Source organism: Balaenoptera ricei, chromosome 6 (assembly GCF_028023285.1).
Source record: "Balaenoptera ricei isolate mBalRic1 chromosome 6, mBalRic1.hap2, whole genome shotgun sequence".
NCBI lineage: Eukaryota > Metazoa > Chordata > Mammalia > Artiodactyla > Balaenopteridae > Balaenoptera > Balaenoptera ricei.
In genome coordinates, this window is record NC_082644.1 from 51,037,327 (window position 1) to 51,109,415 (window position 72,089).

The window sequence follows — 72,089 nt, forward strand, 5'->3', positions numbered from 1 at the left end:
TCCTTTTTCTGCCATCCGCTCCCCAGTTCCTTTTACTGATATTGCTGCAAAAATTGAGGAAAACACTTTCTCACTGAGATCAAGCAGGGCTCTCTTGTAGTCCACTTTTATTGTCTTGACAACACAATTCTAGAATATATCATGTGTTTTTGGTCTTCAGTTACTTTGAGGGGAGGCACACTTGGTGAATTAGCTGTCAAGTGGTTTTCAAAGGAGCCACTGCTTGTGCCTGATAGAGACGAGAGTGCAGAAACCCAAATGGTAAATATTTAACAATGGGGAATTCTTCTTCCCTTGCTTGTACTCTGGCACAGATTTGTAATACTAATAATCAGCTTTAATTAATAGGTGGCTGTGCCTGAAGTCACAAGTCTCCCAACAACAAATTACATACACATCTTATTAAACCTTTTATTGCTGATGCCTCTTTTGCTGCAATAATGCACTCATCCGTCGATATGAACAACAAAAACATTGCCTGATCCATCATAGATGCTAAAAAAAATTGTTGATTGAACAAGTGTATAAATAAATGAAGGCTGAACCCTGCTATATCTTTCTGAGTGATTGCATTCCATTGTTTATGTAATAATAATATTGCCAGGTTTGATGAGGATGATATGATAATAACAAGCAAATCCCCTGCATTTTAGATTGTATTGCAATTTGCAAAATCTTTTCACATATATTGAGTCAACCAATTTTCATAGAGAAAGGAGAGTTGAATTCACTTATTTTTTACAGGTCATTAGTATTGGTAACTCCCATCCGGGTAAGTCCCTTTGTCATTGATTCTAGGACTTCTTTAATTATACTGAACTGTGACCATAATGATTTATCTTGAACTGAAAGGTACTGAGGAGCAAGGAGGTTTCATGACGTTAAACATGTAAGGTTTTATCTAAAGGAGGCATTAGGAGAAAAGAGAATATTGTCATCAAAATATTAACAGTCTACTTCTATGATGCTGTGTAAACACTATGCCAAAGAAATATATTCCTTAAACAACTTATATTCTATGACCAGGATCATACAACCGGGGGCAGACACAGAAGAATGAAAGAAAAGTTACTTGTGAAAGCAATAATTGTATACTTCAGTGTTCTATCTCTGGCAGTTTAATTAATATTTGGCTTGAGAGATAACTTGTTTGCTCTCAGAAGTTTAAAGCATCATTTCCTAAAGTGTATTATGCAGGATGGAAATCGGTGTAACTAAATGTGATCAACATGGAGATAGGCTCTCTTCAAGGAAGGACTTGTGTCTGGGTTACAGGAAGTTGTGGAGGGCAGACAGCGGTCATCAGACTCTCTCCAGTTCTCAGCGCCTTCAGGGCAGGCCTCAGCTGCAGAGAACTGCGTTCTTGGTCTCCCTCATCTGGTGACTGAGGTAGGACATTTCCCCTGGCACCCCGGAGCTCCATCTCAATGTATACAGCGGGGAGCACAATCCAGGACACCAGAAAGATGGCTCCCTACTAAACGTTTGGGAAATCATCCAGGTTTTTACTGCTGAATTCTTAGAGCCTATAAATGCCCTTATGCATCAAGAATCTCTGAGACCAGACTCTGCTGTACAGCATTTCCCAAACTTGATAGTCACTTTTTTCCCCCAGGAACATTTCACCAGACTATTGTTCTGCAGAAAATGGGTTAGAGAATTGGCATAGCAATTCTCCTGGTCCACTGTAGGTTGATTTCTCAGCCATGAACTCAGATAAATATTTTTGAACATATTACATTTTGCTGTACCACCTGTTGGGGAATAATGAGTTTTCTTTCTGCCCATTAAAAAAATTATATCTGATTTTTTTCCTATATCTATCTTTTGTAAGTCACAAGGGGACCTTCTTCATCTTATACCTCTCCTATTTCCCCAGAATGAATTCCGATACTCCTTAGGTGCTTCTTTGTACTTCAAGCACCCTCTAACTCCCTTCCTCACTCCTCGGTTGCAGCACTGCTGAACTATAGCTATATTTACATTGTCTTTACTAATATCATAACTTTAGTTTTTATTTGTAAGCTTTAATTTCAAACTTACAGAAAAGTTACAAGAATAGTATCAAAAAATCCATATACCCTTTTCCCAGATTCACCTATTGCTAATCTATTGCCCCATTTGCTTTCCACATGCCCACTCTCTCTTTCTCCATTATTAAATATGTATGTATATGTGTGTGTATATGTGTACATATATGTGCGTGTATAATTTTCTCTGAACCATTTGAGAGTAAATTGTTTACATTATGATACTGTACCTTATATATCTGAGTGTGTATTTCCTAAGAGTAAGCATTTTCTTACATACCCACAGTGTAGTTCTCAACTTCAGTAAATTTAGCATTGATCTAGTAACTTTCTCTTATTTGCTATCTGTATTCCAATTTTGTCAGTTGATCCAGTAATGTCCCTTAGAGCATGTTTTCTCAGTGAGAAGGCCCTTCCTGAGCATGGAAAAATGAGCTGAGACAGGGATAATAATTTCATTGTGTATTTTTTTTTAAATATTGGATCCGGAGTGAAATCAACACCAACTAATATTCCTTGAACAGTTGGCATGTACTAGGCACTTTTACATAGATAATCTTGTTTAATCCTCTCAATAAGGCTATAAAGTAGCGGTATCCCCATTCAGCAAATGCTAGAACTGGAACTCAGGGAGTTTAACTGACTAGGCTAGAAGAGCAAATAAGAGATGGATAATCCATTAAGCTAGCCCTCGGGGACTTTGTCTCTTCATCTTTGAATATGACACAGGCTCTACAGGCATAAAAAATTCAATATTATTTTATTATTTGTTAAATCAACTGACTGAATGGACAGCTGGATGAAGAGACAGTACCAAGGTGAGACAATGGATTCTTGAAGTCCAAATTCAGCAATGACATGCAGCTAGAGGAGGTCTGTATGCCATTTTCTGTGTGTGTTGCAGTATTCTGGGATATAATGATGACACTTTGCTGGGAAAAATTATGTTAATCCTTGAAAATTCTCTACCAAATTTTGTTTCTTGATATGCCTTATATTTTACGAAGAATTACATTTCCTGGTCACTGGATTAATTTAATGTAATTGTCATGTTCTTGTTAGGACATGCTCCAGCCCTGTGGATAATGAAAGCTCACTAAATAGAAAACAATAAAATAAAATAAATTGGAATAGGGTTTAAGAAGGAACAAATTAACGAGACTCTTACAAGGGGTATAACTCCTCGGAATGGAGAGCCTTTTATTTTTGTAAGGAGGCATCATTAATTATTCTAATCATGTGTACTCAAAGAAGAATATTCAAGAGCCTTTTAAAGGAGGGTTCAAGCAAGTTTATATCTTATTTTTTTCCTAAAGAATCTAGAAATTCCACAAATCAGCAGCTGAAAAATGTGTGTGTGTGTGTGTGTGTGTGCGCTAAGGTAGTTTGCACAAAGCTCCATCATTATTGAGGAGGTGACGATGTTAGATTTGTCTCAACAAGGGATTAGTTTATCAACTGGTGCTATCTGAATCTCCAGAAATTCCCCTTCTGCTCCTGGATCCAATCTGGCTGCATATTTCCTTAAATGAGTCAGAACCTTTGCATTCTTTTCTTCCTGTTCTAACCTAGAGCTCTGTATGAGAGTGGAACTACAGTCATTTCTCTTCAACTGTTCTGAATACGAGTAAATTGAATTCAAAACCCCCCACTGTTGTACATCTCTGTAGCCTTGCCCCTTAGAAACAGCACTCAGGAGCTCTTGTTTTTGAGACTGTTCTTCCAGCATTCAGATTTAGGTACAGCAGGGGATGGAAGAAGCAATTTTCAGACTCCATGGTGGGCTGGATTAAATTACTCCACAGGCCATATGTCTCACAGACCTACTAGAGTGGATTAAGTGTTTTGCTTCCTCTTTGCATTTGAATATTTTTTCATAAGAGAAAGAAAATGTTAATGCAGACCTAGTAGGGGAGAGACAGACAAACAAACAAACAAATTCAGTTAGCAAAGAAGCATCCTGGATATTTCCTGTTGGTGCAGGTCAGCCAGGACCAGATGGATTTGAAGATGAAAAGGTTGAAGCAGGCCATTCTGGTTGGAATTCATTAACAATTAATACATGTTCCATCAAGGACCAAGAGTAACCAGCAGGTTTGGGTTTCTTAAAAGATTTGTTTGTTTTAAATTCCTTTCTATAGTTTTATGACCTAGACTATTAGAACTTAAAAATAAAAAACCTAATATACCTATAATTGCATATGGAGGAAAAACATAGGCAGGTATATGGAGTTAAAAAGACTTGGGTTGTAATTCAACAACCATATGAACTCTGACATGGTATTTAACACTTTGAGTCTTTATTTTTCTATAGTAAATTGGAAATAAGAATAACTGTCATAATTAACCTTTGCAGATATTACTAATAGAAAATTTGAATCTTGTTTTTTTAACTGTTGAACACAGGTTCTCAACTACAATCCTATATTTCCGCTTCTGTAGAGAATGAAAATAAAGCCTTAGAACCTATGATGTTAGCTTCCTTCCTTTTTTTTTTTTTTTTTTTTAACATATTCACTGGGGTATAATTGCTTTACAATGGTGTGTTAGTTTCTGCTGTATAATAAAGCGAATCAGCTATACATATACACACATCCTCATATCTCCTCCCTCTTGCGTCTCCCTCCCACCTTCCCTATCCCACACCTCTAGGCGGACACAAAACACCAAGCTGATCTCCCTGTGCTATGTGGCTGCTTCCCACTGGTTATCTATTTTACATTTGGTAGCATATATATGTCCATACCACTCTCTCACTTCGTCCCAGCTTACCCTTCCCCCTCCCAGTGTCCTCCAGTCCATTCTCTATGTCCGTGTCTTTATTCCTGTCCTGCCCCTGGGTTCTTCAGAACCTTTTTTTTTTTTTTACATTCCATATATATGTGTTAGCATACGGTATTCGTTTTTCTCTTTCTGACTTACTTCACTCTGCATGACAGTCTCTAGGTCGATCCACCTCACTACAAATAACTCAATTTCGTTTCATTTTATGGCTGAGTAATATTCCGTTGTATATATGTTCCACATCTTCTTTATCCATTCATCTGTCGATGGACACTTAGGTTGCTTCCATGTCCTGGCTATTGTAAATAGGGCTGCAATGAACATTGTGGTACATGACTTTTTTTGAATTATGGTTTTCTCAGGGTATATGCCCAGTAGTGGGATTGCTGGGTGGTATGGTAGTTCTATTTTTAGTTTTTTAAGGAACCTCCATACTGTTCTCCATAGTGACTGTATCAATTTACATTCCCACCAGCAGTGCAAGAGGGTTCCCTTTTCTCCACACCCTCTCCAGCATTTATTATCTGTAGATTTTTTGATGGTGGCCATTCTGACCGGTGGGAGGTGATACCTCATTGTAGCTTTGATTTGCATTTTTCTAATGATTAGTGATGTTGAGCATCTTTTCATGTGTTTCTTGGCAATCTGTATATCTTCTTTGGAGAAATGTCTATTTAGGTCTTCTGCCCATTTTTGGATTGGCTTGTTTGTTTATTTGATATTAAGGCATGAGCTGCTTGTATATTTTGGAGATTAATCCTTTGTCAATTGCTTCGTTTGCAAATATTTTCTCCTATTCTGAGGGTTGTCTTTTCGTCTTGTTTATGGTTTCCTTTGCTGTGCAAAAGCTTTTAAGTTTCATTAGGTCCCATTTGTTTATTTTTGTTTTTATTTCCATTTCTCTAGGATGTGGTTCAAAAACGATCTTGCTGTGATTTATGTCATAGAGTGTTCTGCCTACGTTTTCCTCTAAGAGTTTTATAGTGTCTGGCCTTACATTCAGGTCTTTAATCCTTTTTGAGTTTATTTCTGTGTATGGTGTTAGGGAGTGTTCTAATTTCATTCTTTTAGATGTAGCTGTCCAGTTTTCCCAGCACTACTTATTGAAGAGGCTGTCTTTTCTCCATTGTATATTCTTGCCTCCTTTATCAAAGATAGTGTGACCATATGTGTGTGGGTTTATCTCTGGGCTTTCTATCCTGCTCCATTGATCTATATTTCTGTTTCTGTGCCAGTACCATACTGTCTTGATTACTGTAGCATTGTAGTATAGTCTGAAGTCAGGAAGCCTGATTCCTCCAGCTCCATTTTTCTTTCTCAAGATTGCTTTGGCTATTCGGAATCTTCTGTGTTTTCATACAATTGTGAAATTTTTTGTTCTAGTTCTGTGAAAAATGCCAGTGGTAGTTTGATAGGGATTGCATTGAATCTGTAGATTGCTTTGGGTCGTATAGTCAATTTCACAATGTTGATTCTTCCAATCCAAGAACATGGTATATCTCTCCATCTGTTTGTATCATCTTTAATTTCTTTCATCAATGTCTTATAGTTTTCTGCATGCAAGTCTTTTGTCTCCTTACGTAGGTTTATTCCTAGGTATTTTATTCTTTTTGTTGCAATGGTAAATGGGAGTGTTTCCTTAATTTCTCTTTCAGATTTTTCATTATTAGTGTATATGAATGCAAGAGATTTCTGTGCATTAATTTTGTATCCTGCTACTTTCCCAAAATCATTGATTAGCTCTAGTAGTTTTCTGGTAGTATCTTTAGGATTCTCTATGAATAGTATCCTGTCATCTGCAAACAGTGACAGCTTTACTTCTTCTTTCTGATTTGGATTCCTTTTATTTCTTTTTCTTCTCTGATTGTTGTGGCTAAAACTTCCAAAACTATGTTGAATAACAGTGGTGAGAGTGGGCAACCTTGTCTTTTTCCTGATCTTAGTGGAAATGGTTTCAGTTTTTCACCATTGAGAATGATGTTGGCTGTGGGTTTTTCATATATGGCCTTTATTATGTTGAGGTAGTTTCTATGCCTTTTTCTGGAAGGTTTTTTTTATCATAAATGGGTGTTGAATTTTGTCAAAAGCTTTTTCTGCATCTATTGAGATGATCATATGGTTTTTCTCCATCTATTTGTTAATATGGTGTATCACATTGATTGATTTGCATATATTGAAGAATCCTTGCATTCCTGGGATAAACCCCACTTGATTATGGTGTATCATTGTTTTAATGTACTATTGGATTCTGTTTGCTAGTATTATGTTGAGGATTTTTGCATCTATGTTCATTACTGATATTGGCCTGTAGTTTTATTATTGTGTGGCATCATTGTCTGGTTTTGGTATCAGGGTGATGGTGGCCTCATAGACTAAGTTTGGGAGTGTTCCTCACTCTGCTATATGTTGGAAGAGTTTGAGAAGGATAGGTGTTAACTCTTCTCTAAATGTTTGATAGAATTCACCTGTGAAGCTATCTGGTCCTGGGCTTTTGTTTGTTGGAAGATTTTTAATCACAGTTTCAATTTCAGTGCTTGTCATTTGTCTGGTTATATTTTCCATTTCTTCCTGGTTCAGACTCAGAAGGTTGTGCTTTTCTAAGAATTTGTCTAATTCTTCCAGGTTGTGCATTTTATTGGCATATAGTTGCTTGTAGTAATCTCTCATGATCCTTTGTATTTCTGCAGTGTCAGTTGTTACTTCTCCTTTTTCATTTCTAATTCTATTGATTTGAGTCTTCTCCCTTTTTTTCCTTGATGAGTCTGGCTAATGCTTTAACAACTTTGTGTATCTTCTCAAAGAACCAGCTTAAGTTTTACTGATATTTGCTATCTCTTCCTTCATTTCTTTCTCATTCATTTCTGATCTGATGTTTATGATTTCTTTCCTTCTACTAACTTTGGGGATTTTTTGTTCTTCTTTGTCTAATTACTTCAGGTGTAAGGTTAGGTTGTTTATTTGAGATGTTTCTTGTTTCTTGAGGTAGGGTTGTACTGCTATAAACTTCCCTCTTGGAACTGCTTTTGCTGCATCCCATAGGTTTTGGGTCATAATGTTTTCATTGTCATTTGTTTCCAGGCATTTTTTGATTTCCTCTTTGATTTCTTCAGTGATCTCTTGGTTATTTAGTAGTGTATTGTTTAGCCTCCACGTGTTTGTATTTTTTTACAGATTTTTTCCTGTAATTGATATCTAGTGTCATACCATTGTGTTTGGAAAAGATACTTGATATGATTTCAGTTTTCCTAAATTTACCAAGGCTTGATTTGTGACCCAAGATATGATCTATCCTGGAAAATGTTCCATGAGCACTTGAGAAGAAAGTGTATCCTGTTGTTTTTGTATGGAATGTCCTATGAATATCAATTAAGTCCATGTTGTTTAATGTGTCACTTAAAGTTTGTGTTTCCTTATTTATTTTCATTTTGGATGATCTTTCCATTGGTGAAAGTGGGGTGTTAAAGTCCCTTACTATGATTGTGTTACTGTCGATTTCCCCTTTTATGGCTGTTACCATGTGCCTTATGTATTGAGGTGCTCCTATGTTGGGTGCATATATATTTACAATTGTTATATCTCCTTCTTGGATTGATCCCTTGATCATTATGTAGTGTCCTCCATTGTCTCTTGCAATAGTCTTTATTTTAAAGTCTATTTTGTCTGATATGAGAATTGTTACTCCAGCTTTCTTTGGATTTCCATTTGCATGGAATATATTTTTCCATCCCCTTACTTTCAGTCTGTATGTGTCCCTAGGTCTGAAGTGGGTCTCTTGTAAACAGCATATGTACGGGTCTTGTTTTTGTATCCATTCAGCCAGTCTATGTCTTTTGGTTGGAGCATTTAATCCATTTACATTTAAGGTAATTATCGATATGTATGTTCCTTTTACCATTTTCTTAATTGTTTTGGGTTTGTTATAGTAGGTCTTTTCCTTCTCTTGTGTTTCCTGCCTAGAGAAGTTCCTTTAGCAGTTGTTGCAGAGCTGGTTTGGTGGTGCTGAATTCTCTTAGCTTTTGCTTATCTGTAAACGTTTTAATTTCTCTGTTGAATCTGAATGAGATCCTTGCTGGGTAGAGTAATCTTGGTTGTAGGTTTTTCCTCTTCATTACTTTAAATATGTCCTGCCACTTCCTTCTGGCTTGCAGAGTTTCTGCTGAAAGATCAGCTGTTAACCTTATGGGGATTCCATTGTGTGTTATTTGTTGTTTTTCCCTTGCTGCACTTAATATTTTTTCTTTATATTTAATTTTTGATAGTTCGATTAATATGTGTCTTGGCATGTTTCTCCTTGGATTTATCGTGTATGGGACTCTCCATGCTTCCTGGACCTGATTGACTATTTCCTTTCCCATATTAGGGAAGTTTTCAACTATAATCTCTTCAAATATTTTCTCAGTCCCTTTCTTTTTCTCTTCTTCTTCTGGGACCCCTATAATTTGAATGTTTGTGCATTTAATGTTTTCCCAGAGTCTCTGAGACTGTCCTAAATTCTTTTCGTTCTTTTTTCTTTATTCTGGTCTGCAGCAGTTATTTCCACTATTTGATCTTCCAGGTCACTTATCCGTTTTTCTGCCTCAGTTATTCTGCTATTGATTCCTTCTAGAGAATTTTTAATTTCATTTATTGTGTTGTTCATCATTGTTTGTTTGCTCTTTAGTTCTTCTAGGCCCTTGTTAAACGTTTCTTGTATTTTCTCCATTCTATTTCCAAGATTTTGGATCATCTTTACTATCATTACTCTGAATTCTTTTTCAGGTATTTTCTCTTCATTTGTTTGGTCTGGTGGGTTTTTTCCCTTGCTCCTTCATCTGCTGTGTATTTCTCTGTCTTCTCATTTTGCTTAACTTACTGTTTTGGGGGTCTCCATTTCGCAGGCTGCAGGTTCGTAGTTCCTGTAGTTTTTGGTGTCTGCCCCCAGTGGCTAAGCTTGGTTCAGTGTGTTGTACAGGCTTCCTGGTGGAGGGGACTGGTGTCTGTGTTCTGGTGCATGAGGCTGGATCTTGTCTTTTTGGTGGACAGGACCACATCCAGTCGTGTGTTTTGGGGTGTCTGTGAACTTATTATGATTTTAGGCAGCCTCTCTGCTATTGGGTGGGTTTGTGTTCCTGCCTTGCTAGTCATTTAGCCTAGGGTGTCCAGCACTGTAGCTTGCTGGTCGTTGAGCATTGGTGGGTCTTAGCATTGAAATGGAGAGCTCTGGGAGATCTTTCACCATTTGATAGTATGTGGGGCCGGGAGGTCTCTGGGGGACCAATGTCCTGAACTCGGCTCTCCCACCTCAGAGGCTCAGGTGTGACTCCCGGCCAGAGCACCAAAACCCTGTCCACCACACGGCTCAAACATGGGAGAGGCGCCCTTGCTTGGAAACGTGCGGCTGAGGAGCTTGGCAAGAAACTTTGCCATATACGAGCAGTGAGGCAGGGGCTCTCCCGAGGCACTGGATCTGTCCTTTCCCTGTGTGAGAGCCCAAGCACTGAGGTCTTGCCCACGGCTTCCTTTCTTTTATCAAATTTAAAATGGTAGGATGCTGTGGGAGTGGGAGAAGGAAAGAAAGTGAATAAAACTGAGGAAGATTTTGAAATTTCTGGATGCTTCCGTTATTCTTTTTCTTTTAAAACCCAAGAAAAGACAGTAAATGTGAGTTCATCATTACAAAGAAATAAATCTGAAATCACAACAAAGCATTTTCCCTGTGGCCCTCATGGCTTTCCAAGGTAACTGAGTCTAAAGAAGAAAACAGAAGCATATTATAAATAGAAACTAATAGACTAAATAGAAATAGAATTTGGATTTTTTAAAGAAAAACTCATATTGATGATATAATCGATTGTGTTAATGAGTGCTTATATACTTATAGAGAAAGTCAACCAATCCATTAAAGGACTGTCCAGTATGGGCTCCTCCAATATTAGCCCTCTGTTTAATACATCATGTTTCAAAAATAAACCTGATGATGTCATTTAGACATACCCTATCTGTGACGACCAGACATCCTTTGGTGGGGCACATATTAAGTCTACTTTTTGGATCAAGAGAATGAGAGGTCTTCCTAGGATTATATAAATAGAGAAGGATATTTGCATCTCCTGAATACTGTGTCTAGGGCTTCACTTTTGTCCCCCATACTAGCTCTCAGAGAGCATTATGTCAAAAAAAGCAGTATTTCTCTTCTGGTTCATCTGAAGAGATTTCCACACCTAATTAGTGGAAAGTGAAATAAACACTCTTCAAGGTCTCTTAGCCCTATGATGGGGTAAGCTGCCAGCCAGAGCGGTGTATGACTGACGACACAACTAAGCAGAGCGTTTAGACAACTGTGTGCACTAGGTTTTGCTTAGCAGCAAAGGAAGTACTAAATAAATTGAATTTTAAGTCATCTGCAAATTAGACCATTAGTCACAGAGGCAGCTAAGTGGGCAGAGACACGGACTGTGCATATATAATAATTTTTACTTTACTACCAAATATCCCAAATCTTCTTCCTTTGCTTTCAATTCTCACAACTGGGCTGAATCTAGAGGATTGCAAAATGCTATTTGGTTAACCCATTGCTTCCCAGTCTTTTTAATATTATAGCAAATACAGATATTGTGTATTAAAAACAGCACATATGGGCTTTCCTGGCGGCACAGTGGTTAAGAATCCGCCCGCCAATGCAGGGGACACGGGTTTGAGCCCTGGTCCGGGAAGATCCCACATGCTGTGGGGCAACTAAGCCCGTGCGCCACAAATACTGACCTGCGCTTTAGAGCCCGCGAGCCACAACTACTGAGCCTGCGTGCCACAACTACTGAAGCCCGCGCACATAGAGCTCGCGCTCCACAACAAGAGAAGCCACCGCAATGAGAAGCCCGTGCACTGCAATGAAGAGTAGCCCCCGCTCGCCGCAACTAGAGAAAGCCCGCACACAGCAGCGAAGACCCAACGCAGCCAAAAATAAATAAACAAATAAATTTATTTTTTAAAAAAGCGCATATTGTTCCAGATATCACTCATGAAGCAAGTTTGAATGCCACTGAAAGGGGTCATCAGTTGCAAAATGAAGTGTGTATTTTAAATGTGAAGATTTGCGCTTGAAACAGTGTATGCTAAGAGCCCTGCCTGGCCTCTTACTGTCCCCTACACCTGAACCCAACTACGCATACCTCAGGTTGAGCACAGCGCTCCTTAGATTGGAACACAACTTCCTTTAGCAAAGTCTTGACTGCCTTGTTTGAGCGAAGATGGTTCACCTTCAGCATTGAGGTGCTGCAGTAGAGTCACGCTGTGTACACCCTTAAGGAACAGCGCGTGCTGAACCCAGCCTTACAATGCCTGCTGCCTGTGAGGACAGCAGGGTGCTGTTGGTCCACTATCCAAGAATTCCTTGATGAGTCTGTCTGTAACCAACCTAGGGTTTCTGAGGACCTCAGGCCATACCCAGAAGTTCCAAAGATGCACTGACTCTGTATCATGTACCATCCCTTTAAAGCATTTGCAGAGCACCAACAAGAACATGGATCCCTTTCAGGAAGCAACTGCTTTGCATCTTTCTAATTGCCACCTTAAAGACAGAGTAACAATGTCAAGAATTAGCAAGTAAAATCAGCTCTCCACTATCTGGTCTGTTCCATAAAGGATCTCTTGTACCAAACATTCTGTGTGGAACAAGAAGAATGGCAGCTGAAAAGCCACAGAACTTGAAACTGGTTCAGGTGAAGGAATATTTTATGAATTGCTTCTATTATATTATAGTAGGCAGTATGTCACCAGAACCTGACAAGGTTAGGAATAATCTCATAATTTACACTCTAGGAGAACTCACAAAAGCATTTTGAGGTTAAGAATTCATTGGAACAGAGAAATAGTTTCACTTATAGTGATGTGAGTTAGAGGGCTATAAATCACCAGAGAAGTTAGCAGATTATTTTCCAGAGTATGTCAATTCACTTGGATGATATTTATTAACAATATTTTCCTAATTATAGGAAATTGTGTAAATAGAAATTAAAGTTAGATATTACTCATAATTCAACCACCCAGAAGCAACTACCATAAATATATTGGAGCACATCTTTCTCGTCATTTTTCTATGAATATATAGATATGTATACAAAATATTAAGATATATTGTTTGTAAGTAAAAGTTCTAGCCACCAATTCCAGTGTGTGGGGGGGAGGGTTTCCACAACACCAAGCAATTCTCTGACACCAGCTGGGTGTCCTACAGTTCAACTCAATTGAGTTGACAGTATCCACTGAGAGAAAGCATCAGATTCCACAAGGTTAAGGGTTCAGTCCCATAAGACTGCCCCCACCCCTGCTTCAGATGCCAGTCACAAGGTCAGGTAATCACCTCTGCTTCTAACTGACCAGCTGTAGATTGGAAATTCCAATGACCCCTTTCTTGGTTTCAATTAATGTGCTAGAGAGGTTTGCAGAACTCAGAGAAACATTTTACTTACTAGATTACTGGTTTATTATAAAAGGATACAACTCAGGAACAGTCATGGAAGAGATGCAGAGGGCAAGATATGGGGAAAGGGCACAGAGCTTCCATTGTGAAGGAGAGTGGGGCTTCTCTCCAGTTGCCCCACTCGCCTCAGATATCCATGTGTTTACCAGCCTGGAAGCTCTCCGAACACCATCCTGTTGTTTTTTTATGGCAGCTTCATCATATAGGCATGATTGATGAAATCATTGGCTATTGGTGATTGAACTCAATCTCTAGCCCCTCTTCCCTCTCCCAATGTTGAGGGGTGGGACTGAAAGTTCCAACCCTCCAATCACATGGTTGGTTCTCTGGCAACCAGCCCCGCATCCTTAGGTTACCTAGGAGCTTTATGAAAGTCATCTGATTAACATAACAAAAGAAGCCTTAGGAAATTCCAGAGGTTTTAAGAGCTCTGTGCCACAAACAGTGGACGAAGACCAAATATGTATTTCTTATTATAAATCACAATATCACAGTAAGCTGTTGCTTTTAACTAGTACATGTTGCAGATATCTCCCCTCCTCATTACTTTTATAATAGTGCTATGGACTGAATTGTGTCCTCTCCAACAAATTCAACATGTTGAAACCATAACCCACAATGTGTCTGGAGCTAGATAGGTCTTTAGGAGGTAGTTAGCATTAAATTAAGTCATAAGACTGTGGCCTTGTAAGAAGAAGAAAAGAAGAACAACAGATTCTCTCTCTCTCTTTCTGCCATGTGAGGATGCAGTGAGGTGGCTGTCTGCAAGTCAGGAAGATAGCTCTTACCAGAACCAGACTATGCTGGCCCCATGATCCAGACTTGCAGCTTCCAGGGCTGTGAGAAAATACATTTCTGTTGTTTAAGCCACTCAGTTTATGGTATTTTGTTATGGCAGCCCAAGCAGAGTAAGACATAGACTTCATTTGTATATAGTTTCTAGTTATCTTTGGTCATCACTTTCCTTTTCTAGTTCCTTTCCTTCCCTTCATATCTGACTGTTGCACACTGTCGTGATACTCAGGAACTGTATATGTTCTTTTTTTCAAAGAAAGAACCTTCCCAAACAGCATGAGGTGTTGAAAGGGATATCTTGGAACTTCCTTGAAAATGAATTGTGAGTATCTTCTAGATGAGAGTTATGATATAACACCTAAAACATGAGAATGAGTCTCCGAAATCATAGATTGTTAGTGCTTTTCGCTTTTAGCAGCATACTTGACAGATAAAAGGAAGGTGTTTATATGTCAACTTTAAGCATATTCGTTAGCTGAAGTATGGAGAAATTACAAAAAATATTATGGAACATGTGAGAAAAGAAATGAGAGTGACTTCTGATGGGAAATCACACATTTGTAGGACACAAACTGTAGTTCCTTGTAAAACTTTCAATAGTGCTTGTGAATGGTGGGCTACAGAGCCAAGAGTAACCCTTAACTATTTTATTTATTTATGATTTGCTTATTAACAGACTATTTTCCTATTTATATTTCAAGTAGTAAAATGAATTTGCTTTCCTCAGTTTACATCAAATGGTGTTGAAGGGAAGCAATTTCCAAAATGTGCTGAGAGAATGGGCAAAGGAAAATCATGCCAAGATTTTAAAACACTCCAGAACAAAGTACAAAGTAAAATTTCTCCTTAGGATAGCAGATGCATTAGCAGTAGGCACATTAAATGTCTGTTCCTAGTGACAGGGTCTGTTTCTCAGGTATACATCATGAAAAATAGGGAAGAGAATGAACGTTGAAGGAAGTATGGAGAGAAGAACTAACTGTCTATAGGTCATAGTTTATGAGGAGTCCTTACTCTGGAACTGAGGCTCCTGAGGGAGATATCAGGCCACAGTCTGCAGTTCTCAAAAGTTAAAATGGGGGAAACAGAATCCCAGGTTGCTAAACAACTTTTCCAAGGTCACCCAACTAGCAACGAATCCAGAACCAGTATTAAACTCTTCAGATGCTTGAGTTTAGTTTTCTTTCCACTCCACACAATGACAACCATAATATTCCATATCTGCAAGTATGACAGTTTCCATTTGTAAGATTTCGAGTATACATTTACTGTATACACCTAATCCTTAAATCAAAATAGGAAGATAACCTAAAAATAAAGCTGACATTATTTCTTATTTCCAATCTCTCTTCCTTCTTTTGCTTTTTGGTCCCTAATTTTTATGCTAAAGACATTTATAGAGAATGTTACATTCTGGGGAAAAATATAATACCTCCAAATCCCTTAGTGAATATTCTTCATCAATTAATTTGGTTTCATAAGCACTCCAGAAGGAATACAAATAGCACCTGTATTTAGAACTGATTTTTTTCCTGCAGTGCCTTGGCAGGAGGGGGAAGTTGAAAGAGTGGGGTTATTTGGTAAAACTCTTTGCCCTTTTCTTTTTGTAAATGTTGTCTTTTTTGTAAATGTCAAGTCCAAATTATAGGTGAGTATTGGCAGAGTTGCACAGACTATCTGAGACCCATTATAGCCTCTGGCATTTGTGCTGCTAAATTTGTAATGAGTTGCAGGTGTTTGTGATTGAATTCTGTGTTGCCTTTGTGATTGGCTCACTGCTTCACAGTCCATTAAGGCTACGCTTTTTTTTTTTTTTTTCTTTTTGGTGATGTTAAAATTGTGGTGATACAAAAACTCCAGTTAAAAAATAAGGTAGATAGTAATAGTTTTAACAGAGAGAAAGGTCTGTATGTTTTAAACCATGTCGATTTTCACAATAATCCATGGGGACAGTCACCAGTTCAAGAATATATCTCAAATATAATGATAAGAGTTTGACATATTTCATTGAGGATTGAAGTTGGAAGATACCATTTAGGCCATCTTCTACTCGAGCAGTTCTCAGCGCTTCAATGTGGATAAGAATTAGCGGGAAGAGATCCTTCTTTAAAAAAGAGTTCTGTTGCCTCCTTTTCTTTCTCTAAGATTTAGACTCAACAAATGTGGGCATAGAGGCCAGCAATCTGTATATTAAAAACCAAGATCTTAGGTCATTCCTAAATACGTGTTTCATATATGACTCTTTCAGAAGCACTATATCTAGCTCACTTCCTTTGCTTTATAGGTGAGGGATGAAGACCAGAGATTATAGAAAAAAAGATCTATTTGTGTTTCCTGAAGATTTCATGGAAGAGGCAAGTTTAGTCAGATAGCGTCCTTCCCACTTCAGAATTATTGTTGTTTTTCTATTAGTTTAGATTATCCACAGACTTCATTGGGGCTTGTAGAGCTTAGTAATTATCCTGGATTAGTACAGAGGTAGCATATACTATATTTGGTCTATCAAGTCCCTATATATAATCTGAAATATATATTTATATATTTTATAGGTATGGGTGTGTGTATAGTCGACAAGGCAAATAAGATGATAATATAGAGTAGTTCGTAGAATGTCTGATATAGAAAGGATGTCAAGTGTCATATGCTATTGCAAATATGGAGACTACAACTTTTAGATATGTGAACATCTTTCAGGATCTTACCCAGTTTCAGGATTATCACTAATAACACATTACTAGTAAGTATTTTATGAACACTTACTATGCTCTTTTGATGAGCATTTAGTATGTTTTATTCCAGTTTACTATCACAATAGCCTTATGAAGCTGGTACAATTATTTATTTAACCTTCTTTCAACAGGTGAGAAAAATGAGATTTGGAAAGTTTAAGTAACTTATCCAAGGTCAAAGAGCTAGTAAGGTGTGAAGCTTGGATTTGAACCTAAGAACTCTGATTCCAGAGTCAGAGCCCTTGAGAACTAATGCCCCAATGCCACCCTGTCTTGGATATGTAGAAACATCACTACAGTATGGACCTACAGACAGCTGATTACCAGGGAGTGCTGCTTGATGAAACAAAAACTAAATAAGCACTATTGTATTTGCCTCATCTGATTCAGTACTGCATTTGTAGATCATGCCAGTGAATGCACAGCTGCAATATATATATATATATATATATATATATATATATATATATATATATACACTCATACCTGCAGTTTGATAAGCTGCAGCTCTGAATAAGATCAAGTATAAATAAACCTATTTATATATGTGGGTATATGTGTATATATCTATTTTTTATTTCCAGGATACGTGTATAAAACTAACAGAAACACTAACAGAAACACACCAGAACACAGATCATTTGCTGCATGATTTTCTTAACCCGTATTTTAATTTGGTGGTGCTTTATTTTGAATTTTAATTTTGCCTAAAGCTTGCTACCTTATTTAATTAAAATATTTACATAAGACTCATGTATATATGTCAGATACAAGCAGTGTTGATTGGGTGCTTAGTGCCTGATATACAGTAGGCACTCAATATTTGTTGAAATAAAGCATGTGTTAGGAAGCATAGAAAATGCTCATATACAATATCTGTGTTAGTCATGGTCCTGGCAGGAAACAAAGGCTCACCTAAGGGTTTAGCTAAAGCTACCCAAGAAAAGGACTATTTACAAAGGTTTGGGCAGTGAGGTATTCAGGCACTAAAAACAGCGGGAAGACATTACTACCTGTGAAAGGGCAAGAGGAAGAAATGGAGTTACCAGTGCCTGATAAAAGCTGGGCTAAGAAAAGAAGAGAGCTGCCAGGCAGAAGCTGTTTCCATGGTCAGCTAGTGAAGAAACCATAGCCACACAGGGAAAAGGATGGGGGCCCGACAGGAAGAGGAAGTTCCTCTCATTGTTGAATCTCAAAGCTTAAGGGAAAATGAATCTAGGTGATACATATCATGGATGTCAGGCATGGCCAAGAGTAGAGTGGAGAGGGGTACAAAATAGATCTGGGGTATAAGCTTTATATCATTTCATGCCATCTTTTCAACAATAATGTATCTTAGCAATTATCTCCATCACAAATAAAATTTTTATTTATTTTATATTATCAAAAATATGTATTATGCCACCCAATATCTAGATGTTGGGGAAAAATTCACTTAACAGGAAAGTCAGAAAGTCCATGCTCTTGCTGAGATTATCTTTTAGAAAATAAGAAGACAGAAAATAAGACAAATGATGGAAAAAAGTCATTTCAGATAGTGGTAAGCGCTGTAAAGACAATGCAGTATGGTTTTCCAATGATAGTTACTGGGAGAGGAGGAACTGGGAAAGAGATGACTTTAGACTGGGTGAGAAGGAAAGGACTCGCTGATGAGGTACTATTTAAGCAGAGACCTGTAGGATAGGAAGAGTCTATGGAGAGGACAGCCTTTTAAAATCTGACAGAAAAGTGTTCCAAGAAAAGGGAACAGAAAGCACAAATGCATAAGACAGGAACAAGCTTGGTGGGTTATGTGAAGAACAGCCTAACAATGGCAGAGAGCAACGTGTTTGGTGAATATGGAGGAGAGTAACACAGGAGGTGGCAGACAAGATAACACAGGGCCTTGGGATGAGTTTGAATTGCATTTACAGGACAATATAATTCCCTTGGAGGATTCTGAGCAGGGAAAAGACGCTATCTGATTTACGTTTTTAAAAGATCCCTCAGGTTGCTGCACTGAGAATAGATTATTAAAAAAAAAGGCAAGAGAACAGGCATGGAGACCTACTAGGATCGTTAGCAGTGGATATGGTAAGGAGTCGATAGAAATGAGATGTATATATATATTTTTTAGCGTCAACATTCTTATGTGAATAGTGAAGAAATAGGGGGGTGGGGAGCAAAATAATCACTATGGCTTTGGTTTGAGTAACTGGGTGAATGACAGTGTCACTTACTGAGAGGGGGAGACTGAGATGGTCATGGGTGGGAAAATGAAAAGAATTGGTGCATTTTATGTTTGAGATGCTTATGAGATATCCATGTGGAGTTTAAAGCCATGGAGCTGGATTATCTAGAGAGCTGGACTGGATTATCTAGAGAGAGAGTGTGTAGACAGAAATGAGAAAGTTGAGCACACAACTGACTCAGAATTAAAGTACTTTTAATATATGGCATTCTTTTGGATACCTGAACTCAAATTGATGGCTAAGAAAGATTTTATTTTTCGCTAGAATGTATTCAGCCTATAAATCAGTGGTTTTCAAATTTATTTATTTTTTTAGCATCAGAAATACTTTGCAAGCCAAATCTTAAGGAAAACACTACATAAATGTATTGAAATGTTGAGTCTATAAAGCTGGGTATGTATGGGGGGTTATTATAATGTCCTCACTACTCTTGAATGTGTTTAAAACTCTCCATAAAAAAAAAAAGCATGAAAGAAACTGAGTGGAACTGTCCTATTTAAAGCAAGGGATGAGAATCTCAGGGCCGTTTCCTCATCTCCTTAGCTGCTCTTCTATGGAATCCTTATAATTCCTCAGAATAAACTTTAAAGTTCCTGCCATTGATGAATACTTTTGAAATCTCTATGATAAATTAATTAGTTATGAGTTGGAAATACTGCACAGTCAATTACTATGGAAAACACTTTACAATTGTTATCTTATTAATGTTTAAGACCATCTTATATAATGGGTACTATTAGCATCCCCCTTTTGCAAATGGAGCAACTGTGGCTTAGAGAGGTCATGTAATTGGCTCAAGTTCAAGTAGCTGGTAATTGGAGGAGCTGTGATCCCAGCTCATGCTGCCTGACTTCACATTAATAACTACATTAATTACAGCAGTTGACACTCAAATTAACTTCAACAAAAAAGTAACAACCACAAATTCAATCAGTCCTTTATTTAGGATGAGAATTTTACAGTTAAGAATAGTAAAGATGTTAAATCCTGTCTGTGCGTTTCTTCATGAACTTTCTCTGCATTGTGTTTCTCAGAGCCGCAAGCTTTTACTCTTTTCTCTTTCTATTTACCAAATATTAAGCATGGAAAATGAATGTCAAATAAAGTAACAGTGACTGGCATTTACTCCTAACTTAGTGACAGCAGAATATGGAAGTTCAAAGAAATGATTAATTAACTCAGTAATGCACCAACCATGTACAGTAACACCAATTCGAAGGCATTTTTACCAGGTTGCTTTTTCTTGACTAGACTATTATCACCTTATTTTAGCTGAGATTTATGTCCAAATCAGGGAAAACTTTGATCCTGATATTTTTTTGGAGATCAAAGTTTCACAAGTAACACTGAGCTTTACAAGGTCTCAATGCAATGCATACTGTTGTAAAGTATTAAACTAATACAAAAGAATAATTTGCATTGGTGCTGGGAAATGTACCTTAGATACATGCAGGTGTTCTATTGTGCTGTCCAGTGCTCTATTGTGAACAATAATCAAGTTGAAATATGGGAAGAAAAGTGAATCTTGTATGACAACACACTTCAATCCACTCTTTTTCTTTTTCTCTGAGCATTTTGCTCCTAGATTTTAAAAGACCAGTTTGCCTGTTTGTGTAAGTAAATTTGTTTGTGCATTTCATTGTTTTTTCTTAATATTTGTTGGGGAAAAGGGAAATGTAAAAGCTATTTTCTTGGTTTTTCTTGTTCTTTTGATTGCTGAATGATATAGAATATATATTACTATTTTTTTTAACACAGGTTCAATTCATGTGTAAGACATCCAAGAAAATGCTATAAACATTGTGTCACTTCCAACCTCATAGTTTCAGCCAGCAGAATGACTTTTTTTTTTTTTTTTAATGCTATTCTTGTCTGCTTACATTCTTTTTTTTTTAATGTATGTATGTATGGCTGTGTTGGGTCTTCGCTTCTGTGCGAGGGCTTTCTCTAGTTGTGGCAAGCGGGGGCCACTCTTCATAGCGGTGCGGGGGCCACTCTTCATCGCGGTGCGCGGACCTCTCATTGCCAAGCACAGGCTCCAGACGCGCAGGCTCAGTAATTGTGGCTCACGGGCCGAGTTGCTCCGCGGCATGTGGGATCTTCCCAGACCAGGGCTCGAACCCGTGTCCCCTGCATTGGCAGGCAGATTCTCAACCACTGCGCCACCAGGGAAGCCCCAGATTGACTTTTTAAATCATGGTGATCACAGCAGACCTTTGATTCTTCAGTTGTGAAAGGAGGTAGAGAAGCCCTTCCCATCTAAAGTAATTATATTATAACTCTATCTGAACACTGATTTTGAAATAAAACTACATATGACATGATACCTTCCTAATTAAAATGATTCTGTGACCCTGCCCTTCTCTCTCCCCCTCTTTCTCCCTCTGTTTTCTTCACTTTGTTCCTTTCTCTTCCTTGTCCTCCTTCTATTTCTCTCACCCTATATCTTTCCATCTTTTCCCCTTTTTCTTTCTTCTCTCTCCATTGTGGTATAAGGTACTGGGGAAGCTTTGACAATTACAATATTAAGTCTTTCATCAATGTGGTATATGTATTCATTTATTTAGTTCTTTAATTTTATCAAATGCTTTATAGCTTTCTACATTTATATCTTATACTCTTCTGGTAGATTTATTCTCAGGTATTTGATAAATTTCATGCTATAGTAAAAAGTATCTGTTATAAAATTTTATTTGCTAACTTTTTGTTAGTGGTATATAAAATAAATTGTGTTGAGCAAACTTGTTAAGTTCAATAATTCATTTTAATATTGTGCTTGTGGATTTTTTTTTATTTTCTATACCCACTCATATCTTCTGCAAATAATGAGAGTTTTATTTTTTCCCTCTCTAATCCTTATACCATTTGTCAGTTTGCTTGCTTGTTTGTCTTTCTTTACAGCATTACTGGGACCTCAAGTTGAGTATTGAAAAGGAATGGTGGTCCTGGGCACCTTGTTTTTTTCCCCTAATTGAAAGAGAAAGTATTCAATATATCCAATTAAATATATGTTATAGATTTTTGGTGTAGATTTTATAATATGTGATACAAATTTTTTTGTAGATTTTTAACCCGTATCCAGGAAATTCCTTTCTACTCTTAATTTTGTATGCATTCTCATGTTCAGAAAAATATACCAAATTTTATCAAGCATCAGAATTGGACTCAGCCTGGAAATTTAAAACCTGATAGAAATTCCTATAGTAGCCATCTGTGCCTCAACTCTTTTTGTGTGTAAATATTCTAAATTAAAGAAACAATTTCTTTAATAGTTGTAAGATTATCCAGATTTACCATATCTTCTAATTTCAATTTTGTTTATTTTCACTCTTAGGAATGTTTTTAAAATTTACATTTTAAAATTTATTACCATTAAGTTATGTATAATGTCATATTATGCTAGTTTTAGTAACTATAGTATTTTTAGTAATGTCCTTTAAAAATTCTCAATATCAGTCATTTGTATTTACTATTCTTTATTTTTCAATGATCAGGATTCTTGGGAGCATATCCATTTTATTACTCTTTACAAATATCCAACATTTGTATTTGTTGATTTTTCATTATATACTTTTTTAAATCAGTATTTTTATCTCTATTTCCTTCTTTCTAATTTCTTTGTATTTGATTTGTTTTATAATTCTAACTTCTTGAGTTGGATGCTTAGCTATTTTTTTCTGCTCTTTCTCTTTTTTAATATATGGATTTAGGCTATAATTTCCTTCTAAATGTAGATTTATATGCACCTTGATTATCATTTAATTAAAATATTTTCTAATTTTCATTTTAATTATCAATATTACAATTTAGAAATGTAGTTTTCAATTTCTGACATATGGGCATCTTCTGGTTATATGTTTACATTGATTTTAACTTAACGTATTTGGGTCGAAGAAAGTTTTCTGCATGATTTCAATTCACTGGAATTTTTCACTGGAATCTTTGACAGCATATTTTAAATATTTGGAAATATTTCATATGTACTTGAAAATGATATGTATAACTAGATCAACTTTGTTAATTGCAACGATCTAACAATCAAAATCCAAAGGAAGAAATTTGAAAGGTCTATGACCTTTACTTTTATCATTAGGAACATATGAAGATTTGGCCCTTGGTGTAATCCTGCTTGTAACACTAAGTCAAAGTTATAGGAGTATATTGGACCCAAGATAAATCCTACATACTAACTGAGCACCTCAAACTCATTTATTGAGTAATTTGTAATTGATAAGTAGGAAGTAGTTAATGTGAGATAGCTGACCCTGAGGAGTTTACGTGAAATTAGTTTCTATTTTGCTAAAGTACATCCAATAGTAATTCTTTATGAAAGTCTCCATAAAGAATAAACCATCTCCCAGGGGCACTTCCTTACTTTTTAGGTAAAATTGCCCATACTTACAGGTAAATGCTTCTGCTGCCCACTCCTTGAGAGACCAAACCTCTAGGATGTTCTAAGCACTATTTCTTACATCATCAACTTGTACATTTCCCCAGGGATTCTGATTATACCTATTATCTATTACTTCTGAGTTTAGAATATTTATGGAAAAGTTCCCACCTCTCCAGAGCTATTCTTGTATGTTTTTGGCTATAGGTATTTTCCTAAATCTGATCCATATCTTTCTATATGTTAAGAACTTCTAATGTTCTAGGCCCACAAGCAGTATTCTCTATTTCTCAGCACTAAGCATTTATTAATTTTAAATAAGTATTCTTAATGTTAAGAACTTTGGATACAAGGGTAGGCCTGTGTACTCAGGCATCCATCTTGATTGATTCCTTAGCTTTTTTCTTCTTCTGAGTCTTTCCCAGTATCTCTTTTGATGAGAACTGAAGAATTTTCCATTTATAAAGACTAACTGTCCAAGGTGAAGTGCAGCATGGATGTGCTATCATAGTTATTCAAAGTGGTAAAGGGGATCATAATATGCCACCCCCCAAAATACCACTTTTCCTGTATTATTTTGAGCTTAAGGCCATTGAAAATCAACAGATGCAGAAAGAAGCCTTCTCAGGGCTTCCCTTATCTGACTGACAGCAGAAACCTCTGAGACATGAGGACTACCATAAATCCCCTCACCCAGTGGAGTTTTATTGCTATGAAAAAAATGGAAATTCAGCACTGAGATGGGCCTTCACAAACAAACTTGACTAAATAACCCTTATCTTCCATTGGTTTCCCCCACATATTTGCTTTCCCACAATTTACTGACCCTAGAAGCTCAAAATCGTTTTCCTTTCTCTTGTCATTTCTCCATAGATTTATTGTCCTTTGTTAAAATGGTATATAAACCTCCAGGTCTGATTGGCTCTTTGGGGTTTTTCATTTCATTTCTGTTAGCCCCATATACATATGAAATAACCATGTTCCCCCTGTTAATCTGTATTTTGTCCATTCAATTTGCAGGGCCCCTGTTACTGAACCTAACAGGATAGAGGAAAAAGTTTTTTTCCTCCCTGTCAGTGATGTATCTATAGTATGTGAAAAGACAGGTAGCCCCTGCTTTCTGAAAGTTCACTTTAAGCCACTTTGCTTTTAGGATACACCTACATTAGTACCTGTTTTCACTAATCAAAAGAAAACTGAGTAGGGTTTCTGCTTTTACAAAAATGTCAAAAAGCAAAAATAGTGTTCAGTGTTTGTTTTGCAGTGAGCCATTATAGAGGAAGCATGCCCTATGCAGTGAGAGTGGCATCACCAAGCTCCTTCCAGGGAACTACACTCAGCATCTCAGAATCAAGTCACCATTGCTTTGAACTGTGTTTGTAAGCGTCTGTGCTTATCTTGATTTATTTTGTGTATCTGTTAGCAATATGGGTCCTAAGGTAATTGCATCTTTGCTTTACACCATTTTGGCTTTCAGATAGTGGGGGAAAACTTTATAGGTATGCTAAGTACTTACAGCCTCACAGAGTAGATGGCATAGTTATATTTCCAAATAGGGGCATTGGGGCAAGAAATATGGATATTTTTAGGCAAGGAAAATGAGGGAGGCAATGGAAATAAGATAGGAAATTAAATGACATATATAAGAGGTAGTGGAACCCATGACGTTTCTCACAGAACTAGAACAAATAATCCTAAAATTCACATGGAACCACAAAAGACCCCAAATAGCCAAAGCAATCTTGAGAAAAAAGAAAAAAGCTGAAGGTATAACCCTCTCAGACATTAGACTATGCTACAAAGCTACAGTAATCAAAACAGTATGGTATTGGCACCAAAAAATAGACACATAGAAATAGAACATATTAGAGAGTCCAAAAATAAACGTATAGTCAACTAACCTACAACAAACGAGGCAAGAATATACAATGGAGAAAAGACAGTCTCTTCAACAAGTGGTGCTGGGAAAACTGGACAGCCACATGTAAAAAACTGAGATTAGAAGACTTCCTCACACCATATACAAAAATAAACTCAAAATGGTTTAAAGACCTAAATGTAAGACCTGAAACCATAACATTCCTAGAAGAGAACATAGACATAACACACTTTGACATAAATCACAGCAATATTTTCTTAGATCAGTCACCTAGGGCAAAAGAAATAAAAGAAAAAACAAATAAATGAGACCTAATTAAACTTAAAAGCTTTTGCACAGCAAAGGAAACTATTGACAAAATGAAAAGACAATCTACTGAGTGGGAGAAAATATTTGCAAATGATGCAACTAACAGGGGGTTAATATCCAAAATATACAAACAGCTCATACAGCTCAATGTCAAAAAAACAAATAACCCAATCAAAAAATGGACAGAAGATATAAATAGCCACTTCTCCAAAGAAGACATACAGATGGCCAACAGGCACGTGAAAAGATGCTCAACATCATTAATGTTTAGAGAAATGCAAATCAAAACAACGAGATATCACCTCACACCTATCAGAATGGCTACCATCAAAAAGGACACAAATAACAAATGTTGGCAAGGATTTGGAGAAAAGGGAACCCTGTATACTGCTGGTGAGAATGTAAATCGGTACACCCACTATGGAAAACTGTATGGAGGTTCCTCAAAAAAAGTAAAAATAGAACTACTATATGACTCAGCATTTTTACTCCTGGGTATATATCTGGAGAAAATGAAAACATTAATTAGAACATATGCATACACCCCGATATTCACAGCACCATTTACAATAGTCAAGACATGGAAGCAACCCAAATGCCCATCAGCAGATGACTGGATTAAGAAGATGTGGTATATGTATACAATGGAATATTACTCAGCTATAAAAATAATGAAATAATACCATTTGTAGCAACATGGATGGACCTAGAGAATATTATGCTTAGTGAAATAAGTCAGACAGAGAAAGACAAATACTATATGACATCACATTTATGTGGAATCTAAAAAATAATACAAATGAATGCAAAACAGAAACAGACTCACAGACATAGGAAACAAATTTGTGGGGGGAGGGACAAATTAGAGGTATGAGATTAACAGATACAAACTACTAGATATAAAATAGATAAGCAACAATGATATACTGTGTAGCACAGGGAATTATACCCATTATCTTGTAATAACCTATAATGAAATATTACCTGCAAAAATACTGAATCACTATGCTGTACACCTGAAACTAACATAATATTGTAAACTAACTATACTTCAATTAAAAGAAAAAGAAGTAGTGGGTAGGTCAGTTTGGCTAGAACCAAGATTCAAGGAATAAGGGAGTGGAAGATGAGGCTAGTAAATTGGGACCAAGCTGTGTAAATTGAACCATGTCATTCCCTTGCACAGCATAAAACACTTCGCTTCATATAAGCAACAAAAGCCTTAACCTGTCCTTGCAATGATCTGAATAACCTGGTCTTTGCCAACCGCACAAAGCTGAACTCCTGATTTTCACTCTGTTTATTATATGGGCTCTAGCTCACAGGCCTTGTTTAGGTTCCTCAAACATGCTTTTCGTCAAAATATCTTCATGGCTTTGTATATGCTGTTCCCATGACCAAACCTTACTTTTAACTTTTTTTTTTTTTAAATCAAAGCTAATTCTTCAGATCTCAGCTAAATTTTTCTTTCTAAAAAACAGTTTTTGATTCCTCCCTTCAATAACTTCAGGAAACCCTACTACACTCTCTGATAATACTCTGTAACTCTATTTCATAGTACTTAACAAACAATAATCGAATAATTGCTTCTGTAATAGTTCTTTAAGTTGTTTCTCCCCTGACAGAGGAACAGAAGCTTTGCCAGGGCAGGAACTGTGGCTGTTATAGTCAGTGAATGGAGATTATAGAGAAGAATTTGAATTCCAATTGAAAGGAACTTTTGAAGCATCAAACTCAAACCAAAGACATACTGATGACTTAGATAATAAAAGTAAACATAAAGATTTGAAAAATCAACCTCTTATTTATATATTTATCTCCCATATAAAATTTTAAGTTAATTGATAGAGGTGATTCTTGTTTCATTTTCAATTATAAGCCTGAAAATCTTTATAATTTATTTTTACGAATATGCTGTAGATTTGTGTACTACAAGACACTGAATTAGAAATTAGAACATCTGTATTCTAATTCCTATCATTAGCTGGATGATTACGTTACCTCTTTCATACACCTATATCATTGTCAGAGTGTGAGGTTTGAATAAAACCATGTATATAAGTTGTTTTGACATTTTAAAATATTTTATACTTTAGCTGTTATTGTTATCTCAACATTCTGAAGTATTTAAGAAATTGTAATCATTGTATTAAAAGTTGGAGTTTTGTTATCAGAAATTTCCTCAAACATTTGTGATTTGAACATACCCTCTGGAGGCTAATAAATTAATGGACTTTTATATTATTATTTTTAGTATATTCTTGATTCTTACTTAAAAGTGTCTTCTCCCACCTTGATACTTTCCAAAGAATGCTACCATGTTGCTATTTTTGATTGCTTGGGGTTATTTTTGGAGACTTCGGTATATATTTCTTGGTTGGATCAAGGCATACTCAGCTGTGAATGTAATGAGATCAATCCTACGCATTCTCATATCAGGGTCCTCTTTTACAGCACCAGGTGTATTGGGATATCCACTCTACATCCAGACCATATTTCTGGTAACACACTGGTTTTTGATAAATGGATGTTGATAATGGTGAGTGTTGACCTGGGCCAACAATATTATTTTCAGCTAATTTTTTCAGCTATTTGAACAAGATAAGGAGTGTGTTGCTACATATCAACAATAGCCAGAAGGAAAAAGATATGTTCTGTTTCTCACTAGAGTCACTTCAATGAGATGTCAATCAAAGTATGTTAGTCTAGTTGTCAGTACCCACATTAATACTGAAAGAAGCATTAAGCTATACAAGACAATAAAGACAAGCTGGAGAGGTACCAGCAAGTCATTGGTTTTAATCTTAGTCAGATTAAATATTCATTTTGACAAACTAAAAAAAAAAACTTCAAAAAAAATAACAGAAAAGCTGTTGATTTTCAGGTCATTCCTCTAAAGGATCAAGGGAGGAGGGACTGGCAACTATTCTCCTTAAATGCTACCTTAGTGTTGGTAGTTTGCAAATATGGAGCATTTATTGTTTGATTTTTGTGCCTTCCTTACAACCTAAGTTTGGCAGAAACCCTACAGCATATTCTCAGGGAAAAAGAAAAAAAACTTAGACATTTCAACCATCTGCCAGATATACCTATCAAATTATTCATTTCTCAGGCTGCTTAAGGTTATTTAAATTCATAGCTTTTCAAACTACTGACAAGGTTTGCACACTGTGAAGAAAATGAATATTGTTAAGGGTTAAATGGACAGCTTCACACTTTAAATGCATTATATATTCACCCCAGGCACTCTCCTACTGATTTTTCTCTTTATTATTTTATTTTACGATCAGGGACTCTTCATAATTGTGGACCATGCTGACAATCTGCATGACAAAGGAAAGATTCAAACAAAACTGACCCAGGTATAGGACAACAGTTGCATTATACCTCCAAGGAAACAAGATTTCACATAAATTTTAGATATACAAACAGTGCTTTGAGAAAGAAAGGTACACAAAGTTGAATCCACATTCTGCCTTGCTGGGCATATATACCCTACTCTATGCAATTTGCATGACTTGACATGTAGACAGGCAAGATCACCTTTAGAAGTGGTCGTCATTAAAATGCAGGCTGTCTATCAAGAGAAATGGTCTCCCAGAAATCAATACCTTAAAAACCCTTGTGGCTAACTGTTCTGCCAGGCACTTTCAAATTTTTATAACACTGAAAATAGTGTAGAGTAAGTAGAGGTTTCATTTCTTTGATTTCTTTTTATCACATTCTGTCAGTCCTCGATCAAATTTCATAACTCAAAGACATACATTTACCACCAGGGGTAGTTCAAAGGGATGTTGACCTTTGATTTACAAAACCCCTTAGATTTACTCTGTGCTTTTCCTGAGAGGTTCTCCCTTTCCACATACCACCAGAATTTCTTATACAAATAAGAAAAGGCCTGCTGAGTTCAGGACATGGCTAATGGCTGAGCTGGACCTTACTCCCCCTGGTGACCAAGGGGTCATATTTCATGATCCTGCTTTTTGTTGACTGGTTTGCAAAATTGGTTTGGGGAGAGATTGCAAAGTATTGTAATAAACTTTGATGCAAAGGGGCAAGCATGCTGTGAGTGTCTGACAAGTATTGCATGTTTGTAAATAATTACACTTGGACCACAAGATTTGGATTATGACGCCCTTATCATAAAACCTTGCTCGTTCCTGTTAGACACACTTGGCAAAAGACATTCTAATCCTGCTTCAGAACTAAATAAATCAGCTTAGGCCAGTTACTTAACTTTGCTGAGCCTTGATTTTTCTTACCTGTAAAATAGGGCTAATAATTCTCTCCAGGTCATAGAATTCCTGGGTACAATAAATGAGAAAATATATTACAAGGACTTGGATCCATGATTTTGTAGACTGTTGAAAATGAGAGTTGTGATATGATCGTTGATATGATGATATCATTTTTCAAAATAATTGCTATAATGATAACTGATAGTTGTAAGGATAGTTCTCACCAGTTTCATGTAAAATAGAGTTACATTCTTAATTTATGAATTATGAATATTGTTCATTTATTAGAAGGCCTCAAGTTCAGATATATAGAAAGTGGGAATTGTTTTTATTTTTCCTTCTGTCCATAGAAACAAGATCACAATTATGAAGAGCCAAGTCTAGGCAAGCTCACACAAGTCTGAAACTAAAACACTGTCCCTTTGCACTGAAAACAATATAAAACTGTGTGGTTATGATAGCACTCATTAAACCAAAATACTCAAATTTTATATAAAATATGCAGTGTTATATTAGATATTGTTGTTTCAGTAAAATGTGCATTACTTAGAGGATAATAAATAAACAAAAAAGAGATTTCTACAAAGATTGGGGACATTTGGTTGCTTGCATAGACCTTGAAGTTCAGAGGCAGTAGAGCATACATGGGTTCTGGTGTCAGATGTTCAGAGTTTGGATTCTGGCTCCATCACTTGAAGGTGATTATGACCAGGAAAAGATTCCTAAATATTTGTTTCCACATCTACAATAGGGGGATAACAATAGCTTCCATCTTATAAGGTTTTTTAGAGGATTATATAAATTCATATGTATAAGTGTATGAAAGATAACTGACAGCCAATAATAATAATACTAGTTAACCCTGTATGTTCTTCCTCCACATGCATTGCCTGATGGATGTTTGATGACATTTTTAAAACTAAAGAATGTATCAGTTGAATATTCTTAAAATGCTTAGGCCTGGGATTATGGTTACTGATTGATCATCTTCAAGATAATGAGGAAAGAACAAATAAATGTTCTCTTCCACACTTGAGACTTAACAATAATCTTGATATAAAGCAATAAGGCTTCTGTTAGATACAAATAGGATTTTCTAAACCTGGAATACCTCGTACACTGAAATGGATTATTGAAGGAAATAGTAAAATGTATTACTTTGAAGAACTTAAAAAATGAGTTTGTTAAAGGTGAGAAGGATGCTTTAGAAGTTAATTATACCTGCAGCCCAGCAGATGAAAGATTAGACTATCTTACTTTGCTTTTTACAAGTCATCTTCAGCAACATGGAGCAGACTGAGAAGACTTAGACCCTAGACTATTCTCCCCCATATCCTAGGGCAGATACTGTGGACACAGACCTATGTGTAGATTCTGGAAACCAGCAGTCAGAGGAGAATGTAGGGGGTGGGGAGCTTTCTCCCTGATGTAACTGGCATTACGTGATTGCAGGCTGGAACGGGAAGCAGTGTTTCTATAGTACTTATCCATTTTATCCCTCCTTTATCCTCTCCAAAACTATAAACAGCTTATAAAAATACACTCAATTCAGCAAGATAAAAGCAAACTAAAAATAATTATGTGAGCCTTTCTGGACTTTGGGGAGATGAAGTTGGTAGAGAGAGTCAGGGATGAGATTACTGCAAACAAATATTGGCTGTGTGGTCCTGCATAATTGATCGAAGTGGATGCTAAATTTTTCTAAAGGCTATCAAAAGGTAGAAAACACAGTCAGTTACATAATTCAGGTATCCAAAAAATACAAACAAACAAGCCGATAAACAAAAAATAATGAATTTCAAGTAAAATATAACGATTCCTCTTTCTAGGTTCAAACAGCAGCCTTCTATTGCTCACAGAAATGGATTTCACAGAGTTGGCTGATTCTTATAATGCCCTTCAGTGCTGGCTAATGGTGGACAAAACAAGTGCAACATAAGCTACCAGGCAAGGGTTGGTCTGTCAGTGAGTACCAGGGCTCCAGTATCTGGCTGGGATCCAGAGGCCACACTCTCTTCCCTGGTCAGGGGACTCTGATGATCAAAGTAAAGATGCAGACCTAATGGCATTAGGGAATTTCTCAGGTGAAAAAATAGGGACTAAGGTAGAGGAAAGAAGACAGAAATCCAGTTATCCAAACTGGGGCACAAAATGAAATGAAGATGCCGTCTGAGGAACAATGCCTAATTCCAGTTAGAGACCTGAGAGACAAGGTCAGAGTCAAATCAGAAGTGAGAGATTCAGGATGTGTAGTTCCCAAACAGTTGGTTGGGAAGGATTTATTAAGTCCATTCTGATTCAAGTGAGAGTAGTGCTAGAATAAACTTAGAGGTTGAGGTACAGCAACCCTAGCTGGAAGGCGTGACAGAGTATTATTGTAAGATATTATGAGAGTACTTGTTCTGCCTTTCTTTCAAAACAAATCTAAAATCTCAGCAGACTCAAATAGAGAATATTGTAAATGGACATGAACACATTAAAATTTTTCAGAAGGCAATTTGAAGTTATTCCTTTGTCATTAAGCTTGTTTTGACTACTTGTTTTGAGGCTCTAATAACTTTGATACAACTCCAAGATGTGCCACACTTTTCAGAAACCCTATAACTTCCTCATATCTACACTTCTTTTATGATTTCAATTTGCCTTCTAAAGCCCTTTAGTCTTTCTTTTTGCTATTTCATTGCTTCCCTTCCCTACTACTTATTCTATAAAGTATTGCTTTTTTACACTTTGACCATATTATTCTTGCTTACAATATAGGACAATAAAATTTATTATTTAACCCAGGTGAAAATATTACTTCATCTGTTTTCTACCACATTCTATATAGTTTTCCTCAATATTTTAACTATCCTCTGGTGCTTTAGTGTATTGTGGCAGGCTGTGCAGAAATTAAGTAACACAACCCAATAGGTACAGCAATAAAGAAAAATAAGTTTATCTAACGTATTGAAAAAATATTTATCTCTTCTGAGGACTGATCTAACAAAAACAAAAAGGAAAACTCAAATATATATTTTTAAATTGCTGTCATCACATAGGTGGCACTGGTAGCAAGGGAAATCATTTTGTGCTTTAGAAAACAATGGTCTGCTGCTACTTTTTCTTTCTTGGGTAAGAAAATTCCCCTCAAGGTATACATATGAGGGTGAAGTTCAATAACATTTGGAGTTGCCTGACTTGGTGTCAGTTTGAAACTTCAGATTTCTAAATAAAATTGACAAAGTCATTTATAGAAACTTCACATTTTTATCCTTGGGACTAATAACAGCAGGGAATAGAAGCATCTAACCAGCAAGATAGAAAGAAAGGTCCCATGATACTTTGTGATTTTTAAATGAAAATAATAGAAGATGAAAGCAAATCTTTGTCTTGTTTGTGATGCCTAATAATTATGCTTGAGGGGATAAAAATACTCATTGAAAAAAGAAACATTTAAAAACCTGATAGCCTAAGCTATGCCGATTCAGGCTTGACTACAATTCTTTGTTAATCCTTTTAGAAAAGGACCTTCTCTCAGACCTCTCCCTGAAAATGGCTTGAGGTTGAGTTATTTTTATTTTCTGGTAATTCACTTATTCAATATTGAGCAACATTTTACAATTACTATTACTATATTCAAGGAAAGCAGTGGAAGATACAAGAAAAAGATACGGTGTCTATTTTGTCCGTAAATGAGAAAATATATTCTTACCTTTGTAACCTAAGTACTTAGCATGTTATTTATAAAGTAGGCACCCAAATTTTGTTGAATTTTAATGAAGAATCTCAGTCTGGTAAGAGAAAGGAATAGTTGCAATATGCTAAGAAAAATCTGTAATAGTATGCATGAAACACAATGGATGCACAGAGAAAGAAGTTCACGCTCCTACTCAGAGAAGTCAGCCCAGGTAAGAGAATAGTGGAGCTGAGTTTTACAGGAGGTGTAGGTGTTTATCCATGAGTTAAGGGAAGGGGAGAACAGGCCATGATATGCAAGATGCTTGTATTGTAAATCCATCTTGTGTTGTTTATATCATTGACTTTTAAAATTTAGAAGGTTATCTTCTAGAATAAAGTGAAAACAAATGATAGCTTATCATATTTGGAAAAAGATGAAAGATGTTTAGAAAAAGTAAATGTGCTTAACAAGTAATACAATATTCAAGGCAGCAGGAAAAACACAAACCAAAACAAATGAGATGGCATTTGCAAGTACTGACAAGACTTTTAAAATCATAAATCCAAGATTGGTTGAAAAAATCAATAAAATGGAAAACATTTCTGGAAGACATTTTGTCAAGCTAACTCATGACACACCTTAAACATATTTGACCCAGCAATTCTACTTCTAGGGATTTATATAACCCAGGTATGTACCAATATTTATATAACAACAGCATCATTAAATATTTATTTATAAAAAAGTAAAAGCACACCAACTATCCAACAGTAACAATGGTCAAGAAACTTGAATACGTCATCTAAAGAAATACTACCCAGAACTTGAACATTATGTCTTTCAAAACATTTGATGTCAGAGAAGGTTGCTCAAAATATAACATTAAGTATATAAAAAGGATATACAACAGCATATATGTAATGACATCGATGTATTCAAGCAAATGTATCTATTGCAACATCCACTCTATTCAGCCAACAGCAATGGTTTTGATTTTGGATTCATGAGTAAAGATTCGGTTCCCCCAGCAGCAAGATTACCTTGCGTTACGAAAGGACATAAAACAGGCAACACAATAAACCCTGTATACCTAGAGACCAACGATTCTCCCTTCATTCCACAAATTATTTCCCTCCCTCTATGTACATACCATTTCTCCAATCAAGAGGTGGAGATATATCCTTTCTCCTTGAATTGGGCTGAACCTTTAACTGCTTTCTGGTATTCTGGGAGTTTGAGTCTAAGCATCATGAAAGCCTGGCAGTTTATGCTTCTTCCTTACTGTGACGTGACTGCTAAGAAGCTACATGGATAGCTTCATGTCATGAATCAAGGTGCCAAGATCATAGCCCCAGCTGAGTTTCTGGGGAATATTAGCATCAGCCATGTGAATGTCAATACTCCAGCCCCAGTTGAGCTGTCCAGGCTGATGCTAAAAGGAGCAAAGTTGGGCTTTCCTCCTGCCCTGTCCAGATAGCAAATAAATGGTGCTGATTTAAACCACTAAGTTTTGATACACAGCAGTAGAAAAACAAAACAAGAGACAACGGCATAGTGGAGTTGAGATCTAAATTCCCTTCCACGAGACTTTTGAATGTCCCATCCACTTCAGCCACTTTGCATTTGGGATCCACATGGATACAAATTCTAGACTGTTTGGGTATCAATCACCTCATTTCAGGGATGCTAACAGACCTGTGGTGTCTTCAGCTTTTGTGCCTTATAGTTATGTAGTCTCTTGAGGAATACATGATTAACTTCCATTTACTAGTACAACCACATTTCATAAATATCATTACTCAATAAACAATCTGGGCAACAAGTTTCAGGTGTTTGGAGATCCTGTGCATGCTACTTTGGACAGCTTCTCATTTTTCTGGGATCTTAGTACATTCCAAAAAGTTCCTTGAATTATCATTAAAGGGAGTATTCAATCAAAGGACAAATCCTCAAGTGTCACGAGGTAAAGGAGGTAACTGCCGTTTATCCTTTCTTTCCATCTATCTAACTGTATTTATATTAGGCTCCTTCAGGCTTTCACTGAGTGACCTCTCTATGACAGAAAGCCAGATTCATTTTTTCAGGAGGCAGTCACTTCTTTTTTTGACAACTTGTGTTTCTACACTGATTACCACGCAACAGTAAAACCCTCTTGGGTTGGTGCCCGGGCTATTCCTCCTACCTATAAATGGTGAATGGGTTACCAGATTGGTAGGTTAGGGAAACATGTCAGGGATGCTTCACACAGCCTTTCTGCCCCATTTCTCTAAAGAGCCAGGAGGACAGCAGGAAGCATTCTGCTCTGCTCCTCCTTGACGGCATTTGTCAGAATAAGTCATGCTACTTGGGAAGGCCTGTGGTGATACATTACTGCCTGTGACTGTATAGACATGTCTGTTTAATTATGGGGTTTCTTATTAGGAAGTCAAATATTGTCCCATATCTAGTCAACATTCTTCAATATAAAATTTATGGGGGTGACCATATATGTTGTTGTCTGTACTCAGAGACTTTTGAGAATGAGCGATGGTACCAAATAGAATAAACAAGTGTTATTGTTTAGGCAATACCAACTTTAGCACCAATAAAGCTGATAAATATATTCTGTCTGATTTGTTCTTGTGGTTTATTACTTAATTGAGTCAGGCCTTACGATGGGAAGAATGGTGCTATTTTTTGGATCCCTTAAAATCCTAAAATTGATAATTTCTTAAAATTTTCTAGCTTTCAGAGCAATGCCTTCCAAAAGTGAATTATTTAAACTAGTCAGTGTGAAAAAAAATCTGGAAAATTATACTGTCAATATTGCTTTTCTTCAAAGGGTAAGATTTTAGGCTAATTTCAATATGAATGAACTATATATATTGAAATTATATATATATAAATATGTATATATATGGAGAGAGATATTCTGTGTTTGAATTTTTACAAGTATTTCTTTGATAATCAGGAAAAAGAAATTAAAGAAAAAAGTCTCATGATAAGCAATGAGTATACTTATTATGTAACAAGCCTTACATTATCTCACTTAATCCTATTAAGAACATATGAAGAAGATCTCATTTCCCTGTTTTATTAATAAGGACACTGAAGTTCAAAGATATTGTGCCCAGGTAATGATGAAACCAGAATTTGAATTTAGGCCTATTTGGGTCCACAGTCCACGTGGTTAATTGTGGTGTTTTGCTGCCTTACTCTTCAGCTCATGATGGCTGATAATTGAGTTGGGAATTGATAGCTCATTTCTCATTTCACTCTATGTTATATGGCTGGTTCCTGTGTGAAGATAAGTGCACCTGAGCTCAGGTCTCAGATCAGCAGTGAGCATTCATTTCTAATTACCAAGAATATCTAGTATCATATTTTCATAGTCATAGAACAATTCCTTCATATCTAACATCCACACTCCAATCTCAGTGGAAATTTTACTATGTCTTGCTTTCTATTTAGTCCTCATAGGATTGATTTACATGTCTTGGATATAGGATTTTACATATTTAGCTGTTTCTCAATTTTGTAATATTCAGCACATTGTCTGTTGGTTTTGTTTTGTTTCATAACTTACTGTAGAATCAACAAATGTGTGGATGCACATGAGTACAAGATTGATTAAGCACAACGTACTACATTCAATCATGTGTGCTGACAATTGGAATTAAATTTCACACCAAATCTTGTTTTCCATGTAATAGCTCACTTATCTTTTTAAGGGAAAATTTACTTATGCTGAAAGATCAGCTGTGAATTAATTAGATTTAGAGAGGCCAGAATGAAGGCCTACGGAAATGATTGTGTGATCTTTTACCTATACTACAGATGTTATTCATTCAACTCTAAACATATTCTTCTTAAAAATATATGAGTTTTATTGAAAAGAAAATGAACCCACACTAGGAAAATATGTATTGATTTTTAAATATTAGTGTTTTAATTGGCATTGGAATACTCTTTGCTTTGGACTCAAAATAGGAAACTGATCTTACTCTGAAGAGTTGCTGTGTAGTGATCAGCTCTGAAAGAAAGTGGTGAAAATCAAAAAAAGCTGCTAGGAGGAATGAGGTTGAATGAACGCAATATCAATAACATGAATGCTGCCCATTGGAAGGAGGGCATTTGGGGTGCCCTTCTAGTTTACCTACTGAAATTCTTACTTAGTCAATCTACACCTTGATTTTATCCATTATGAAGTAAAGATGATAATAAGGAATGCGTTCCGTAGGAAAACTTTAAAGAAAACAGAATTGTTTTGAAAGTTCTTATGATCATATATAGCACAAATCTTCATGAATATATTGATATTAATTTTTGAAACAGAAATAATACGATAATAGCCATCCAAAGATTAAGTCCCTTTAACTAATTTGTCCACTAAGTTTAAGTATGGCCAGTTGTTAGACATTTATAAAGTTCATATAAATTTCCACTAAAGATTATGACTTGCATACTTTGAAATATTATTTTTCTTTAAGTGACAACTTATTTCTCTATTTAGTAAACATATTCAATGCACTTAGTACAGATAAAGAGAGTTACTTCTTACCCATAGGAGTTCATTATCTTGTTGGGGGGGTAAAAGCATCACCCTGTCAGGAAAAAAATGGATTCCTTATGAATGAAAATTGCTTAGGTTCTCTAGGTTGAAGCAAAATGAAACGCTTTTTTTCTAGAATGATTAGGCAACTTGTGAAAAATTGATAAAAGGTTTTTCTCTTGTGCAATTCCTAATTTTAAAAAACTCTAAGTTGCCTATGTTCAATACAAAACATCATATATTAAAGTAGTAAAAGTTCATCTAGTGCCAAACACTTTTTACAAATATTTTGGCACAAAGAGCTAGGGAGTAGATGGTTCACAGCAAGGGGTCAATGTTTTTTCCCCCTTGACTCAAATTGAGTTGGTGTTTATTGTTTAATGTAGAATGTTTTTAAAAATATAATGAAAAAATGAAAGCATTCTCTTTTCCAGAGCATTTTACTTTAGTCTTAGATCTCAACTTTAAAAAAAACCTTGACATAAAAATTGTATTAATAATTCATGGACTATATTAATGGCTGAGTTAAAACTTTAACAAGTTGGTGTTACAAAACTGTCAAAAACGTAACAGCCCTGCCTTCTTTAATTTCAACTGCTTCTGATGAAGCGTAGGGAAATGCCTTATTGGTGTGCAGTGTTACCAATTATCTGACAGAGCCAGAGTGTATTTCCAGCTAATCAGAAATAAGAGTGCAGAATTAAATCTCCCGTGTGAAACTCATCATTTACATATTTATGATTCAGAAATGATAATAAGGCTAATGAGAAACTCACATACTGCCTTTAAAAGTCAAGTCAATCTACAGTTAATTTTCAACAGATAAAGCTCCTCATACATGGTTGCAGAAAGATGATGTCTGTTGATAACAATTTATTTTAATTAAACATTACAAGTTGTATAGACATATCCATACATTATATAAGGGGGTTTGTTTTTTAAACTGCCACCTTTGGGCTAAGACTGAGATACAAAGTTAATGGAAATGGGTGTAACACAAGGAGTTTATACAAATAAAATGCTTTGGGGAAAATGGTGATAAAATATGCCTGCATGCACACACCTAACCCCAGCACTGCTTTATATGTGTCTGCGAGGATCAGAGAGGAGGTGACCAGTTGTAGTTTGTGAGGGCTCTTTAAAGCTGTTGAGAGCTTGGAGTTGTGTGTTGCATACACATTTCTGAGTTGAGGCAATATGTCGTATGCTATGATTATGCTCATTAAGTGGCACTATCTTCAGAGCCAAGGCATTTGAATATGCTCACTGCTGCAACATCATTAACTAAAGAGATGACATGCTCCCACCCTTACATCCACTCTCACTAAGAAATTCCTTATACAAGTCATTAATTTGCTGATGTTGGCAGATGACCCTTTCTGTGTATAATATGGGTTTTAGTTCTCTGTGGGTGTTCTTATTTGTGCAAGTATTTGGGGCACTTTAGCAGATCTTATTTTCAAAGCATACGTTTTTCCTCTGAGGTGGCTTTAAAATAAACTTGAATTGAAAAGTTTTAGTACCATAAAGTGTGCTTATTTCTATTTTACTTTCCTTTTAAGCTCATTTCCTAAGAATTTTTGCATTGAATAACATTGCCCTGTGAGAAAGAACAGAGACTTAGTGTTTTTCAGCTCTGTTACAGCGCTGTGTAACACTTACTGTTTTCAACATCATTATGATGATGATAACATAACAATAACAACAAAGAATAACAAAAGCAGTAACAATAACTTATATAGTCATGGGAAAAATAGAGGACAAATATAGCTCTAGAAAAGGAAAACGTCATCATATCCACATTGCTGTATTGGTTTTCTATTGCTGCATAAGAAATTACAACAAATAGTGGCTTAAACAATACACATTTATTATTTCAGTTTCTTTGGGTCAGAAGTCTGAGCACAGGCTAACTTGGTTCCTTGCTCAGGGTCTAACAGGCTGCAATCAAGGTGTCTACTGGACACCTCTGAGGCTCACTGTCTTTTCAAAGATAAAATAATTATTGGCAGAATTAAGTTCCTTTTAGTTGTAGGACTGAGGCTGTAATCTCCTAGAGGTTATCTACAGTTCCCTTCTATGTGGTCCTGCTCCATAGATGGCTCACATCATATCAGCTTGCTTATTTGAAGTCAACAGAGGAGTCTACTGCTCCAGTCCACTAAGACAGTGTCTTATGTAATGCAACATCATCATAGGAGTGACATCCCATCATCTTTGCCATATTCTATTGGTTAGAAGCAAGTCATAAGTCTTGCTTTCACTCAAGAGGACAAGTTTGTGAATCACTGTGGGTGACCTTACAATGTGTCCACTTGTCCATCACAGTCACTGAAAGGCAGCACAGAACACTAGTTGAGAATATAGACCCTAGCTTACACATGCTCAAATATCAGCTCTATCATTTACTAACTACGTGACATTTGCAAGGTACTTAACCATTGTGTGCCTCATTTTTTTCACCCTTAAAAGAAGGCTAATGATGAGATCTGTACCTAATCTTGTTGTGAGGATTAAGTGCATTAATTCATTTTAGACACTTAGAACACTGCCTGGTACATAGTAAGGTCTTGATAAATATTACTGTTGCTGACTATTATGGTGGAGTAAACAATTCTCATTTCCATATTCTTTAGGGAAGACATAACACTACACACACATATATATATATATGTATGTGGAAACCTTCCAGTGAAATGACAAAAGTCATACTTTACCACTACATTTTTTCCCTTGTGCCTACCAAGATATCTATGATTTTAATCATTGAGTTTATTATTTGTGCTATGCCCTTGTATCTTGACTTTTGGAGGTTACCCCATGAATAAAGTTTATGCCCTGAAACCTCATTTGCTCCAAACATAGCAATGCTAGATAAAATTAAAAACAGACAAACAAACAAAAAACCAACAACAAAAAACAAAACCAAAAATGACCCAAGTGGAGTAAAAAAAAAAAATTCATGCCTAAGATAAAAGACCCGGAAAATGTTAAGCAGCTGTCAAGGAAGAAATGACTCTATAACTAGAAGCAGGAAGAGATACCTAGAGTATGGCTATATGGACCAAAGGTGACTGAAAACATTCTACGTAAAACAGGGCTGAAGTTAGGCTAGGGTCTTGAAATTAGGGACTGAGTTTGGACTTCTCCTGCCAACCTCAACTATGATGGCAGGTGAGGAAAAACAAATCTATTTTTTACATGAGAAATGAGCTAAAACATACACAGACACACACACACAAGCTAGACAGGCAAAAGGAAATATGGAGAGACCCCTTCCATCAGAATCTAAAAAAAACTTGCTTGATGTCTCTGTGCTTGAATCTGCAACCTTCCCAATAACCCACAAGGCAGTAGAAAACTAGAATTATAAGGTCTGGTTATGGAAAGGGGGACTGGAAGAACTGTGGAAACAACTGCAGAATCACCTGGCCATTTGGAATAAGCACAGAGGGAAAGAGAGAGAAAAAATTATAAATAAAAACAAAGGCAAATAGCCTCCACCTAAAATGAATTTACAAACAAAAATGTTAAAATACACTTAGAAATATAATACCAAAAAAGATAAGTAGAACATGAATGTACTGCAGTGAAAATTAATTTCACACAAACATTTTTAAAAAGTATAAAATAAACATTTTATTGTGGCCAGTGAAATAAAAGTAAGACATGACTTCCATAAAAAATACAAAAATTTGAAAAAAAAATACAGATAGAAATTAGACTAGAAAAGATTAATAGAATATGAATTAATTTAAAATATTTGAAAATAAAATTATTTATTTAAATAAAAAATAAAAAGGATAAAATTTAGAGTTAACACAGTAACAAGAAATGAGTGAACTGGAAGGTATACTTTAGTATTAAGGCTTTTTAAAGAAAAAATATAAAGAGATTTTTAAAAAAGCAAAGGAAGATTTTTTTTAAATCACAAAAGAACATTTAAGAGACATGAAGGATAGACTGAGAAACACCAAAATTTGTCTAACAGGATATTTGGAAATAATGAATGGCAGAAATAATGACAGCATATATTTGAAGAAATAATTATTGGGCTTCCCTGGTGGCACAGTGGTTGAGAATCTGCCTGCCAATGCAGGGGACATGGGTTCAAGCCCTGGTTTGGGAAGATCCCACATGCTGCGGAGCAACTAGGCCCATGAGCCACAATTACTGAGCCTGCGCACCTGTGCTCCGCAACAAGAGAGGCCGCGATAGTGAGAGGCCTGCGCACTGCGATGAAGAGTGGCCCCCACTTGCCGCAACTAGAGAAAGCCCTCACACAGGAACGAAGACCCAACACAACCAAAAATAAATAAATAAATAAGCCTACACCTTTAAAAAAAAAAATTAAAAAAAAGAGTAAAAGTGACAATAATAAAGGCAATAATAACCAGAATTTATTAAAAAAAAAAAAAGAAATAATTATTGAGAGTTTTCTACACTTAAAGGGAGACATGAATTTCTAGTTTAAAAGTTCATTTCAATTGCAGCTCTATTTACAATAGTCAGGACATGGAAGCAACCTAAGTGTCCGTCAACAGATGAATGGATAAAGAAGATGTGGCACATATGTGCAATGGAATATGACTCAGCCATAAAAAGAAATGAAATTGAGTTATTTGTAGTGAGGTGGATGGACCTAGAGTCTGTCATACAGAGTGAAATAAGTCAGAAAGAGAAAAACAAATACCGTAGGCTAACACATATATATGGAATCTAAAAAAAAAAAAAAAATGGTCATGAAGAATCTAGGGGCAAGACGAGAATAAAGACGCAGACCTACTAGAGAATGGACTTGAGGATACAGGGAGGGGGAAGGGTAAGCTGTGACAAAGTGAGAGAGTGGCATGGACATATATACACTACCAAACGTAAAATAGATAGCTAGTGTGAAGCAGCTGCATAGCACAGGGAGATCAGCTTGGTGCTTTGTGACCACCTAGAGGGGTGGGATAGGGAGGGTGGGAGGGAGGGAGATGCAAGAGGGAAGAGATATGGGGACATATGTATATGTATAACTGATTCACTTTGTTATAAAGCAGAAACTAACACACCATTGTAAAGCAATTATACTCCAAAAAAGATGTTAAAAAAAAAAAGTTCAAGTATCAAGCTGCATTTTTTAAGGTAAAAGTAAGTCCATACCAAGGAACACTATAGTAAAATTATATAAAGTCGAAACAAAAGAAACAATCTTGAAGCTGAATGGAAAGGAAAAAAATAAGAGATAACTGCGAACAAATGGGTATCATTAGCAACAGTAATTTCTAGAAGAAAATGATGTATTTGCTTTAAATAATCAGTTAACTATTTCTTTGGATTTAGTCTGTGTTCTAATTAATCTGTATATCTTTTGATATGGTTACTATTATTATTCCCATTTTACAAATGAGGAAATTGAGGCCCTGAGAAGTTAAGAGACTTTCCTAAACTTATATAGAAGTTAAAAGGTAAAAGATATTTATCTTATGTTTTTATAACCAGCTTAATTATTATTTGAGAGTAAGGACTATATCAATATTTTCCAAGATCATATAACAGAAAGAATTTAGCACCCTAAGTCACTCAAATAACTCTTGGAAATTGCACTTAATTAAGAAGATGAGTGAACCCAGAGAGAACGCACAGGATGTAAGAACAGAAGCATAGAGCTTGACAAATGATGTCAGTAAATTTGCTTAACTGTAAATTTGATTTACAGTCAAATTTTACTGACTGTAAAAATAATAACTATTTTCTGAATTTAAAAAGGTAAAATAAAAACTCTGAAATATTAAGATGTGTTAATTGGGATGATAGTTATAATGGAGAGTTAAAGCATAGCAAGTTTTACTGCCACTTTGGGAGGAAGACAAAAATACAGAATAACAGTTGACTTTATTAGATAAATATGTCAAGAATATATATTAAAATTATATTCTAAAAAATATATATATTATAACTTACATATATTATGTATTATAAATTCCTGGTAATATATGGATAAAAGAAGATTATGGGTTGTAGAAAACAGTACTAATAGTGGCAGAGAAGGAAAAAAAGAAGGGTAAACCCAAAATGAACAATAAAATGATGGGAAAAGTTAAACAATATCATCACAATAAATGTAAATGGATTATATACACCTACTAAAGTATAAAAAGACTTTTTAATAGGAAAAAACTTATCTAGCTATTACCTGCTTTAAAAAAATCACAACACAAATAAAACCACATTGAAATGTTCCTAACAAAAAAATGGCAAAGGATATATTGAACAAAAACTGTTCAGAAGAATGCTATTTGCCAATAAAATAATAGGCAAAATTAAAATTAAGGCAAAATATTAACACAGATTAAAAAGTATATGGCATAATAATCAAAATAAAATTTACATAGAAGGCGTAAAAATCATAAAATTTTACGTACATAATTAAGAAATCAATAAAGTGAAAATTTTATCAGACACCAATAAACCAAGCAGTTAAAGAAAGAAATCCTTAAGCTCAACATATTTTTATACAAAACTGACTATAATTTTAAAGAAATGATTCTTCACAAAACACATTTTTAACTGTAAGGCAATTAAAATAGAAACCAACACTTAAAAGATGGATTTAAAAAATAAGTTATGCTTCAAAATTTTAAAAGCTTTCAGAAATAACTTACAGTTTCTTTGAAACTTCACTTCCTTGAATGCTTTTTATAAATCTACATGTAGTATTTTATATTCTTTTTCTTTTTTCAGTTTCATCTTGTTAAACACTTGGTCCTTTTGTTTCAACCTGACAAAATCATCTTAGATATTAACTCACTCTATAACCAGTGTAAATTTTATTCCTCCATGATTGGTGTCAGTTTCTATATTAATAAAAATCTCTTCCATACACTCCTTTGAATCATTTATAAAAATGATATCAAAAATGAAAAATGTTAACAGGAAGGACAGAGACTTAAACTAATGTATCTAATTAGTGATGGAATAATGCATTAACCCTTTCAGATTATAAAGATTTGTATATTAATTATCTCTTTTTTATTCTCTGATACTGCATAAGATAGGAGTAATATAGTTTCCCTTTTAAGACTGTGCCCAATTATGGCCCTAAACTTTTTTTACTTATCCATAACATGACCAAGAAAACATTGATTAAAAAGGAAAAAGATTTTGCTAAAGGCTTAAGGGAGCAAAGAAGAAATAGACAATAATACATGCATCTTCTGACATGCAGATATAACTTGTTTTTTGAGGCATACAGATTTTTCTTTGTTGACTTAGGATATAACAAAAAAAAAAGAGAGAGAGAGAGAGAGAGAAAACTTTCCAGAGTACTGACTTTCCAGTTCCTTATTTCCTTACTTGTACGATAAATACTAATCATAAATTTCACCTCTAAGGAGTATCCTCAGACATCTAGATCCATTAGTAAAGGTCAAGAAAGAGGGCAATTTTATCCCCCTTACAATTTTGTGACTGATGTCTCTAACTTTGTATACCTCATCAAGATAGCTATATCTTAAGAGATCAAAATAACAATAATATTCCAGAAGAGTTCCACTCATATGGTCATGGAGGAAATTATTCCAGAAATACAGTGCATTATTTAGGTGTTAAGGAGCTTAGGTACCAATCCTCACTGTAGTCAAGCACTGCAGTGTGAGTCAGAGCAAGAGCAAGATTTTCCCCTCTCTGGGCCTAAGTTTTCTCATCTCCAAATCATGAGGTTGGGCTAATTTAGGTATAAGGCTTCTTCTTATTCTTATCTTTTGCTGGGCTATGATCTTCCCCATTGCACCCCATCTGTTCAAAGCTTGGCTCCCCATAGAACTCAGAAAAACATTCTCTCTATATATCTCAGCTATCTAGAAAAATTTTTTCTTTCTTCTTCTTCTTCTTTTTGTAAATATCTCTTGGCAGGAATATCTCAATTTTTTCTGATTTAAGCTCATGGTCTTCTTCCTTTAGTGGCTTAGGTCTCCCTTTTCATGGGTGTCCCAATTGTGTATCTGGTTTCTCTGCAGCTATGTTTAGTCGGTTGGCTTTTTTACTTTCTTGATAGAGAGTTAATTCCTCTCTGGCCTCTCAGTCTTTGTGAGGCAAATAAAGATTTCCTTTTATTGCTTGAATTTTCATGTAGGATGGCTTCTGCTATTTCTCTAAGCCTCTTGAAGGTAGGTTTTTAGCCAAATGCAATTATTCCCCAGTGCAATCGGCTACATGACCTCAATCTTCTTCAAGCATATCCTTAGCCTACAGTGCTCTGCTGACCCTGCAAAGCTTTTATAATCCCTTCTCTTAAATATGCATTTCCAGAGGTAAGTCATTAACTTTCCACTCAAATTGCTGTATCAACAACTTTTGTTCACAGACATTAAAGGATACCAACTACCTGACATAAATGTTCAAGCCCTTGTTGCAGTAAGGTGATATCCTATGACATCTGTGGAATTTTACTGCCTGGTCATCTCCCTCTTCAGTATGCTATGAATTGGTGGGAAACATAACTAAATCTAAGAAAGTCAACTGTCATTTGGAAGATTTGTATAATAGATTCTAAGTTAATATATTAATAAGTAGCAGCTATTTTTTATTTGCTAGTGAAATACACACCTTGTCTTAGAGGGGTAGTGACATTTTAACTTGTTAATTAAGAGTAATTACACAGTAGAGGGAGAAAAGAATGACAGGATATAGTATGAAAGTAAGAATAAATATGTTGTGCTTAGAACATTTAGAGAAGTATTACATGATGAGGTTAAAATGATAGGCTGGTAAACATTATCAAAGATATAATCTTACAGAGTTATAGTGAAAGGCAAGCTTTTCCTTTGAGGAGAGTAACATAATCAGGTTTGTGTTCTAGTATGATCATGAAGAGGATAAACTGGAGGGAAAGAGACTGGAGGTGAGATAAAGTTAGGAAATGTGAACTGAGGTAGTAACAGAGGAGAGGAGAAAAAGATGCTTTAGGAGTTGATAATCACCAGATATGGAGATGACAAAGAGATACCTAGAGGAATTGAGAGGGTGAGGTCATGTCTTATTGGTTTTTGTTTTTTTTTGATTTGAGGTTTCTTTCTATTTTATTTTTTAATTGGGGTATAGTTGCTTTACAATGTTGTTAGTTTCTGCTGTACAGTGAAGTGAATCAGCTATATGTATACATGTATCCCCTCTTTTTTAGATTTTCTTCCCATTTAGGTCACCAGAGAGCATTGAGTAGAGTTCCTTGTGCTATACAGCACATTCTCATTAGTTATCTGTTTTATACATAGTAGTGTATATATGTCAATCCCAATCTCCCAATTTATCCCACCACCACCACCCCACCACCCCATTTTCCCCCCTTGGTGTCCATACATTTGTTCTCTACATCTGTGTCTCTATTTCTGCTTTGCAAATACGTTCATCTGTACCATTTTTCTAGATTCCACATATATGCATTAACATATGATATTTGTTTTTCTCTTTCCGACTTACTTCACTCCATATGACAGCCTCTAGGTCCATTCACATCTCTACAAATGACCCAATTTTGTTCTTTTTAATGGCTGAGTAATATTCCATTGTATATATGTACCACAACTTCTTTATCCATTCATCTGTCGATGGACATTTAGGTTGGCACATGAAAAGATGCTCAGTATTACTAATTATTAGAGAAATGCAAATCAAAACTACAATGAGGTATCACCTCACACCGGTCAGAATGGCCATAATCAAAAAATCTACAAACAATAAATGCTGGAGAGGGTGTGGAGAAAAATGAACCCTCTTGCACTGTTGGTGGAAATGTAAATTGATGTAGCCACTGTGGAGGTTCCTTAAAAAACTGAAAATACAACTACCATATGACCCAGCAATCCCACTCCTGGGCATGTACCCTGAGAAAACCATAATTCAAAAAGACACATGCACCCCAATGTTCATTGCAGCACTATTTACATGTCTTATTGTTTAGTAAACGAGTAGATGGTGAAGTTGTTAGCATAATTAGAAAATTGAAAAGAGGTGCAAGCTTATGGGAACCAAGGGAAGACATGATTTCAACTTTAGCAGTGTTGAATTTAAAAATGTGAATATTAGGAGAAGGCTGAGATGTAGAGGTATGGAGTTTGAAAGGTGGTTGAAAAACAAAGACACTCCATGTTAATAATTGTGTTTATAAAATGAATGACAGTCTTTATGGATACAGAGTTTAGATGTCACTATTATTAGCAAAGTCACTTACATTTACTTCTTAAAATCAAAGACAACTAAGTCTGTAAATGCAGTAATTGTATGTTCATTTGACTCCAAGAATGTAAACTTTTTCTCTAAGATCCGTATTATTAAAGTGTCCTCAGCATGCTCCAATAACACATTTGCATGGTTACGTTTAAACACGTTGCTTAAAATAAATTAATAAATATAGTGCGTGAGGACAAATTATACATTAAAACTATTAGACAACATATAAGACCAAGGTACTCTTAATTGCTTATTGTTTTTCAACCAAGAAATTCTGTCTTTAGAAATTTTGATTAAATTTGACTGAAATGTCTTAAGTGAAAAATGTAGTGTTTCTTCCAATATCTGATTTATTTATCTATTTTTAGAGTGGCAGGGAGTTTCTGTTTCTGCAGAGCACCTCAAATCCCTACACTCAGTCTTGATGATTTCTTTGAACGTGTGCCTATTCTATTTTTCCACATTTCTTCATTCTATTAGATCTCAATTTTTTGCCTTTTATAAGGAGTAGTAGCATAAGACTTAGTGTAAGGTAACTACTGATTTTTTTGACATAACAGAAATAACATTACTAGATATGTAGCATATTAATATTACTAATATCATTAATTCACACTCTTAAAAATTCCTTTGTGATTCCTTTCCTCAGAAGATTTACAGCACTCATTCCTTCATATAGAATCCTGATACCACACACTTTTGGTTCATCTTCTATTATCCCGAGCTTGATAAACCATAACCACTCACCCAAAATCATATTCATAATATGTTTATATCAGCCAGAAAAGTATATATTTTTAGCTACCTTTTTTGGTTTCACCTGAGTCTTTCAAGATATACTCAGAGGGCCTCAAGTTCACACCAAATAAGCCCATTAAAATATGTCCAAAAAAGACAAATTTCCTCCTTGAGAAAAATTCTGGGAGTGACCTCTTAAAAATAACACTTTCTCTCCTAGTTCTAACATTACAAATTATTTATCAGTCTCATCGTGTGGCAAATTATAGTGAATAAAAATTTTCTCAATCTATGAAATTCTATTAGGTGTTTTTTCCCCTTAAATATGCTCCAAAACTAAAAAATAAAACGTGGGTCGCTTAAATGATTCATTTTGTGGGAATGAGATATATTGCAAGAAACATTCTCTAAGCAATTGATAACAAAAATATAAAAGTGGTTATTTCCTTTCAAGAACAAATTCTATGTTTCTTAAAACTGTGATAAAAGATAAAATATTTTAGAGTTGTGACAGGGATGTTTATTTAGGGAATAACACAGAAACAGGAACTGTCTATTAGAAAGTGTAGAGTCCAGGAATAGAGCAGATGTGAGAAATGGTGAAGAAGAACACACTGAAGAGGGAACAATCCTGACTAAAATCAGTGGTGCTATTGTACACTGAAAGTATTTTGACTTTGTGCTGTCCCAACCACTTGAAGTATTTTGTGGTAGAAGGAATCAGGATTATACCCTGGCATGAGTATTATTTCCTCTAGGAAAGATGGGGACATCATGGATGAGTTTTCTCAGTATAAGAGGGTTCTGCACCTTGGAGAATCTTGTCAATCTATCGAAGAAAAAATACTAAAGAAGACAAATTTAATGAAGACCAAAACCTCTACGGAGAAATATAATTCCCCAAATCCACAGGAACAATCTAAAAATAAGAGAGAGCCCTTCTCAAAGAAATGATAGCAGCAAGGAATAACCCTGGAGCCTCAAAGATGAAAGCTCAGATAAAAATGGAGTGTCGAAAACCATTTTCTCACAAGGAGTTATCCATGGTACTGACTACCCCATGGCAAAATCCCTTAGGATTAGAGATCTTAACTTTTCCAGGAAAACTGTCTATTCTAATGCTCATTCTGCTTGGACTTGACTAACTCTAAAACCATCTAGTTTACTTAAAACTTATTTTAATAATATATTCATGTGTTGAGCTTCTAGTTTATCCCAGGTATGTATGACTTATTTTTAATTGTCATAATCTTATAAGACTAAGATTATCAATAACAAAATTAAGATTTAGTTTATACAACTTGCCAAATATTATACAAATACTGACTGTATGCACTGAGATTTGAATCTTGGTCTATCTGGACTTAATCACGTAGTCTTTCTTATATGGTACAGCTTGCTTTGCCTTGAGAGAACAGAGAGCTGGGATATAAAGGGAAGGAAAAATGCATTAAGCTAGTCATAAATTTTAAGGTCAATTAAGACTTTCTGTTATGTAATATTTACATTTTCTGCCATATAAGAACTGGAGAATTCCTTCACTCTTAAGAGACTGAGACCATGGATAACTATCACAAAGTGAGATACTCTGGGAAGTGATTTATGCATATGTTTAGAGTCACACTGAGCTCTTGTTTTATCCAGCATTTAAGTCTAGAAGAGACAGTCCACTGAAAAGTGGAGAAACGCAGACACTTTGGGGAGTGAGGGGCAAGCTCAAATGTACATAAGAATGAAACCCTACAGATTCGATGATATCAGCAGTACCAGACACTTTTGAAGGGGAAAAGTAATGGTTTGCTTAGTTGTTTAAGACATGCTTGTTCTCATCTGAGGACATTTTTAATAGAACTTCAACTATTCCCAAAGTTGAAACCTACAGTGGCTAAAGTAACGATTAGTTGTCAAGGTCTCTCGAGTATACAAGATTTACCCAGAAATCTTCATATGTAATTACAATGAGAACTTTTGCATTTTATGATTACAATACTCATCATGATCAAAATCAGTATAATCTGTAACATTTTATTAAATTAAATATCAAATTATGAAGAGCAAAGTTTGAGTTATATGTATTTTATTGCATTAATATTTCTTAAGATATATGAATGGTAACAACCTATGTGTTATCATAAATACTATATATAGCAGGATAGAAGAATTTGTACAATTTTGAAAAATGTGTTTTTTAGCCAGTTGAGAGATACTCAAATCAATAAGTTCAAAGCATGTTTTTACTTTATAGTTTACATGCATATTCAATCACTCCACATCTAAAAAATTCTTTAAAAATTATTTACAAAAAGATATATTTTCTTATCCTCAACGCTATAGATAGGTGGCCTATTCTTCCTAGTTTGGAAAGTGAAATCATTTTAGGCTATAATGTATGTTTGTGAGGTTTGAATACTTGTTGAAAATAATGTATGTCTCAAATTCTTAAGATAAGGACATAAAGTTTGGTCTATATTAGAGGTTTTTATAATAATTTGATGCTGTATTTCAACACCTAGTACTGTGCTGATTAGCACTCTTTATAGATATTTAACATAATGGGGTGAAGTTAACTATTTTAGAGTAACAATGATTCTTTCATCTTACTGCTATTCTTTTTTAAGTTCAATCTGTGTGCTATGGTAAAGTGGAAAAGATATTTTCGCTCCTCTAGAAATAAGTACCATATTCCATGGTACCATGAGGCGAATTAGTTCAAAATATTATTTTTCTCTATAAGCTTTAATGCTATGCTAATGAGCAACCAAATGTCTCGAGTGAGCCATTAAAGTTATTACCCGTTTTATTCATTCACCATGTATAGGCTAGGCAAAGAAAGAGGTCCAGAAATCTGCATAGGTTTCGTTGAATCTTTGCCTGGATAGAAGACTGTACAGTGTTGTAAAACCCAACACAGTTGAGTAAGAATAACTTATGGGGAAATACTTAATAGGATTGCTGTATGGAAAACAATTCCCAGAGCAAACACAGAGCAGGTAATCATTTATGTTCCTCCCAAGCCAGAGTGGAGAAACATCACTGACTTTACACAACAGAAGGCCACATGAAGAAGTGGGGATGAATTAGCCTAAGATGAAGACTAAATTTGATCTCCCCAAAACAAAACATTTCAAAATTTGTGAAACATAGCTAAAGAAGTATTTAGAAGGAAATCTATAGCATTTAAAGCTTAAATTATAAAAGGATCATCTTAAGATGGCTGATTTAAAATTTCACCTTAGGAAACTACTAAATAAAGGTATTTTAACTACAAAGAAATCAAAGAAATCGAAAACACAATTCAATAGGAAAAAAAAAAATCCATGACATCAAAAGTTGATTCCTAGAAAAGATCAATAAAACTGATAAATCTCCAGTCAAACTAATTTGGAGGGAATTTTTTTTAAATCCACAAATTTTAAAAATTAGAAATGGAGGAAGAGACATAGCTATAGACTCTACAGACATTAAAAAAAAAAGTAATGGAGGGAGGAATTAAAAAGGGGTATAAAGAAACTTTTGGGGATGATGCATATGTTCTTTTTAAAAATTTTTTACCGGAGTATAGTTGATTTACAATGTTGTTTGTTTCTACTGTACAGCAAAGTGAATCAGCTATAAGTATACATATATCCCCACTTTTTCAGATTCCCTTCCCATTTAGATCACCACAGAACATTAAATAGAGCCCCCTGTGCTATACAGTAGGTTCTCATTAGTTATCTTTTTTATACATAGTATCAATAGTGTATATATGTCAATCCCCATCTCCCAATTCATTCCACCCCTCCCGTTTCCCCTCTTGGTGTCCATATGTTTGTTATTCTGATAACACAGGTATATATGTGCTACAAAACATCAAATTGTAAACATAGGTATGTACCGCTTATTGTATGTCAATTACTTCTCAATACAGATGTTAATAATTTGTTATTCCTATACATAAAAATATTACTGGACATATGTTGTGGTATGTGTGTATATGCATGCACATGTATATGTGAGTGTTGTGTATGTCAATAAATACACATTGCAGTTTTACTAAGAATTACTTGTAGCATTTACTTCTGAATGATCTTTCTCTATCATTACCAAGAATACATGCTATCTCCTTAATTATCTTTATCTTATATTACAAGGTAGTGACATAGCTTGGATTTCTAGTTTTCTGATCTGAAAATCATCAGCATAATACTGCAGCATATATATGATTAAAACATTAAATTTTTCTTCAGTAAATAGAAATTTCATAACTACATATGGCTGCTCCAGGGAATAATTTATATTTATTTTGCACTGACACAAACAATGCTAATTTAATCAATGAAACACCCTTTGAGGTAGTTATTTTTATTATCTGATTTTACAATTAAGGATTCTGAGACTTAGAAAAGTGAAGTAATTGTATGAGCAATTACACATAGTTTATAAATGTTAGCAACTAAGTCTGGTTGACTGAGGGTCTGCATCTTTATTTATCTACCAGCCTATACTGCCGTTACTGCCATGGAGGATGCCTGTAGTTGGGTATTTTAGCTCAGGTTGCAACATGTGGAAAGAAATTAAAATCATGGAGTATTAATGGAAATTGATCACATTCAAGAAACATTTACAGAATGTCTGCTATATTCCATATATTGTGCTAGACCAGAGAACCTAGAAATACTTTTTCATCTGGTTAGGCACAGAATGAGTGATAAAATGTTCAATACACATATACACAAAATCTTTGTTATTATTTTATTTGTAAACAGAAATAGAAGTCGATATTTGGACTCAGTATGAGGAACTTTGACATAACTTTTCCTGGTTGCTGGATTTTTTGTTGCCCATTTTCACTGCACGTTTTATTTAATTAGTTGATATAAATGTACTTGTATTAAAAATTGCTTCATTTTTTTCTTTATTGTTATTCTCACCTCGTGGTACTTCTGAATTCCATACTAGTTGTGACTGTCATTTATTTATTTATTTATTTATTTATTTATTGTTTGGCAATAATTGATTAATTTTATTAGTCTTCATGTCAATAGCATACTTTTCCCAATACATGTAATTGTGCTCGATCATAGTGGATTATCATTACAGAAGGTCACATAAGTAAATATGTTACTCCAAACTAGCACATATATATACATACATACTGGATTAATTTAGTCCATTAATATAAAATCATACTTGAGAAAATGTACATGAATACACAGTATTATATTATAACTTAATCAAATGGTTAGTTCATTTTTTTTTTTTTGGATGACCACAACAAAAGCAACAATTATTGCAATTACCAAACATGAAACACACTCATACTGTGTCATAATATTGACATTCAGTCCAGTAATCCTCCACTGTAACAGCTCCTTTACTTTGCAGTGAAAATTGATTTGTATATTCTTTGCCTCTGAGTCCTTGTGGGATTTTTTTTTTTAAATTCAGACAGAAAGTCACAAAAATTATACTCATCCTCATCAGTTCACTCAGTCCCATGTAATTAATTTTTTTTTCATCTTGATCTTTTGTTAGCACTTTTATGAGTTCATCAGTTTTTCATTAGAGTTCTGAAAATGCTTATTCATTCAGTTCAGCAGTACAGTCAGTTACCAGAAACCTGTACTTGTCAGAGTCTTTTCCATGAATTTCTTGAAGATGAAAGCCTTTTATAGGAACATATTTGCAAAAGCATCAGAGTACACCGAGAACTGTCTGTAAATGACAAAAGACTTAAAAATGACCACTGTTAAAGATTTGATGAAAGTTCATAATAATGCAGTTGACAAGAAAATTAGTTATTTCTGAGATATACATTTTAAAGTAATAACTAGGATTATTACTTATAACATTATACCAGAACATATAAGATTTTTAGAAATTTCATGTAATGTCTGAAACATTTATATTAACATATTTCCATACATATTTCCATACAAATACAAATATAAGATTTTTAGAAATTTCATATAATGTCTGAAACATTTATATTAACATATTTCCATACAAATACAAATATAAGATTTTTAGAAATTTCATGTAATGTCTGAAACATTTATATTAACATATTTCCATACAAATAACCCAATGAAAGTTTAGTATTAGTTGTTTTGTTTGTTTTTTTATACTGCAGGTTCTTATTAGGCATCAATTTTATACACATCAGTGTATACATGTCAATCCCAATCGCCCAATTCAGCACACCACCATCCCCACCCCACCGCAGTTTTCCCCCCTTGGTGTCCATATGTCCATTCTCTACATCTGTGTCTCAACTTCTGCCCTGCAAACTGGCTCATCTGTACCATTTTTCTAGGTTCCACATACATGCATTAATATACGATATTTGTTTTTCTCTTTCTGACTTACTTCACTCTGTATGACAGTCTCTAGATCCATCCACTTCTCCACAAATGACTCAATTTCGTTCCTTTTTATGGCTGAGTAATATTCCATTGTATATATGTACCACAACTTCTTTATCCATTCGTCTGTCGATGGGCATTTAGGTTGCTTCCATGACCTGGCTATTGTAAATAGTGCTGCAATGAACATTCGGGTGCATGTGTCTTTTTGAATTACGGTTTTCTCTGGGTATATGCCCAGTAGTGGGATTGCTGGGTCATATGGTAATTCTATTTTTAGTTTTTTAAGGAACCTCCATATTGTTCTCCATAGTGGCTGTATCAATTTACATTCCCACCAACAGTGCAAGAGGGTTCCCTTTTCTCCACACCCTCTCCAGCATTTGTTGTTTGTAGATTTTCTGATGATGCCCATTCTAACAGGAGTGAGGTGATACCTCATTGTAGTTTTGATTTGCATTTCTCTAATAATTAGTGATGTTGAGCAGCTTTTCATGTGCTTCGTGGCCGTCTGTATGTCTTCTTTGGAGAAATGTCTATTTAGGTCTTCTGCCCATTTTTGGATTGGGGTGTTTGTTTCTTTAATATTGAGCTGAATGAGCTGTTTATATATTTTGGAGATTAATCCTTTGTCCGTTGATTCATTTGCAAATATTTTCTCCCATTCTGAGGGTTGTCTTTTCGTCTTGTTTATGGTTTCCTTTGCTGTGCAAAAGCTTTTAAGTTTCATTAGGTCCCATTTGTTTATTTTTGTTTTTATTTCCATTACTCTAGGAGGTGGATCAAAAAAGATCTTGCTGTGATTTATGTCAAAGAGTGTTCTTCCTATGTTTTCCTCTAAGAGTTTTATAGTGTCCAGTCTTATATTTAGGTCTCTAATCCATTTTGAGTTTATTTTTGTGTATGGTGTTAGGGAGTATTCTAATTTCATTCTTTTACATGTAGCTGTCCAGTTTTCCCAGCACCACTTATTGAAGAGACTGTCTTTTCTCCATTGTATATCTTTGCCTCCTTTGTCATAGATTAGTTGGCCATAGGTGCGTGGGTTAATCTCTGGGCTTTCTATCTTGTTCCATTGATCTATGTTTCTGTTTTTGTGCCAGTACCATATTGTCTTGATTACTGTAGCTTTGTAGTATAGTCTGAAGTCAGGGAGTCTGATTCCCCCAGCTCCATTTTTTTGCCTCAAGACTGCTTTGGCTATTCGGGGTCTTTTGTGTCTCCATACAAATTTTAAGATGATTTGTTCTAGCTCCGTAAAAAATGCCATTGGTAATTTGATAGGGATTGCATTGAATCTGTAGATTGCTTTGGGTAGTATACTCATTTTCACAATGTTGATTCTTCCAATCCAAGAACATGGTATATCTCTCCATCTGTTGGTATCATCTTTAATTTCTTTCATCAGTGTCTTATAGTTTTCTGCATACAGGTCTTTTGTCTCCCTAGGTAGGTTTATTCCTAGGTATTTTATTCTTTTTGTTGCAATGGTAAATGGGAGTGTTTCCATAATTTCTCTTTCAGATTTTTCATCATTAGTGTATAGGAATGCAAGAGATTTCTGTGCATTAATTTTGTATCCTGCAACTTTACTATATTCATTAATTAGCTCTAGCAGTTTTCCGGTGGCAGTTTTAGGATTCTCTATGTATAGTATCATGTCATCCGCAAACAGTGACAGTTTTACTTCTTCTTTTCCAATTTGTATTCCTTTTATTTCTTTTTCTTCTCTGATTGCCGTGGCTAGGACTTCCAGAACTATGTTGAATAATAGTGGTGAGAGTGGACATTCTTGTCTGGTTCCTGATCTTAGAGGAAATGCTTTCAGTTTTTCACCATTGAGAATGATGTTTGCTGTGGGTTTGTCATATATGGCCTTTATTATGTTGAGGTAGGTTCCCTCTACACCCACTTTCTGGAGAGTTTTTATCAGAAATGGGTGTTGAATTTTGTCAAAAGCTTTTTCTGCATCTATTGAGATGATCATATGGTTTTTATTCTTCAATTTGTTAATATGGTGTATCACATTGATTGATTTGCATATATTGAAGAATCCTTGCATCCCTGGGATAAATCCCACTTGATTGTGGTGTATGATCCTTTTAATGTGTTGTTGGATTCTGTTTGCTAGTATTTTGTTGAGGATTTTTGCATTTATATTCATCAGTGATATTGGTCTGTAATTTTCTTTTTTTGTAGTGTCTTTGTCTGGTTTTGGTATCAGGGTGATGGTGGCCTCATAGAATGAGTTTGGGAGTGTTCCTTCCTCTGCAATTTTTTGAAAGAGTTTGAGAAGGATAGGTGTTAGCTCTTCTCTAAATGTTTGATAGAATTCACCTGTGAAGCCATCTGGTCCTGGACTTTTGTTTGTTGGAAGATTTTTAATCACAGTTTCAATTTCATTACTTGTGATTGGTCTGTTCATATTTTCTGTTTCTTCCTGGTTCAGTCTTGGAAGGTTATACCTTTGTAAAAATTTGTCCATTTCTTCCAGGTTGTCCATTTTATTGGCATAAAGTTGCTTGTAGTAGTCTCTTAGGATGCTTTGTATTTCTGTGGTGCCTGTTGTAACTTCTCCTTTTTCATTTCTGATTTTATTGATTTGAGTCCTCTCCCTCTTTTTCTTGATGAGTCTGGCTAATGGCTTATCAATTTTGTTTATCTTCTCAAAGAACCAACTTTTAGTTTTATTGATCTTTGCTATTGTTTTCTTTGTTTCTATTTCATTTATTTCTGCTCTGATCTTTATGATTTCTTTCCTTCTGCTAACTTTGGGTTTTGTTTGTTCTTCTTTCTCTAGTTTCTTTAGGTGTAAGGTTAGATTGTTTACTTGAGATTTTTCTTGTTTCTTTCGGTAGGCTTGTATAGCTATAAACTTCCCTCTTAGAACCGCTTTTGCTGCATCCCATAGGTTTTGGGTCGTCGTGTTTTCATTGTCATTTGTCTCTAGGTATTTTTTTATTTCCTCTTTGATTTCTTCAGTGATCTCTTGGTTATTTAGTAATGTATTGTTAAGCCTCCATGTGTTTGTCTTTTTTACGTTTTTTGCCCTGTAATTCATTTCTAATCTCATAGCGTTGTGGTCAGAAAAGATGCTTGATATGATTTCAATTTTCTTAAATTTACTGAGGCTTGATTTGTGACCCAAGATGTGATCTATCCTGGAGAATGTTCCGTGCGCACTTGAGAAGAACGTGTAATCTGCTGTTTTTGGATGGAATGTCCTATATATATCAATTAAATCTATCTGGTCTATTGTGTCATTTAAAGCTTCTGTTTCCTTATTAATTTTCATTTTGGATGATCTGTCCATTGGTGTAAGTGAGGTGTTAAAGTCCCCCACTATGATTGTGTTACTGTCAATTTCCTCTTTTATAGCTGTTAGCAGTTGCCTTATGTATTGAGGTGCTGCTACGTTGGGTGCATATATATTTATAATTGTTATATCTTCTTCTTGGATTGATCCCTTGATCATTATGTAGTGTCCTTCCTTGTCTCTTGTAACATTCTTTATTTTAAAGTCTATTTTATCTGATATGAGTATAGCTACTCCAGCTTTCTTTTGATTTCCATTTGCATGGAATATCTTTTTCCATCCCCTCACTTTCAGTCTGTATGTGTCCCTAGGTCTAAAGTGGGTCTCTTGTAGACAGCATATATATGGGTCTTGTTTTTGTATCCATTCAGCCAGTCTATGTCTTTTGGTTGGGGCATTTAATCCATTCACGTTTAAGGTAATTATCGATATGTATGTTCTTATGACCATTTTCTTAATTGTTTTGGGTTTGTTTTTGTAGGTCCTTTTCTTCTCTTGTGTTTCCCACTTAGAGAAGTTCCTTTAGCATTTGTTGTAGAGCTGGTTTGGTGGTGCTGAATTCTCTTAGCTTTTGCTTGTCTGTAAAGCTTTTGATTTCTCCATCAAATGTAAATGAGATCCTTGCCGGGTAGAGTAATCTTGGTTGTAGGTTCTTCCCTTTCATCACTTTAAGTATATCATGCCACTCCCTTCTGGCTTGCAGAGTTTCTGCTGAGAAATCAGCTGTTAACCTTATGGGAGTTCCCTTGTATGTTATTTGTCGTTTTTCCCTTGCTGCTTTCAATAATTTTTCTTTGTCTTTAATTTTTGCCACTTTGATTACTATGTGTCTCGGCGTGTTTCTCCTTGGGTTTATCCTGTATGGGACTCTCTGTGCTTCCTGGACTTGGGTGGCTATTTCCTTTCCCATGTTAGGGAAGTTATCAACTATAATCTCTTCAAATATTTTCTCTGGTCCTTTCTCTCTCTCTTCACCTTCTGGGACCCCTATAATGCAAATGTTGTTGCATTTAATGTTGTCCCAGAGGTCTCTTAGGCTGTCTTCATTTCTTTTCATTCTTTTTTCTTTAGTCTGTTCCGCAGCAGTGAATTCCACCATTCTGTCTTCCAGGTCACTTATCCGTTCTTCTGCCTCAGTTATTCTGCTATTGATTCCTTCTAGTGTAGTTTTCATTTCAGTTATTGTATTGGTCATCTCTGTTTGTTTGTTCTTTAATTCTTCTAGGTCTTTGTTAATCATTTCTTGCATCTTCTCAATCTTTGCCTCCATTCTTATTCCGAGGTCCTGGATCATCTTCACTATCATTATTCTGAATTCTTTTTCTGGAAGGTTGCCTATCTCCACTTCATTTAGTTGTTTTTCTGGGGTTTTTTCTTGTTCCTTCATCTGGTACATAGCCCTCTGCCTTTTCATCTTGTCTATCTTTCTGTAACTGTGGTTTTTGGTCCACAGGCTGCAGGATTGTAGTTTTTCTTGCTTCTGCTGTCTGCCCTCTGGTGGTTGAGGCTATCTAAGAGGCTTGATGGGAGGCTCTGGTGGTGGGTAGAGCTGACCGTTGCTGTGGCAGTCAGAGCTCAGTAAAACTTTAATCCACTTGACTGCTGATGGGTGGGGCTGGGTTCCCTCTCTGTTGGTTGTTTTGCCTGAGGCAACCCAACACTGGAGCCTACCTGGGCTCTTTGGTGGGGTTAATGGCAGACTCTGGGAGGGCTCATGCCAAGGAGCACTTCCCAGAACCTCCGCTGCCAGAGTCCTTGTCCCCACAGTGAAATAGAGCTGCCCCCCGCCTCTGCAAGAGACCCCCCAACACCAGCAGGTAGGTCTGGTTCAGTCTCCCCCAGGGTCACTGCTCCTTCCCCTGGGTCCCGATGTGCACACTACTTTGTGTGTGCCCTCCAAGAGTGGGGTCTCTGTTTCCCCCAGTCCTGTCGAAGTCCTGCAATCAATTCCCACTAGGCTTCAAAGTCTGATTCTCTAGGAATTCCTCCTCCCGTGGCCGGACCCCCAGGTTGGGAAACCTGACGTAGGGCTCAGAAGCTTCACTCCAGTGGGTGGACTTCTGTGGTATAAGTGTTCTCCAGTTTGTGAGTCACCCACCCAGCAGTTATGGGATTAGATTTTACTCTGATTGCGCCCCTCCTACTGTCTCACTGTGGCTTCTCCTCTGTCTTTGGACGTGGGGTATCCTCCTTGGTGAAGTCCAGGGTCTTCCTGTCAATGATTGTCCAGCAGCCAGTTGTGATTCTGGTGCTCTCGCAAGAGGGAGAGCACGTCCTTCTACTCCGCCATCTTGGTTAATCTCCCTGTCATTTATTTATGAATGTAGTTTCTACAGAGTCCTCTGATTCCTGCTGGTTCTTGTCATTCATACAGAGAGCTCACCAAAATCAGAGGTAAAAGCATTCTTGAATATGTGAGTCAAAGGAAGCATATTTCAAAGTCAGTTTCTGAAGCACCTGTATTAAGGTCTCTTAGGGTGAACACTAAAATGCAGATTCCTGGCTAACCTCAAATTGACTGAATCAGAATCTCTGTTTGCAATGGCCAAGGAACCTGGATTTTATCAGCCTCCCCAGGTAATACTATAATCAGTGAGGTCCAGGTCAGAGAAGCTGGCCTCAGGAACCAAAACCTACTGACCTCAAAATACACTGTTATCAACAACTCCCTTATTTCTAAAAGCTACTTCTACGATGCTACCTTTTTAGATCTTGTTTCTAGAGACGTCTTCTCGCTTTCTCTTTTAATATTTATGTCATGTAGATGCAACCCACTAATGATTAACCCAGTCTAATGGCTTTTGTCACTTTTCAGAAATCAAAAGCATTGCCTTTCAGTTATAGGTTATTTTTAAAGGCCAGGAGAAAACAAACAGTTTAATTCTCTGAAATCAGGCACTCGAATATCCCTTCATCACTGATCCTCCCCTCTGAAAGGACTTTTCTTTGTGAAATTTCACAATCGTGACAGAGAGCCGTGAGATCTCAGATTTGCTTTGAACAGGAAACTTTTCCTACAGCCCCTAATTAAAAGGAAGTTTCAAACCTACAAATTAACAGTTTTAATATGCTGTTCCTGGTGATTAACTGCTTCATTTTAACAGGAATTCACTGTTAACACTGCAACTGTTTATTTTAACGGCTTGATTTTTAAATTCCAATAGGAGTAAAACTAGTTCAAAATGATTCCTGTAATTTTTACCATTGGCCTAACAACCTTTATGTAGAAAATTTTCTTGAATAACATTATTTTCCTTTCAGGAATTTTATCTCCTTTACCTAGAATAGAATAGACTTAGAAGCAATATCTCTTTTTTTTTCCTTTTCTTTTTTTGGACTATACTTTAAAACTACCTTTGCATGTTACTACGCCTCTGACAATGGGGTGAGGAGAAAAGTTTTAATGAAAATCTTCTTTTTAAATCAAACATTTACATATGTATTTTTTAGACAACATATTGCAGTTTTTAGAATAAACTTTAAAAATTGAGCCACAATATAACCAATTTATAACAGTAGATATAAAAACGTGATCAATCTCTCAAAAAATCTAAAATAAATACATAAGGCCAGCTTTATAGAAGCTGACTTCTGACTTACAGAGTTTTGCTTATTCAATTGTATCCTGAGAGGACACAGAGTTCCTAATTATCAAGGATGATATCAAATTCACAGATAATCCAAAAAATTCCTCGTAGTCTCTAATTTTAAAGATTTCCTTAAAGAAACCCTTCTTCAAAGCTGCTAATCAGCAGCCAGAGTGACTGATTTACAATGCATCTCAGATAATTATATCTTACATATTTATACCAAATGTCATTTTCTACTATCCATTCTTTCCCATTTTAATGTCTCTGTCATTTTTAACCTATTTCCACCCACATCCTACAGGAAACCAATCTCATTCATTTCTAGTTTATTCTTTCTGTTTGTTTCTGTTTACTCTTTCTGTTCATTTCTTTATATAAAAAAAAGCAAATATATATTTACATATTTTATACATATAGGTATATATAATATACCTATATGTATGTTTATACAATTATACATATATGTTTTATGTTGTGTATATATATATTTTCTAATTTCTTTCTTATAAAAAATGTAATGCCATAGATAGTCTTTTGCTGTTTTCCCCTAAGAATATGTATCTTGAAAACTTCATATTAAATAAACTTATGGTTACCGGGGGTTAAGAGGGGGGGAGAGATAAATTGGAAGACTGGTATTGATACATACACACTACTATATATAAAAGAGATAACTAATAAGGATCTACTGTATAGCATGGAGAACTCTACTCAATATTCTGTAATGGTCTATATGGGAAAAGATTCTAAAAAAGAGTGGCTATATGTGTATGTATAACAGATTCACTTTGCTGTCCACCTGAAACTAACACAACATTGTATATCAACTATACTCCAATAAAAGTTTTAAAAAAATAAATAAAATGTATGCTGATATTAGAAAAAAACTCCTTCATATCAGTTCACAGACCTATACTGTATACTTTTATATAAATAGTTGCATTGTACTTTGTAATGTGTACTATAGTTGATTCAACCACTTTTCTATGTATGGCCATTCATTTTATTTTCAATCTTCTGCAATTACAAACAATGCTGTAATTAATAACCTTGTGAATATATATGTTTCCATATTGTTGGCAGTATATCTTCATGGTAAATTAAAAAGGTGGAAATGTAGGGTCAAAAAGGAAATGTATGAGAGAGTCCTTCCTACAACTACTCTAACAAAAAATTACTAATTTTTAGTGATTTTATCAGCAATTTACGTTTTAATTTTTGCCAATGTGATGTCTTAGAAATATCTCATTATAGTTTTTATTTATATATATCCAAGTATGACTGAGGTTAAACATTTTTTCATATGTTTATGAGATATATATATATATATATGTGTATATATATATATATATATATAGTAAATTGTTTGTTCATGTCTTTGCCCATTTTTTTTTCTGTTGGGTAGGTCTGTTTTTACCTCACTGTGTAAATGTTCTTCACATAGTAATGATATTAGCTCTTTATATCTGTTATATTGTGCTAAAAATTTCTCCTAGTCTTTCTACTTCCTTTTGCCTTTCTTGACTGTGTGTTTTGCTATGGAAAGTTTTAAAAAAATATATTTTATATAGTCAAATACATCAATCTGTTCATTCATTGAATCTGGATTTTAAATCATAGTTAGAAAACTATCTTCTATATCTATGTCATCAAATAATTCATCCATGCTTTCTTTCAGTACTTGCGTAGTTTCCTTATTAATATTATACTACATTTAGATCCCTGATTTATTTAAAGTTTATTCTTGTGTATTATGTGAGGTATGGATCTAATTTCATCTTTTTTCAATGGCTAATCATTTGCCATGACTTTAGCTGTGTTTTTGTTTGTTTTTTAAGTCCATCTCTATATCAGTGGCATGAGATGTCAACATCATTATATATTAAATATCTATATGTACTTGAGTTTATTTATGGACTTTTTATTCAATTCCACTCTTTTCTTTGTCTATTCATGCACAAATAACATACTGTTTGGTTTTATTGCATGTTTTCAGGTTTAGGAGGCTAGCATACCATCACAGCTTTTTGTTTCTAGTGTTTACATGGTTATTCTTGAATGTTAGTTTTTCTATGTCAATTTTAGTATCAAATTCTCTAGTTTGAATCAAACTTGTTAGTATTTTTATTTGGAATGAATTCAACTTATAATTAACATAAGGATGACTTTGCATATGTTATCTCCATGTCTTTCAATCAAGTTTTTCATAAAATTTTTGCACTCTTACTGTTAAGTTTATATTGAATTATTTAATGGTTGTGTGCTGCTCTTATAAACTTATGATTTGCCTCTGAAGTGGAGGATGGTTTTGTGGGACTGAGCCCCTAACCTTTGGGGTCTGCACTAATTCCATATAATAATTGTCAGAATGAATTAAATTGCAGGGCACCCAGCTGGTGTTCACAAAGAAATGAAGAATTGTTTGGTGTGAAAGTCCCACATATTTGGTGTCAGAAGTGTTGTGAGGATAGACAAACATAGATTTTCTTTTACTTATATACATGGAAAGTCTAGAGAGCTTTATAGTGCTTCATTTTTAAGTATGAATACAAAGCACAGACCAAAATTCACTTTTAAAAAGGCTCATATAAAAATGACAATAACATAAATAAATGGAGAAAAAACAATGGTAGGGATAGAAGAATATCATAAATAATTATAATTAATATCCTCATAGAGACAGGAAGATATTGTATCCATGCAATAAGAACAGAAGTTATTGCAAAGGAACAATCAGAGAGTAAAACATAGCCCTGGAAAATTAAAGTATGTAGGCAGAAATATAAAAATTTAATGAACAGTTCAAACTATATGGCTGAGAAATAATCCTAAAATGGAACCAGAAAGGCAAAGGCTGCAAAATAGGGCAGAAAAGTGAAAATCAAACAGTCAATGTAGGAAGCACAATATCTGATTAATTGAAGCTAGAAGAAGGAGAAAACAATGCACCTGTTAGGAGGTAAATTATCCGAGGAAGTAAATTTCCATACTTAAACACTCTGGGTTATCAGAATAAAGAAACACTATGATAAATGAAACTTTAGGACACCGGAGATAAAGGTATCTTTAAAATTTTCAGAGAGAGATTGGATTCATTGCTTTTGGTTGTTTTGTTTAGTTTGAGTAAAGGGAAATGATATTATCATGCAACTTTGGTGCTCTGATGACTGCTCTGTCTATATATGTTTCCAATTTCAGGTAGTTCTTACTGTTTGCAGTCCCATGAAGATTCATCCCCCAAATACCTAATATTGCTATGTCCTTTGTCACTTTTGCTCCTAGAATAAGAATTTGAGGCTGTGTGTGTGTCCTGAATAAAATTACCATGTACATATTATGCTTGCCAAACACAATAGCAAATGTATGGGGACATATGGCACTGTGATAGAGTGCAGGCTTAGATTTGAATCTCTGCCCCAATTCTTACTGAGCCAGTCAATTACTTCCATGAATCTCAGAATAATAATACGTTCCTTGCCTTAGCTCACAAAGCTTTCAAATGAACTGATGACCATAAAAGCATTTTAAAAGAATTCTATATAAATATTCTGTTATTCAAATAATATAGCATATGTTAATTTATCTTAAAAATATTTTCACCTTAAAAGATCAATCCATAATAGATAAGACAGGGGACTGCCCTTCCCAAATCACCCTAATCCCAAATTAGACGTTTATATTTATACATATGTTGCTTTATCAGCCTGAGTTGTTAGGACATTGTTTTAGTCACCACACTGATTTTTTTTTTCCTTTTTCCATTTCTTTCTGTTCTGTTAACCATTTTTGTAAATTTCGGCTAAGCTGGTACTTCCTTATTGATGCTATATATCCTACACTGAGAGGATTTTACCTCATTGTCCCTGACAAGCAGCTAATAGTATGCTATCTCTTCCTTTTCCCAAATTCTGACCCATTAAAAACAATGAAAAAAGGGCAACACTATAACATTTTGTTAAGATGAGTCAATTCTAATATTGGAAATGATTTTGTGTGAGATAACAGAAAAACTATATATTGGTTTCTGCCCGCTGGCACAAGCTCCTGAAACCCTTATAAATTCCTACGGGATAAGAGCGCCAGGAGCATCTCTTGTTCTATTAAGGTGACTCTGGATGGGCTCCCGCATGGCTCCTGCATGGGAGCAGCTCATCAGAAAGCCCAAGCCATGATTAGAAGCCTGGAATCTTCTGCCCCACTCCCCTATCCTCCAGAGAGGGGAGAGGAGCTGGAAATGGAGTCAATAACTAATCATTCCTAGTTGAGGCAGCCTCCATAAAACCCAAAAAGCATGGGGTTCGGAGAGCTTCCAGGTTGGTGGATGCATTCACCCCAGCAAGATGATGCACCCCAACTCCATGGGGACAGAAGCTCCTGCACTCAGGACTCTCCCAGACCTTGCCCTATGCATCTCCTGCTCTAACTGTCCATCTATATCCTTTAATAAACTGGTAAATGTAACTAAGTGTTTCACTGAGTTATGTGAGCCTCTCTAACAAATTAATCGAACCCAAGGATGGGGTTGTTGGAACCTTGTTGGAAGTGCTGAACTACAGCTTCTTGGTCAGAAGTACAGACAATGACCTGGACTTTTGACTGGCATCTGAAGGGGTTGGTTGTGGACGAGGGAAGGTTTGGTGGGGACACACTTGTGGGACGGAACCCTTAACCTGTGAAATCTAATGCCATCTCCAGGTAGACAGTGTCATAATTGACTTAAAGTCTTGAACACCCTACTGGTGTCACAGAGTTGTTTGTTGTGGGGAAAAATCTCCACACGTTTGGAGACCAGAAGTGTCAGAAATGAAATGTTTTGCGTAAGTAGTAAAGGAGACACACAGAGAAGAAACACACAGTGGAGAAGAACTAGGTTTTTCCCTACATAGGAAGGAAAAAGACTGGGTTGTTTTTCTATTACATTTTGTTTGTAGTCTTTCCAGAAGCCAAACATATCCTGACATTTTTATAAAAGATTCAGTATAATACAGCTTTAATGTCCAGAAGATCTCAACGTTGTCACTGGTTTTTACATTGGTTTGTAAAGTAGACTTTGGCAGCTTGGGTGTTTGTTTTCTTTTTCTCCCTATGGAGCAGTTTTCTAGATATTTCTGGATAGTTTCTGTTTTTGATGGTTACATTTACTTGGCCAATAATTATCAGTGTTATTCTTGAAAGTGAATGTTTCATATAATGTACTGGCATTGTTTCTACATAGCAATGTTGACATATATCTGATCTAATAAATTAGCATAAGCATATAGCAGGAATATTTGTCAATAAAATGAATTCATATTCTAATGTATGGACTGACATAATTTTTGTAGAAAATATCAGACATTATATTTTTATATTCAAAACATTAAGCCCCAATATCTCCTTTTCTTATTTTCTTATAGCAAAATCTTGATTTATGTTAGAAATTGCCATTCAATGGGGGAGAAGGAAAGAGTCACAGGAAAATGAAAGGAATGGAACATGAATATCTTTATGATGAGTATGGTAATCTTATATTTTGGACCCAGTTAGATACAGAATATTATTACTCAAGTTAAGTTCAAATGATATTTGTTTTCTCTTCTATGAAAATTGAAGTCCATTCTTCCAGAATAAGTCCTCCAAAAACTACTTAAATGATCAAAGCATCAAACATAAAGAAAATCTTTATGTTTTATGTTTAAATCTTTTTTATATAAACATAAAATCTTTTATGTTTATATATCAGCCCTATAAAAATATAAAAACATAATGAACATTAATATTATTACAGATTTACTATTAGATATAGGACAGTTGGGGCTAGATTAAAGGACATAATCTAAAGTTGACTCAGAACTCTCCTTCCTGAGGAAGTAGGTCAATATTCCTATCAGAAAGTAAGTACTCAAGAGCAGGGATTTTGGTCTATTTGGTCCAGGGCCCAAAACATTACATAAAACATAGCAATCACTCAATTAACAATTACTGATTTACTAAATCACTAAATCAATGAAGCACTGGGATGAATAAAAAAAATTCATGGATTACAGGGTCAAAACATTAGCAGAACTTACCAATTATCCTGTAATTTGGAGGATCAATACTGGAGTTCTGACTGAGTTAAGGTGAGGGCCTTTTCATTTGGACCCCCTTTTCAGAGGGGGTTAACAACACTTGGTGGGATCTGCACCTGTGGTTGAAAGCCAAGAATAACTCTATTGAGCCTAAAGTCCTTGAGTTGTAGAGTTTCCTTTTACATGAAACTTTCCCACTCTGAATGGCCACATTTTGATTTTTCCCAATTGAGCATAGTCTTCTCTTAATGGAGCAGGCATTCTCCAGTTAAAGAGGCAACAGCATGAGGGAGAATGCCAGTTTCAGACATGGAGAGACCCAACATAGATCCCAGGTCACACTGACTCAGCAATTTAGACTATCATACAAATAATATGAATCACAAGTACATTTTAATAGCACCAGATTTTCACTATCAGGGAAATGGATGACAACATAGACAATAAGACCTGAAAGATTAAATAATGAGCCAGTATACCAATACGAAAAGGGAGCTATTAGATTTACAGACATATATATTTGTATGAATTTTGTATGTACGTATGCAGAGTCCTTAAAATCCCCTTCCTTCTTCCTTATATTTCCAAATATCTGATTAAGTATTTCCCCCCCCCCCAAACCTCAATGGTTTATTGATAAATTTCTGTATTGAAAATTGTTTAAAAACAAAGCTATAGCCTGTTCTTGGTATCTGGGAATCTGTGTCTGAGTGAAAGCAATTTAAAATTAAAAGTCTAGCAAATTACTTTCGGGAATTCACTAGAGAACATGACTTCATATGCCTGATAAAATACGATGAAACAAATAATTCTAAAGCATAAGTATTGCATTGGCAAGGTAACATTGAGTCAGGTTCATAAATCTAACAGTAAATCAGGGATCCATCATTTAAGTATGTGCCCTTCAAATTATGAGCCATTTAATATGTAAGCATGTTAGTGCAAATGGGACCAAATGGCAAGGGGCTTTGGAAGTGTAAAATCTGTTGGAAAGAAATTTATTTTTTATGATGTAGGTGAACTATTGTTAATGTGACAAATTTGCCTGGCATGGAAATATGGCTTTTTCTGTGGACATGAATGTAAAATTGGAGGTGCTGTGAAGTTTACCAATAAGCATCTGTAACTATATTGCTGAAACTTTCCAAATATTTCCCATGTCAATTTTTATATTCTTTCCTTTATTGTCCAAATTCATCACTCTGACAAGAGTCAAATAACTTTCTTTATCACTGTCTTTCCAATCTCAAGCAATATATGCATCTGGAAAAGTCAGTCATTCTCACCGATCTATATTCTCTAAAAAAAATCTTTCACAATGAGGTTGACATTCCCAATACAGATTTTGTAACTACTGTGTAGTCTCTGTGACTTTTCACTGTGAATACCAAAAAATGTTCATTTATAAGCAATCTTTAAGATTAACAAACAAGAGTTGGATTAACTAAGTTACATAAATCTTTATGGGAAAGCAGTGGATTCTTCTGAGAGCTTGACCTGAAAGTGAAAGTAATTTAACTATGTGCATGCATTTCCTTCTACATGGCTGTATTTTTATATATGGCTACACATAGACATTCTCTTTTAAATATATTCTCAGAAATGAACAAGGCCTTCTATTTAAACAATTCAACACATCCATGACCATTCAGGAAATGATAGCCATTTGAGTATTATTTCTTTAAAAAGATTTTTAACTAAATGACCCTTAAGGAGTCTTGATAAACTGCAAAATAAATCAATGAGAAAATACGGGTAAAACTAATTGAAATTGTATAGGCACTAAAATACAAGATGGCTTATTCTATGAAGAAACTATGACTAGATTTTGTTTTGAGGTTTTTTTTTTCTCTGTGACAACTGTCCAGCACTCTTGTGAAACAATACAAGTACTCTGTATTCAAAGTCAAGAAAAAGGCTCAAGGAAGCTATAACCCTGTATGCCAGATTCCAGGTAACATCTACAACTAACTTTGAAGCATTGTAAAACTGATTCATAGTAAAAGAGCAAGATAACTGGAGTTGGCATGATTCATTCACCAGTTTAATTCCTTTTGTGAAAACTATTCTTTTCCATTACCATGCTTTATTTTAATTGTAAATACAGACCATTTAAAATTCAACAAGTATTTATTGTGTTTACCACTTATCAGGTACTATTCTTTGCACTGGTGATACTTCAGTGAAACAAACAGATAAAAGATCTCAGCCCTTGTGAAATTTTGTACTTTCACAAAAGGAGGCAAACAATAAAATACAATGAAGAACCTGGGGCAGGACAGGAATAAAGACTCAGACGTAGAGACTGGACTTGAGGACATGGGGAGGGGGAAGGGTAAACTGGGACGAAGTGAAAGAGTGGCATGGACTTATATATACTACCAAATGTAAAATAGATAGCTAGTGGGAAGCAGCTGCATAGCACAGGGAGATCAACTCAGTGCTTTGTGTCCACCTAGAGAGGTGGGATAGGGAGGGTGGGAGGGAGACGCAAGAGGGAGGAGATATGGGTATATATGTAAATGTATAGCTGATTCACTACGTTATAAAGCAGAAACTAACACACCATTGTAAAGCAAGTATACTCCAATAAAGATGTTAAAAAAAAAATACAATGAGTATGGTAAGTGAGATTAGAGTGCCAATGGCTTGGTCATGCATTTAATCCACTTTTAAACAGAGAGGTACAGGTAGGCTACTACCACATTGCTAAATTCACTTATTAGTTCTAGTAGAAAACATTTTTTGGATTTGTTAGGATTTTCTACATAAACAATGCTGTTATATGTGAATGAAGATAATTTTACTTCTTCCTCCTTAATATTCATAACTTCTATTTCATTTTCATGCTTATTGCACTGGCTAGAGCCTCCTTTATGATGCTGATTAGAAATGATGACAGTGGATATCCTTGTTTTGTTCCTGTAAGGGATAAAGATTCAATATTTCACCATTAAGTTGTTGACTCTATCTTTCCTGAAGAAGTTGCCTTCTATATTTGGAAAACAATCTTGTTATGCATCTATAATGTTAAATTTTAATGTTAAACTAACTGTTAAACTAACCTTGCATTCCTAGGGTAAATCTACTTGGTCATTATGTTTTATATTTTTATGTGTTTCTGGGTTCCATTTGCTAATACACTGTTTAAAATTTTTATACCCATGTACAAGAGGGATGCTGGTCTCTGATTTTCTTATCTTGTAATATTTTTGCCACATTTTAGTGTCATGTTTGTGTTGGATTCATAAAAACAGGTTGAAAAATACTTCCTTATTTTGTATTTTTGTAAGAGATTTTGTGAGATTGGCACTATTTCTTGGATGTTTGGTAGAATTCACCAATGAAATCATATGGCTTTGTAATATTTTTTATCGAAAGTTTTTATAATGAATTCAATTTTTAAAAGATACAGGAACATATATATTTTTACTGCTTTTTATTTCTCTTTCCCTCTAGGGTTTAGCCTTTAGCTAAATTTCCAAAGTCCTCAGTTGCACTGTCTGAGAGAAAAGAGAAGGGAAAAGAAGGAAGAGAGAAATAGAAATCATTTTTTTGGTTAGGAGCACAATCTGTGGTAACCTTGACCTTGAATCTCTACTGCCCACCAGCAACTGGAAATAATTTCTTGGAGAACTAGTTCTAAAATCCAAGGACATGTGTTTAATCAGTCTAGCACGGCTCTACAGGGGGCATTCTAGACTTTCTTTATTCAAGACATAAAGAAGATTAGCTAATATGTTTGCCCTCTGTATAGAAGCTGCACAAGGGAGCTACCAGAGATAAGACAGACTCTCACAG